The sequence below is a fragment of the Equus przewalskii genome, chromosome 6 (genome assembly GCF_037783145.1).
Source record: "Equus przewalskii isolate Varuska chromosome 6, EquPr2, whole genome shotgun sequence".
In the NCBI taxonomy this organism is placed as follows: domain Eukaryota; kingdom Metazoa; phylum Chordata; class Mammalia; order Perissodactyla; family Equidae; genus Equus; species Equus przewalskii.
The window spans coordinates 52,340,607-52,405,348 of record NC_091836.1 but is presented as its reverse complement, the minus strand read 5'-3'; the positions used below and the strand labels follow the sequence as shown (position 1 = coordinate 52,405,348).

The 64,742-nt window shown below is 43.8% G+C and overlaps 1 protein-coding gene and 1 pseudogene across 3 annotated transcripts; one reads left to right on the top strand and one right to left on the bottom strand.

Moving 5' to 3' along the window:
* Positions 1–4,866: 4,866 nt before the first annotated feature.
* On the bottom strand, positions 4,867–51,178 carry LOC103566449 (olfactory receptor 1M1). Of its 3 annotated transcripts, none has more exons than XM_070626688.1 (3): positions 49,248–51,178; positions 38,922–40,094; positions 4,867–6,677 (listed from the first exon to the last, which is right to left on the bottom strand). In XM_070626688.1, exon 1 carries the CDS (start codon positions 51,176–51,178, stop codon positions 50,231–50,233), a length of 948 nt encoding a protein of 315 aa, XP_070482789.1. In that variant the 3' UTR covers positions 4,867–6,677; positions 38,922–40,094; positions 49,248–50,230. The 3 variants fall into 3 exon arrangements, with proteins under 3 accessions (XP_070482789.1, XP_070482788.1, XP_008541091.2); XM_070626687.1 differs by lacking the exon at positions 4,867–6,677 and adding an exon at positions 35,507–35,628; XM_008542869.2 differs by lacking the exons at positions 4,867–6,677; positions 38,922–40,094 and adding an exon at positions 41,556–41,857.
* On the top strand, positions 39,221–40,110 carry LOC139084248 (small ribosomal subunit protein uS2 pseudogene; annotated as a pseudogene).
* Positions 51,179–64,742: the final 13,564 nt, after the last annotated feature.

The window sequence follows — 64,742 nt, the reverse complement described above, 5'->3', positions numbered from 1 at the left end:
CTCTCTTTCCCACGGCGCCCAGAAGGAACCAACCCTGTCAACACATTGAAAGTGGACTTCTAGCCTCCAGAACTGTGGGAGAATACATTTCTGTTGCTGAAGCAACCCAGTTTGTAATACTTTGTTCAAGCAGCCCTGGGAAAGTAATACACCTGTAAATAGCAACAAGTAAGCCAATAGAGGGGCAGGAGGGGAGGGGGCAATGACTCAGTTCAAACTGACAGGTTTTTGCTAGGGGCTGCCAGGTGCTTTGCCAGGTATGAGCACGTGTCAGTGAACAAGAGTGACAGCCCATGCCCTTAGGGGGCTTGAGAGTGACTTGAAGGAGGCAGGCAATAAGGACTAACATGCATGTCATGCTGACGTCAGATGACTTACGAGGTGGGGGATTAATTTGATCTGGGACTTGGTGAAACTTGGGGGCGGGGTGGAGACCTGAAGGGTGAGTAATATCAGAAAAATGGAGGGCAGAGGAGCGTTTAAGCAGGTGGAACAGCAGCCAAAGCCCAGGGACAAGAGTGAGCTGGGGCAGAAGTTTCATTCAAGGGAGGAGAAGCCTAGAAAAAATCTGAATAGACAGGGGCCAGGGGCCAGGAGATGGTGGACCCAGGTGTGATTGGCAGAATAATGGCCTCCCAAAGATGCCCGTGTGCTGATCCCCAGAACCTGCGAATGTGATTTTACACAGCAAAAGGGGCTTTGCAGATGTGATGGAGTTCAGGATATTGAGATGGAGGGGAGATCCTGGATTCTCCAGGTGGCCCAATGTCATCACAAGGGTCCATACAAGAGGGAGACAGGAGGGTCAGAGTCAGAGAAGGAGATGTGATGAGGGAAGCAGAGGGTCAGAAAGTCAGAGAGAGACCCGCAGATGCCACACTGCTGGTTTTGAAGATGGAGGAAGGGGCTGTGAGCCGAGGAATGTAAACAACTTCCAGAGGTTGGAAAAGGCAAGGAATCTAGAGCATCCAGAAGGAATGCAGCCCCGCCAACACTTTGATTTTAGCCCAGTGAGACCCATTTTTAGACTTCTGACCTCCAGAACTATGAGATAATAAATTGGTTTTGACCGAAGACACTAAGTTTGTGGTGATTTGTTACAGCATCCATAAGACACCAATACGCCAGGGGACCAGTCAGGAGGGACTTCACAGGGGAGGGTTCAAAGGAGGCCAGCTCCCACCAGACACCAAGCTGGTGGGCAGCACAGAGGGATGTGAATGCCCAGTTCCAAGAAATGTTTTCTGAATGATTATGTGAATAGATGAACCAACCAACAAACCAACAACCCTCGTCACCATAGTCGCCACTAACTCCTTTTTGATTCCTTACGGCGTGCCAAGGCATTTACTGGCAGTGTCTTGTTTCATTTCTTTAAGCCTTACAACAAACCTAAGAGGTATGCACTATTTTCTCCTTTGTACAGATGTGGAAACCATTGCTCAGAGAAATTGGTCAACTTAGTCATTTAACGAAGGAGGAGCAAAGGCAGGATTTGAAGCCAGGTGGGTCAGAGTCCAAAGCTTGTGTGCATGCGCGTCCTTCAGTGTGAATTTGTTAAGTAGATGAATGTACTAATGAGGGCATCTACAGTCCTGCATCTGAGATGTCCTTCTCTGAGGTGGCAGCGGTGAAATCTCTGGGCAGGTATCTTTGAGGAGTCCCTATGCCCTGGTATGCAGGGGTGGGAGCAAGGGGCCTACATCCCAGGTTGAGATCTCTCAGAGGACTGCTGAGGGATTCAAGACTATTCTCCTATTTTCTTTCAGGGGGAAACTTCCCAAAAGTGGTCTTTTCAATGGTGCCATGGGAGCAGATTTTAATTACATGAAAATACTTGGGTCTTGTCCAACCTATAAGGCCCTGCATTCCCCACATGGAATCTTCCTACCTCTGCTTGCATATGTCCAGTAATGGGGACCTCACTACCTTACTCAAGGTACTCCATCACAACTCTTGTGATTAATCATGATAACTTCCCTCTACTCGTCCAAATTCTGAACTCTAGAGCTATCAAGCCTTCTTATCTCTTCCAACTTGAGACTCTTTGTCTTTTTCTTTTACCAGAGGCAGATTGGCAAAACAATGTATGTAAGCACCTACTCAGTTCACTGCTCTCACATTAAGACCCAAATGCCACACTCTGCCAGAGGAAGCTGCGGTAGGCAACTATCAAAAATGGCCCTCAGGGGCCAGCCCGGTGGCGTAGTGATTAGGTTCACACTCTCTGCTTCAGTGGCCTGGGTTTCACAGGTTTGGATCCCAGGTGCGGACCAAGCACTGCCCATCAGGCCGTGCTGTGCTGGCATCCCACAAAAAATAGAGGAAGATGGGCACAGATGTCAGCTCAGCGACAATCTTCCTTAAACAAAAAGAGGAAGATTGGCAACAGATGTTAGCTCAGGGCCAATCTTCCTCACAAAAAAACAAAAAGATAAGAAAAGAAAGGGGCCCTCAATGATCCCTGCCTCCTGATAATCACACCCCTGTGGAATCCCGTCCCCTTGAGGGTTGGCTGGACTTAATGAGTAAAATATGATAAGAATGATGGGATGTCCCTTTCGTGATTAGGTTACAGAAGACTATGGTTTCCATCTTGTCAGATTCTCTCTGTTGCCTTCCTGGCTTGCGTGCTTTGAGGGAGCAAATGACCATGTGGGAGAAGATCACGTGGCAACGAATTGAAGGTGGTCTCCTGCCAAAAGCCAGCAAGAAACCGAAGGTCCTTCATCCAACAGCCACTAGGAACTGAATCCATCCAACCATGAACTTGATGCAAAGCCTTCCCCAATTGAGCCCTGAGATGGCTGCAGCCACAACTGACGCCTTGATCACGGCCTGTGAGAGACTTGAGGCAGAGGACCCAGCTAAGCTGCACCCAGATTCCTCACCCACAGAGACTGTGACATAAATGTCACTTTAAGTGTTTAAGCTTTGGGGTAATTTGTTATGCAGCAATAGATGACTGATACAAATGTCCCACCCAAGCGAGCTCCAGCCCCCCACATTGACCTCATCTTGATAAACAAATAGCAAGCAATAGGATATTGGAGTATACGAGGAAGCCATTTGGTGTAAATCTAATTCAGCCTGACGTTTTTTCCAAAAGGGCCTTTCGTGGTCATTGAGCACACATTGTACATCTGCTTTAAGCATTTGCTATGTCCTAAAGACAAGAACAAATGGCCTTAAGATAAAGATGCACCTTCCCCCATGCTTGCATTTCCTCAGGGATAAGCTTCTCTCCCCGGGCTACGGATTGATTCCTGCACTCACCCTGTGACCACCCAGCTTGAGACAACAGACCTGCTACCTACTGTGTGACTAGCACACTGTGTGAATAGTTGTGCTGTGCCAACTAGGCAATCTCGTGACTGTTGTAAAAGGGACGTTCCTGTCACATGTGATGTATACTCTTTGTTCCAAGAGGGTATATAACCACTCTGTACACCCACTGCTTTGGTGTCCTTCCTTGGGGAAGGAAGGCCCCAGGTTAGGCTAGTTCTCAGATCCGGCTGACAATAAACTCACCCTAATTTTGATTTATAGACTGGTTATGGGTTATTTTCATCAACAACCTCAGATGATTCCCCTTCTTGTTCAGAACACCCCAGCCACTCTGGCTTTCTTAAAGCTTCCCGGACATGCCAAGCACATTCTCTCCCTAGAGCTTTCACATAGGCTGTTCCATCTGCCTGAAATGCTTTCCCCTCTGCAGGATCCCTCTCGCCATTCCAGTCTTGACTCAAATGTCACCTTTTCAGAGAGGTCTTCCCTGACCCCCATGTCTGAAGTTGCCCCCAGCCCCTTGCCCACCAGCTCTAAGTTCGCTATTTTGCAACCTTCTAGATTTTCTGTCTCCATGAAAGCAGAAGCCTTGATTGTATCACTCCCTGAGCAGCCTTCCTGCTCAGCACAAGCATGGCCACAAAGCGGGCGCTCAATAAATATTTGCTAAACAAGTGAGTGAGTGAGTGAGTGAATGAAGCTTGTGCCAACGAGACGCCTCCGCTTGATGCTTTGAGCTGGTAAGCAATGCAGGGGCGGGAGCTGGCTCCACATCTATCTTTAAATATCCAGCACCACATGCTGCCCAGCTCTTGCTGGCTGGCCAGGCAGGGGTCAGCCTGCACTTCCTCCATTCCTAACAGGGGCTGTGTGGCACTTCCCAGCTGCCTGGAGGGCTCACTCCTGCCACAGGGTTGGTCATGCCCTGCTGGTTTTCATGGCCTGTCACACCTGTGGCGTCAGCCAGCTCAGGTAACACCATGACGGGCTGCTAATCCCAAGTGTCCACAGAAGCAGCTGGGCAGGGCTGCAGGGAAGTGTTCAGGTGGGGCCAGACCAGGAGAGCCCAGGCCAAGCTGCGCTGGCTCTCCTGAAATATCCAGAGAACACATTTGGTCCCAGCGAGGTGGTGACTTGCTGGGTCCCCAGCCAATAGCTTTTTATTTTTTTTAATGTGTACTTTTGTTGTTGTTGTTGTTGTTGTTGAGGAAGATTGGCCCTGAGCTAACATCTGTTGCCAATCTTCATCTTTTTTTTTTTTCTCCACAAAGTCCTGGTACATAGTTGTATATCCTAGTTGTAAGTCGTTCTAGTTCTTCTATGTGGGGTGCCGCCACAGCGTGGCTTGATGAGCGGTGTGTATGTCCGTGCCCAGGAACCGAACTGGCAAAACCCCAGCCCACCGAAGTGCAGAGCACAAACTTAACCACTTGGCCATGCGGCTGGCCCCCCTCCACCTCCCCACAGCCAATGGCTTTAAGGAGCCATCCTCCTATGATTTCCATGAGCCAAGTACTGTGCTAAGTGTCTGCCACATGCTATCTCAGTAAATGTTCACAGAAATCCAGAGGAGAGGCATTGTTCTTATGTCCACATTTTATAGATGAGGATGCTGAGGGTAAATGGGTTAAGCAGTGTGTCCACAGCCAGAAAGCAGAAGAGCTGGGATTCAAACCCAAACCAATGCCACAGACAACAAGAATAACCACTGGCTTCCCCGCCCCTTCCCACTTTGACCTACACCCACAGGAGAACACTGAGGGGCAGAGATGAGCAAGAGCAGAGGGAGCCATGTGTTCCCCCTGGGACAGATGCTGGAAACCCCCTCCAGCTGTTCTTCCAGTAGAAATACAAAGTGATTCAAAATACAACGTAATTTAGACTTTTCTAGCAGCCACACACAACAAAAACTAAAATGAAACAGGTGAAAATAATATGAATCATGTATTTCAGGGCTCTGCAAATTTTACCTGTAAAGGACCCGAGTAATTAAGTTTCATGGGCTACGTGGTCTCTGCTGTACCTTCCTCTTTGTTTTGGGTTGGGGGGGGGTTGTTTGTTCTTTGGGGGGAGAGTTTGTTTTTGCTCCAGCCCTTTAAATATGTAAAAATCATTCTGATGGGGCTGGCCTGGTGGCATAGTGGTTAGGTTTGAAGATCCACTTTGGCAGCCCAAGGGTTGTGGGTTTGGAATGTGGGCACGGACCTACACATCACTCATCAAGCCATGCTGTGGCAGCGCCCCACATACAAAATAGAGGAAGATTGGCACAGATGTTAGCTCAGGGTCAATCTTCCTCACCAAAAAAAAAAAAAAAAATTACTCTGAGCTTGAGGTCTTCACAAAAAAGGGCCACAGGGCCTTTGCCCAAGACCTTAAGGATTCAAGAAATAAATGGTAATCTGTTTTAAAATAATCAAAGGAGGAATAGGAGGGGGAAGGAGAAGAGGGCAAAGAAGGCGAGCAGAGAAGGAGAAGGTAGAGAGAGGAGGGGAAAATAAGAAATAGAGAGAGGAGAAGGGAAGATGGGGGGAGGTGAAGAAGAGGAGGGAAGGGAGAAAAGAGAAAGAGGAGGAAGAAAGAGGAAGCTGGGAGGAGGGAGAGGAAACATCAGTTAAGTCCTTGCTCGTTAATTACTTCTCATCCAGCTTCAATTTCCTAGTGGAGAAACCAGATGGCCTTGCCCAAGTTAGGGCCCCCTGCCTGAACCCTGGTCCTTCCGCTCTCCTCCAGATCATCACAGTTTATTGCAACAACTTGGTTGAAGTCTGCCTTCACTGTGTGCCTCTGAGCCATGTGAAGCCTGCATAAATTGATCTGCAGTATCCTTTGACCCTGGGCATCAGACACAACCTCCACAACTATTATTAAACCAATGACTATAGAACCAAGGACAATAACACACTTGAACAACCAATAAAATATCTGCTTGGAAGATTCAAACGGAAAAGACTTACTTTCTCTGGTCCTGGAATGGGAGGGTGGCTGGTGTCTCAGTCCTGAGTGTGGAGGATGTGACTGAGCAGGGGTCGCTGGATGCTCCAGGGCCCTGGTGCCTCCTGGGTCCCATCCCCGGCCTCTGGAGCCTGGCTTCTGGGAACTCAAAGGCCCCTCTGACCTCACAGGTAGCCTCAAGGAGACTGGGCTGGACGCTGCCCTTCCCATCAGCTTTCTCTTGCTTGGGTGCCTCTTGGCATCCACAGAGGAATCACTCATGTTCTTAACTCTGGACAGTGAACATATCCCTGGGGGTCTCCCAGGGGAGAGGCGCACATCTTGGGACAGCTCCTCTGCAGGAGGCTTAGATGTGGGTACATGATGATTGCCAAGAATTCCTGTGGTTGCATCCAGGCTTAGCAGAGCTCTGGTGTCCAAGTGAGTAATTCCTCCTGCAGAAAAGAGAGAGAGGAGAGAGGGCCAGTGTTACCTCTTCAGTAATTTAGAAAATTCTGCACTGCAAATGTACTTTAGAAGACACGTTTGTCTAGAAACAGTCCCTGAATAGCACATACATTGATTACAAATTATCCTTGCAAACAAACAGCTACCCCAGAATCAGCCCAATTCTGGAGGCTGCAACAGAACAAATGAAAAATGACAGCATGTGGCAGGCGCTGGTCATGCTTCCTCTCACTCTTTGGGACAACTCTTGTTGGTATTGGGAATATTAAGGCTGGTGCTCCTCAAATTTTAATCCAGATATAAATCATTTGTTTAAATGCAGATTCTGGTACAGTAGGTCTTACTGAGATTCTTCAGATCTAACAAGCCCCCAGATGCTGCCGCTGCTCCACAGAACGTGCAGAGACTTAAGGCATGAGTACTGGGCAAAATTGGTATTCAGTGACTGTTTGCTGGATGGACAGATGGACGGATGGATGGATGGATTGATGGATGTCAAAACAACCATTCGCTCTCCCCTAAACAATTGCACAAAGTCTCCTTTTTCTCTGTATCCACTGTTGCCCTCTACAATGCATCCTCCTCACAGCTTAAGACGTTCCTTAACTTTCCATCTCTAGAACAAAGATCAAAGCCTTGCCACAGCCTCCAGGCCCAGGTCTCATAATCAGGTTGCCATCTATCTCCTCAGCTTTTTTCACCACTTAAATTTTCCCTCTCAGGGCTCCTCCAACTCTGGTTGCCAATGGTTCTTTCAAAATACAGTACTTCTTCTCACCCCAGGGCATTTGCACAGGCTTTTTGCTCTGCCCAGGAACCTCCTCTCCACCTCTGCGCCCAAGTAACTCCTTCCTTGTGGCTAGTAATTATATATTATGTAGCTTATTTAGTGGTTGTCTTCCTATTGAAGTGAAAGCTTTAGGAAGGCAGGGGCTGTATTTTGCTCACTGCTTGTCCCCAGAGCCCAAGACAGTGACAAAGCACAGGCAGGCAGTAAACACTTGTTGAATGAATAAGATGCCCAGTATCTAGAAATTAAAATCGTACTTCTTGCTCAAGAGAGCCTAAGCTTTGGTTGGTGCCGAGTTCTGAAAGAAATTTCGCAGATGGGTCATTGCAATAGGTCCAAATGGGGTGACGAGGGATGTCCAATGGATCGTGTGCACAGAGGCATCGGTATTGTAAATGCAACGTTGGCTTTCAAACCATTAGTTCCTGTAACATCCCTGACTGCAAGACAGGGAGATTTCAACAGACGATTTAGTTAAACCTGGGTTTCTCAACCTTTCTCTATTGATATTTTGAGCCCCTAATTCTTTGTTGGGGGGCTATCTTGCGCATTGTAGAATGTTTAACAGCATCCTTGGCCTCTTCCTACTCGATGCCATAGCATCCTCCCCTCTCCCCAGGTGTGACAACCAGAAATGTCTCCAGACATTGCCAAACGTTCTCTGGAGGTCAGAATCATACCAGTTCAGACCCATTGGATTAAACCTTGCTGACAGTGGGCGACACCAGTGAGGGATATGGCTACTTTCTGATGGCCTTGCTTGATGCAGGAATTACGTTTATACCAATGAGAGCAGAGGCGCATAATATTTTGGGGGTCATGGATCCATTTAAGGATCTCTTGAAATCTACTAATTTCCGGGGGGCAAGGAGAGGATATGTAGATACTCAAACCCACTTCCTAAATATTTGGGAAGATTACTGACCATCTGACGTCTATTTATGCCCCTCCCAGGAGTTTAAGCACTTCAGCCTAAAAATGCATAAAAATGGATGGACTATGTATCTTTTGGGCATGTTTTCATTAATATAGTATTTATGCACATATCCCTCTCATCATTCAAAGTAAAAAGCAATATAAAGCTATACCCAAGAAGCTAAAACTGAAGTAAGAAAATCAGAGAAGAGAATAAAAATGAACTAATGTCTGTAAAAAGGGTGGCACCTATTTTTCACACTACCAAGTGCTGGGTCACTTGGTAAGTCAAGCTGGGTGTAAATTTGTCTCTGAGCCAATGTAAAGGGAGAAATATTGCAGCTTATGTGTTCCACCATCCTAAGAGAATAGCCCCAAATGGGGTCAATATGTTTCCTCTTTTTTCTTTCTCTCTCCCCCTTCCTTTTTCTTTCCTCCAAGAATGTCCTCAGAATACAATTTTAGGCTCCCTAAGGACCCAGCATTTGAGCCCAGAGAGAATTTGTTGAAATAGTCTCAATCCGGTCAAAAAATCATTTAAGGGGCCGGTCTGGTGGCACAGCGGTTGGGTTCGAAAGCTCCGTTTCAACAGCCGGGAGTTCACGGGTTCGGATCCTGGGCGTGGACAAAGCATCAATCATTGGGCCACACTGAGGCAGCATCCCACATAAAATGGAGGAGGATTGGCACAGATGTTAGCTCAGCGACAGTCTTCCTCAAGTAAAAAGAGGAAGACTGGCAACAGATGTTAGCTCAACACCAATCTTCCTCAAAAAAAAAAAATTAATACAGGAATCCTTAAATGCCAATTACTCAATGCGAGCATGGCTTTGTAAAGATTTCTGGCTTGATGCCCGCTGCAGAGCAAGTGCTGGGTGAAGGTAGTTCTTATCGTTTAATCACAGTAATTGTCACAACCACACAGTGAGGTGGGGGTTACCCAGAGACATCTTACAGGTAGGGAAACTGAGGCTCAGGGAGAAGGTATGCCAGGGTCACACAGCCAGCAAGTGTCAGGTTGTTGGTTGTTATGTATTAATATTTCCAGGAAAGCACCACAGTCACACAGCAGGAGTGCATATTCTGGGAAACAGGACTCTTGGCAGATATGGATACGTAAGGAATGGATACAGTGCCCATCTCTCAAAGTCAGTGAGACTCATTTCCCTGGGACCAGAGAAAAGGTATTTCTCAGACAGGTAGCCACACACCTTGCTAAGTGCCCTCCTAGCACCTAGGAGGAAGAAGCTGCAGGTGTGGGAGCCCAGAAGGAAAGGACCTATTCAAGGACAAAGGGTCCCCAGAGGGCTTGGGCCGCTCCTGACCTAGGGCTGCCTCACACTTTCTTCCACAGGAGATGAGTGACACACACATGCACACACACATGCAAACGCACATGTACACGCGCCTGGGAGGTTAACAGGCTCAGCATACACTGAGAAGTGTAAACCTAACTTGAAGTGGAAAACTTCTAAAAAATTGAATTTTGCTAAGTTTATTCCTAGATATTTTATCCTTTTTGTTGCAATTGTAAGCGGGATTGTATTCTTGACTTCTCTTTATGTTACTTTGCTGTTAGTATATAGAAATGCGACTGATTTTTGTATGTTGATTTTGTATCCTGCAACTTTACTGTATTCATTAATTATTTCTAATAGTTTTCTGGTGGATTCTTTAGGGTTTTCTATATACAGAATCATGAATGTGTCATTTGTATGACGTTCTTTTTCTCCCCCCCCCCAAATCCTCCTAGTACACAGTTGTGTGTTTTTAAAGTTGGGGGTCCTTCTAGTTGTGGCATGTGGGGCGCCACCTCAACGTGGTCTGATGAGCAGTGCCATGTCTGCTCCCAGGATCCGAACTGTCGAAATCCTGGGCCGCCGAAGTGGAGTGCACAAACTTAACCACTCGGCCACAGGGCCGGCCCCTGTATGATGCTATTTTTAGTTTGTTACTAAACCCCAAATAAGATGAGAATGCTTCCTTTTGTCTATAGCAATAAAAAAACAATTAGCAAAAAAAAATTAAACTTTGAAAGTACAGTTCCCAGAAGACAATGAACCCCATCCAGGCTCTTGAGAAAGAAGGAATGAGACAGGTAATGTCACCTAAGATGCCGTGCATCTTTCTAAGGCTTGTTACCTCTTGTCTTCTTGATGATGGCCATTCTAAGGTGTGAGGCGACATCTCATTGTGATTCTGATTTGCATTTCCCTGATGATTAGTGACGCCAAGCACCTTTTCATGTCCCTGTTGGCCATCCGTATGTTTTCTTTGGGAAAATGTCTGTTCAGGTCCTCTGCCCATTTTTCAATCTGATTGTTTTGTTTGGTTAGAGTAAATCTTGAACATTATTAACACACACACAAAATGGTTAATTGTGCGATGTGATGGAGGTGTTAGCTAACGCTATGTCATTTTGTAACATTTAAGTTATCAAGTCAACACGTTGTACATCTTAAATTTATGCAAAGTTATATGTCAATTCTCTCTCAATAAAGCTGGAAAAAAAAAAGACCTCAAGCAGGCAGCTGAGAAATGGAAACTCATGGGGGAGTACTGTCTCCAGAGCAAACGGAGATGCAAGAAGCTCGGAGTAAGGAACAGCCTGGCATTGCCCAAGTCTTTCTCCGCCAGTCCGTGAGCCCCACGCTGGGGGCACGTGTGAGAGTGAAACCCCTCTAGTTACCTGAGTCCTTTGGAGTTGTCTGTTTTGTGGAAGAGGGGCACATCTGCCTTTTTCCTCCTAGCAGCTGTTGGCAGAAAAGCCTTGGAGAGAATCAAGTTTGGGCTTTAAAATCAGTCAAATTTGGGCTGAAAACCTAGCCTCTCCTCGTGCCTAAATTCTGCAACTTTTGCCAGGTCACCTAATGCATCTAAATCCCAGTCTCCCCAACTTTAAAATAGGGATAGTAGTAGGTAAAACCTAATTAAGTTACCAGTTTTTTTTTTCTTTTGGAGGAAGATTAGCTCTGAGCTAACATCTGCTGCCAATCCTCCTTTTTTTTTTTTGGCTGAGGAAGATTGGCCCTGAACTAACGTCCATGCCTATCTTCCTCTATTTTATATGTGGGACACCTGCCACAGCATGGCTTGATAAGCGGGTGCATAGGTCGGTACCCAGGATCCGAACTGGCAAACCCTCGGCTGCTGGAGTGGAGCGCATGAACTTAACTACTGCACCACCAGGCTGGCTTCTTAAGTTGATATTTTTGTCATCAAAAACCAATATCAGCATTTTCACGCAATTCCGTGTAAAGCTTGTCACCTGAGGTGGCTGTGGGAATGGAGAAAATTTTAATCTCATCCCTTCTGATCATGTCACACCAAACACTCTCCCAGGTCACGGCGGCACGGATTCAATTCTCTCTCATACACTCAGCATACCAAAACCTCTAATGCCAGCCCCCTTCTTTCTTTTTCCTGAGGTCTAGAACCAAATACCCAGTTGTCCCTTTTGGGATACTCATCAACCTCAAGTCCTGTATGAGTGCAACAGAGCTGAGTATCCTCTTGTGCCCCAGAACTGCTCTTCCTTCCCTTTGCTTAATGATTCCACCATCCACACACAACCCAAAGACCCAGAAGCTATCTCATCTTCTTCTCTATCTTTCTTCCCCAAATACCGCCTTTCCGCCATCATAACACCCACTGCTGTTTACTATAATCACTTGCTGGAGCCCCATGTCTCCCATCATAACTTTAGCTCTATGAGAAAAAAAGGGATTCAGTCTTTTATTTTTTAATTTTTGTATCTCCAGTACCTACGAACATACCAGGCTAGAATCCGTTCATCTATGCATTCAATCCATCCATAAACCTTTATTGAGCACCTGCTGCTTTTCAGGCACTGTGCCTCACGACATGATAAGGCAGAAAAGACAACTTTTCTCCTTGAGAATTTGCAGTCCAGTGAGCGCTCAGATGTAAGGTTCACTGTGTAGTGCTTAATGGTCCCAATCCCACATCCACACTCTATTCAAGCAACTTCGCCCAGGGTCACATAGCTTGTAAGTGGTACAGCTGAGATTCAGACTTGAGCAATATGGTTCCAGAGCTGTGCCCTGGGTCCTGAAATTTTGTGTCTTGGTTCCTTTCTTGGCGGGTGGGATAATTGTGTGGGAAAAGTCACCCATGCTTCTTAAGATAAGTTAGTTTTTAAAATCTCCATGGAATAACCCTGGAGAAGCCAGAAGAGGTCCGGTCTGCTGGTGATTGGTGGAGGCTGGATGGATAGAGCATGAGAACCTGGAGAGGGGGAGGAAGAGGGAATTCCCTCCAGGTACTGGGTCAGGCTGTGGTCATACAAGTGAATGGGTTTGAGGACATAGGAATTCATGCTGCCAGGAGACAAAAGATGCCCCCATTGGAGCCCACAGACCTGAGTTGTCTCTCACTAGGTTCTGAACCCAAGGGCTGTGGGGTTTGGCAGTCTACCTTTCTGAGCCTTGACTTCAGACTTGGAGGAAACGCAGGAAGCAAGGAAGGGACACATGGAGAAGAGACAGTCTTGGGGCTGATCAGATGACTCCAGGAGGCCCTGCAGAAGGGGATGAGGAGCTAAACCTTCCTCGCTACGGTGATCACACCTAGCACTTCTGAGCACCTCCAACAAGCCAAGACCTGCCTTCCGAGGCTCAAAGAGGTTCAAGAACTTTCCCAAGGTCATGGGGCTGTAGGCCTATTTGACCCTGTGACTTTTACAATCTAGACCAAACACTGTTCTCCAGCTTCCAAGGCCCTGAGAACGTTGACTCCCGTTTCACACCACATCCTACTCCTCTCGCTCTCTCAGCTTCAGACATGCTGACTGTTTCTCAGGTTCTTGGGCACTGTCCTGCCTCCCACCACAGGGCTGTGCACAGACTACTCCCTCTGTTTGGAGCATTCTTCCTGCCTGTGCGTCTTTCAGATTCAGCCCATGGATGAGAGGACTCAGGTGTCCCCTTCCTGATCCACCCACTGGAAACAGCTCCTTAGTAATGACTCTTTCTTCTCTGTAGGTCTCATTGCAATGCCTAACCACACACAAACTTTGTGATGATCTGATTATTACTGCCACCAGCAGAATCTAAGCCTCATGAGGGTCAAGCTGGGTCTGCCTCTCTCCCTTTCTGGGCCCGGATATCCCACACAGTACTTGGGCACAAAGTAGATGCTCAATCCATATTAGCTGCATATATTTGCTATGTAACAGACACTTACATAGCCCTCACCAGGCATTACGCTAAGTGCTTTAAAGGTACTAACTTGTTTAATACTGAAAACAACTCCACAAAGTAACTACAGTCGTGCGTTGCTTAATGACGGGAACATGTTCTGAGAAATGTGTCACTAGGTGATTTCATCATTGTGCAAACATCATAGAGTGTATTTACACAAACCTAGATGGTATAGCCATCTATACCATCTATATATACCATCTATAGCTATACACCAGGCTATATGGCACTAATCTTATGAGACTACCATCAAATATATGGTCTTTCATTGACTGAAATGTCGTTATGTGGCACATGACTATACTAGAATGACATTGTCCAATATGGCAGCCAATAGCCTCATGTGGCCACTTGAAGTGTGGCCACTGGGATGGAAAAACTTAATTTTTAATTTTATTTCATTTTAATTCATTTAAATTTAAAAACCGATCCTCGGTTCAGTTATTAGGAAGCTTTTAAGTTGGTTTGAGACCATTCAAGTATGTGAACCTACTCTCTCAACTGTCAGATCAAATATTTCCAACAAAAATGTGGCTTTCCAAACCGAGACGTGCTATAAGTATAAAATACACACCGATTTTAAAGACTTGGTACAATCAAAAGAACATAAAGTGTCTCATTAATAATTTTTAAGTTTGGATTACAAGTTGAAATGATAATATTTTGGATAAATTGGGCTGAATAAAATATATTGTTAAAGTTAATTTTACTTGTGTCAGTCTGTTCGGGCTGCTATAAGAAAATGGCGCAGACTGGGTAGCTTATAGACAATACAAATTTTTTTTCTCACAGTTCTGGAGGCTGGAAGTGTGAGATCAGGAGGCTGGCACGGTCAGTGAGGGCCCACTTCCAGCTCACAGATTTCTCATATCTTCATGTGGGGGAAGGGGCAAGGGAGCTCTCTGGAGGCTCTTTTATAAAGGCATTAATCTCATTCATGAGGGCCTCACCCGCTTGACCCTAATCATTTCCCAAAGGTGCCACCTCCTAATACTATCACATTGGACATTAAGATTTCAACATATGGGTTTAGGGACCAGGTCACACATACACAGACATTCAAACCATAGCACCTGTTTATTTTTACTTTAGAAATAATATATGCCTATCAGAAAAAATTGCAATTATACATGTGGTTCACATTATATTTCTATCAGGCAGTGCTGTACTATAATTACCCTCATTTTGCAGAGGAGCACATTCAGACACAGAGAGGTGAAGTAACATGCTCAGTGTAACACAGCTGGTGAGTAGCAGAGTGGGGATTTGAATCCAGAACACGTGGCTCCAAAGCCAACGTGCTTAGTCACTGTCATGGCCCCAGCATCCCTCATAAATGAGTGGGGGAAGTCTGTGGGAGGGGGATATCTGAGGATCAGAGACGCCCCTCATCCCCCAGAAGGAAGCCCATGCACCAAGGTTGTCTGCGCTGGACACTGAAAGCCAGGATTTGAGCAACATGTTCGGACTTGTCTGTCTCTCGCCTACAGATTTCCATCCAGAGTGGATCTCGATATTCCTCCAGCAGAGCCACGCCACACAGCAAGAGGGAAGTATTTGCGAGCATCAAGTGGAAGAAAAATGAGTTGTGAAACAAAGCGCAATTGTGTTTCTGGATGACTGGGTTTAAAGTAAACGAAGCTCTCTCTCTCTCTTTCTTTCTGAGTGTGACTGGCCCTAGGGACAGAGCTGAGGCCACTGCTCAGCTTCTGGGGGCATCTGTCCCCAGTAGAAAGCTCCGCAGCTGGTCAGAGTCACTGGGACTCAGAACCCCTCTTGGGACTTCAGGAGCTGGCCTCTCAGGAAAAAGATAGAAGAGGAATGTCAATTCTTTTCTTTGCCTCTAGAGAATTCCTGTTTGAAGCTGCACTCATCTGTCACTAAAGCCAAACTGACCTGTGGTCAGAGATATTCACATCCACACTCACACACCCAAACCCGCACTACACACCCAGATGCGGCCACTCACACACCCAGATGTGAGGACTTGCAGGTCCTCACCCCCCACTGGAATGCTCCCTCAGGGACACGTAGACTCAGAAACATACCTCAACAAGATCCTCCCACAAACCCACTGACCCGCCCATGATCACTCACTTAGAAATGTATAACCATTGTTATTTTTCTCTACAACTGCATCGTTTCCAAGGAAATACACAGAAACAGACCTGCAGGACTCCTCTGCAATTATTAAATCTACCTCATGGACCGCAGGTCACCTCATGTCATTACAGTATACAAGACTCAAGAAAAAACTACCTCCCAATGTGTGGAGCCTGTGTTCTTGTATTCAAAGAAATCAGCTGTGAAAGATGTATCAGGTAATGATACTGGCTCAACACAGGTTGATATGTTGACATAAGGGAAGCCATACTGTAGAAAAAAAACCCAGGTTGTAACTTTGAATGACCTCTGATTAACTAACCCAGCTGCATATGCACCCTCCAAGAGAAACACATGCTCTGTAGATTTTATGGCCCTTCCCAGCAGCCATAAGTCGATAACTTTGTTCTTTTGAATTTTTTAAGAATGTGATGATCCCCGGGCACAGAGTCTATGCTGATCATCATCATTAGTGACAACTGAAAGATCTGGGTATGGGACGTTGCTCTGGTCTCTGATGAAAATGCAGTAAAATAAAACATTATCAGGAACTAAGACCAGATGTCTGCCCCCAGTGGAGATCAGATGGATGCCTCACCCAGAGACCAGCTGCCTCCCCCCGCTGGAGACCAGCCCCCTATATAACTGGCCTATAGTCGTTGTTCTATAAGATGGATCCTTTGAATGTTAGTCAGCCGTCTTCTCCCATGCTAGCAAGCTGTAATAAAATCCCTTTCTCTCCTACCACCTTGCCTGTTGACTAATGGCGTGTTTTGTGGCTGGCCAATGACGGTCCCTAGGTAGTAACAGTAATGGGGCATTTCAACATGGACTGGGTGTTGGATGATATTAGGAAAGCATTGTTAATATTGTGAAGTGTGATGGAGGCAAGACCTCCAGCAGGCTCATGTTGGCCACAAATCCTTCCTTCTATTAAGAGGTGGAGTTTTATGTCCCCTCACTTTGCATCTGGGCTGATCATGTGACTTGTTTTGAACAATTTAGAACATGATGGAAGTGGGATTTCTGAAGAACTTCTCACCTCAGTCCAGCCAAATCATGGAACCATGAGATGTTAGATGATTGTTGTTTTAAGCTGCCATGTTTTGTTTTTGTTTTTTTTTCACATAGCAATAGATAACAGTAATAATATTAACAAGCAAAAACAAATAAATTATCCTTGTGCACTCTTGATAGGAATGTAAATTGGTGCAGCCAGTATGGAAAACAGTATGGAGTTTCCTCAAAAAATTAAAAATAGAACTACCATACGATCCTGCAATTCCATTTCTTGGTTTTATCTAAAGAAAATGAAAATACTAACTTGAAAAGATATCTGCACCCTTACGTTCATTGTAGCATTATTTACAATAGTGAAGGCATGGAAGCAAACTAAGTGTTCATGGATGGATAAGTGGGTAAAGATGATGTGAGATACACACACACACACACATGCAACGGAATATTGTTCAGCCGTACAAAAGAAGGAAATCCTGCTGTTTGCAACAACATGGATGGAACTTGAGGTCATTATACTAAGTGAAATAAGTCAGACAGAGAAAGACAAATACTGTATAATCTCACTTATATGTGAAATCCAAAAAAAAAAAATGATGACCTCAAAGATACAGAGAACAGATTGGTGATTCCCAGAGGCAGGAGGTGGAAGGTGGGTGAAATGAGTGACCGGAGTCAAAGGGTACAAACTTCTAGTCATAAAATAAACCAGTCTTTGGAATGTAATGGACAGCATGGTGACTAAGTTAATACCACTGCATTATATATTTGAAAGTTGCTAAGAGACTAGATCTTAAAAGTTCTTATCAGAAGAAAAAAATTGTAAGTATGCGTGGTTATGAATATTAACTAGACTTATTGTGGTGATCATCTGAAATATATACAAATACTGAATCATTATGTTGTATCTGAAACTAATACAACGCTACTTCAATTATATCTGTTTTAAAAAATTAAAAAGTAAGCAAGTTCTCCCTCTCAAATGTATGCACAGACACTCAGTCCCCCATCTAAACACCCTTTTCCAGCGGATCCTCTGTACAGACACCCTCAGCTCCCTGAACGGCCACCACAAATATTCAACACCAGTAACTGACTCCCAAACATTGAAAGTCCTGCAGGCAAACAGTAGCACCAGTCGCCAACTGACCTGCCCAGAGATTTAACCACAAGAACACACAGAAGTGTGTAAGTTGATGCACAACAAATCGTGGTCATACCCACACCCACCCTTGACTACCCATAGATACATCTAGACCTCAGTGAGGAAACAAATACATAGAAGACCAAAGGTGTGGACAGACATCAGGTAGTGTTCTGAAACTTCTCAAGCTCCAGCCCAAGACTTTTGCTTCCTTTCTTCATTCATTCACTCATTCATTCAACAAATACTGTGTGCCAGGCACTGTTCTAAATATTTAGGATACATCATTGAATAAAACAAAGATTCCTGTCCTGGAACATAAATAAAGATCCTGGAACACCTTGTACCAGAAAGTAAGGAAGTGCCCAAAGATTAATGGGGACATGTCAATAGGACAAAGAAGCCAGCCTGGAAGAGCTCCCACTGACCAAAACTGGGATAATTTGAGTATCAACATAAATAATGATAGTAACCAATGATACTCCATGGAATGCAATGAGCATCAAGAGTTTATGTTTAGATAAGTAAATAATGAATAGATAACTAAAGGAGAGAGAAGAGAAAGCTTTCCTTACAGTAGAATGCCAACTAATAAATGTAGAAGGAATGGTAGAGATAGAAGATCAACATTTTGCAACCATCAAAGGAGTAATTGATTCAGTGGGAATCATCAATGGGTGTTGTGATGGTTAAGTATATGTATCAATTGACTGGGTTCTGGGGTGATCAGGTATTTGGTCAAACATTATTCTGAGTGTTTCTGTGAGGGTGTTTTTGGATGAGATTAACATTTGAAATGGTAGACTGCGTAAAGGAGATTGACCTCCCTAATGGCAATCAGTTGAAGGTCTGTCTAGAACAAAAAGCCTGACCCTTGTCCAACTAAGAGAGACTTCCTGCAGCCTGACTACCTTTGGATTGTGACATCAGCTTTTCCCTGCATTTGGACTTGAACTGGAACTTTGGTTTTTCCTGGATCTCAAAGCTGCTGCCTTTCATTCTGGAACTACACCATCAGCTCTCTTGGTTCTCAGGCCTTCAGACCCATGGTGGTAATCCTAGTGCTTAGCACAAAGCCTGGCACATAGAAGGTCTTTTGGTGTTCTGAGACTCCATTTCCAACGTGTGTATAGGGAGATTTCCCCTCACACCAATGAGGAATTCTCAGACACTGGCAAGGTGTCCAAGAATTCAACTCCATTCAACTCAGTTCTGACACTCTCTACTCACAGATAGCATCAGATTCCACACGTCAATGGTTCCATCTTACAACAGTGCCCCCCATCCCACTTCAGACACCAATCACAAGCCCAGGTTGTCACCTGTGGTTCTGACTGACTAGCTACAAATCAGAGATTCTCAAACTCCCTTCCTGGGTTTGATTAATTTGTTAGGATGGCTCACAGAACTCAGAGAAACAGTTTACTTACTAGATTATTGTTTTTTAATAAAAGGATATAACTCAGGAACAGCCAGGTGGAAGAGATGCATAAGGCAAGGTAGGGGAAGGGATACAGAGCCTCAATATCCTCTCTAGGCACAACATTCTCCCTCCGTCTCCATGTGTTAACCAACCCAGCTCTCTAAACCCTGCCCTTTTGGGTTTTTAACGAGGCTTCATTACACAGGCATGACTCATTGGCCACTGGAGATTGATCCAACCTTTAGCCCCTCTACCCTTCCTGGAGGTGAGGGTGGGACTGAAAGTTCTAACCTTCTAGTCACAAGGTTGACTCCACTGGCAACCAGCCGCCATTCTTAGATACTTTCCAAAAGCCACCTCATTAACGTAACAAAAGACACCTTTATAGCTCTCTTCACTTAGGAGATTCCCAGGGTTTTAGGAGCCCTGTGCCAGAAATGGGATGAAGACCAAATATATGTTTCTTATTATAAATCACAGTATCATAGAAGGCTCTCTGGGTGGCTACCTGGTGACAAACATTCTTCGCTTGACCAAACTTTAGTCAGGCTCCAAAACCTTCCCCTAGCCCTAACTGTGTACTTTCTTATAAAATCCAATTTTAGCAAGAGCCCTGATAAGTCAGTTTGGCAAGAACCTCCCATCCTGATCACTCTCAATATCTAATATCTAATATAATAATATCTAACATCTAGTTGATTTAGCCAGAATCTCCTTTACCCCTGATATTTCCCCCTAGTAATTTTCCATCCATCGATCCCCTTCCTACTCCTTGGCTATCACTTCCTTCTTGCCCATGCTGTATTCAGAGTTGAGTTCAATCTCTCTCCTCCAATGGAAAATTCCATCACAGTGATCTTATACTTGTCTCAATACTCCCCTCGCCTTGAATAAAGTCTTCCTTATCATGCTTTAATAAGTGTCATTAATATTTTTTCTTTAATACTGGCAGAATGAATGAATGAATGAGCAACTTTTCAAAAATCAGCGTGCCAGCCAATCACTTTAGGTAGAGGTGCTAAGTAGAGGGGAGAGGTAGATTGATGGACGGAACAAAGAAACTAAAGCTCATAGGCAGCGATGAAAGTAGGTCCAGGAAGTCTAGGAAAATCAGGCCCTGGTTAGGAGGGGAGGACACTACTCCCAGAGTAGCATTGTCCACTAGAACTAGAATGTGAGCCACTGATGCAAGCCATGTAGGCTATTTTTAATTTTCTATTGTTAGAAAAAAAATTATTCTGATGTTTGTAAAAATGGTAAGGAAGACTTTATTCAAGACCGTGGCAATAGAGGAGTCACCGTAGTGGAGAGAGATCGGGGTCAACTCAGAACACAGCAAGACAAGTGGGGATTTCTCGCCGAGGTGCAGAGTGAGGGGGTAGATGCATGGAAATTACTAAAAGGAGACGTCAAGGGTAGGGGGATTCTCACTAAGCTGACCTACCAGGATTCTTGCTAAAAGCAGGTCATGGATTTGTACACTAATGTGGCAGATGAGGAAGCTGATCAGATGTCAGGGGTGAGCACACATCAAGGATGGGGGCATTCTCAACAAACCGACCTAGCCAGACTCTTGCTGAGACTGTTCTGTGGAGGCTTGACAAGGACAGAATGAGCACGGATGCCCAAGGTCAACATCCAGTTGAGAAGAGGGCTCTGACTGACTAAAGTTTGGTTAAGTAGATTAACTCTTGTCACTATTAGCCACATTTGAAAAAAAAGCAAACAGAAACGAATGGTGTTAATTCTAAGGATGTGTTTTATGGAACCCAACATTTCCGAAATATTATCACTTTGAGTTATAATCAATGTAAAAAAAGTATCAATGAGAAATTTTGCATTCCTTTATCGTATTTTAATTTTTTAACTAAGACTTTGTTTGACGCTTACAGCACATCTCAGTTTGGACTGGCCACTATCAAGTGCTCAGTAGCCATGGGAAGCTAATGGCTAACGTAGTGGACTGCGCAGCTCTAGCAAATGGACCAAACAGTAGATGCGGCCTAGAAAGAACACAAGATCCATCAGAAGGAAGCCAGGGGGCACCAGGCAAGCTGGGAAGAGATGGAGCGGACTCCCCCAAGCTGGGAGGGCTGGCCGGGTCTGGAAAGAAAGGAGCTTTCAACTCTAGAGACCCTGATCAATGCACGAGAGCAAATCGTTCTCACCAGGTGCAGAATAGCACGCCCCCTAGGGACCAGATGCGTCATTACCTCCCTCCAGGAGCAAGCGCCTACCAACAACTGACCTTTAGGCAAGAGATGCGGGAAATCCAAGGGCTCTATGATTCTACTTCCAGCACTCCTGCCTCAAGTGAATTCCTGGCTGGTTTCACTGCACTTTCCTTCTGTCCTCCACTATCAACCCTCCTTTTTTCCATAACCCTTAATTCCACCTGATGTTATGTATTTGCATCCTTGTTTACTGTCTGTCCGCCCTCCAGAACTTCAGCTCCAGGAACATGAAGGTTGTGTCAGAGTTGTTGAGCCAGAAAGAGGCTGTTAACATGGATGCACTTCCTATGCTCTCTGACTCAGTTTACTTATCTGGAACGCAGGAAATGAGGGTGGCTCTCACACTTCAGGGCTGTAGAGGACATTAAAGGAGTTCACATCTTTCTTAAATCCCTGATGCATGGTCCCACCATAATAAGCATTCAGTAAAGGGCAGCTGTAGTTAACTTCTCATATTCTTCTTCTCCCTGACCCTACACATTCTGGAGGATCCAGGGTCCCCTACTTCTGCACCCACCCCCCTCAGCTGGCCCCAGGACTTTCTCTCACAGGCCTCCTGGACCATCTGACCCAGATGCAGGACATTTCCCATCCTCCCAGAGCAAAGCTGCCTTTTCCCTGCCACCATGAAAGTGATAGAGAGCTTGTGTTTGTTCCTTTCCTGTACTTCGGGTCTTCACCCCTGGACTCTTCTGAAAATACTAATTTGGGCCACTGCTAATTGCCCTTCTCAACCACCTGAAGCCCCTGTGTCACGAAGCTCCCACCCCCTTTTCCAATAGCCCCTCTGTCGGCAAATCCTTCAAGGTCTTCAAAATCTATCCACAAGTCAACCAATTCTCATCACCTCCCTTGCCCAGCCATCATCTTTCTCCTTGATGACCGCAGTAGTCTCCTAATGGTCTCTGCCTTTCATCCTTCTCTTTAGCAGTCTGTTCTCCCCCCAGCAACCAGAACAAGTTGTTAAAAATAAGAATCAGAGCACAGTCAGCCAGAGCTTTATGGTCCTGTACTTATGTTAGAATAAAAGTCAAATTTGTTACAATGACATACAAGACCTATTGATTTGCCTCCCACCCCCTTGCCTCATGTTCCTCCCCTAATTCCTTCTCTCCTCTTCATTCACTCCAATCTCTTTGCTGTTTCTCAGACTCACTCCTGCCTCAGGGCCCTTGCATTCATTGTTCCCACTGCCCAGAACTTCCTTTCACCAGATATCTACAGGGCTCCATTCTCACCTTAGTAAGTCCTCTGCTCAGAGGTCAGATGTCACCTCTTCAAGGACCACCCCTACCCCACACCACCCCTGTCACCCACTCTCTCTCTCCTCTTTTTCCCATAGCACTTAGTTCCACCAGACATGATATTTTCCCTCTTTTGTTTGTTGGCCCCTTCTCCTGTTGAACATCAACTCCAGGAGGGCAAAGGCAATGTCCGTTTTGCTCACCACCACATCCCCAATGCAGTGCCTGGCACACAGTAGGTGCTCAACAAATGTTTGTGGAATGAATAAATGATGAGAAAGGGTTTCTGCTCAAATCTTTCTCTCCCTTCACCCCAGATCTTTCCCCTCCCCTGAGACACCCTTAAATGGTCTCCCCTACTCCTCTCCCATTTGAAAAATCACCTTCAACCTGCTGAAAAAGTTACGGACTCCCTGGACCTAAACCCCTAAGCCCCATCTCTATCACCTACTGGCCATGTTTCCTTGGGCAAGTTGTTTAATCCTTCTGAGCTTCGGTTTCCTCAACTAAGGAACATAAACAGATAGAAATGCTGATCTCATATGTCTGTTGAGAGGATTACATGGGATTATTTATCTAAAGCTTTCAGAACAGTGACATCACAGTGTAAATATCAAGTAAACAGTGGAATGAGCTGTTCCAATAATAATTCGTATCTGAATATGAGTAATAAGTATAACGATTTCCATAATCATAAATAGGAACAGCTATATCACCTCTTATATTGACCACTGAGTCTCTCTTTGCCACATTATAGATAATCAATACACGTATATTGAATGAATGAATGAATGGCTATTGAACTCTTGTAAGGGGAGATTGTGGACCCCTGTGAGAACTGTAAAAATGATGGATCCTTTCCCTGAAAAAAATGCAGACACACACACAACATTACACACAAGTCAGAAGACTTAAGATTCGTTTCATAATTCCTCTATGCAAAACCCTTTGCCACATGGTTTTTCCCACATAGGAGGTTGATTCTGTTTTCTCAGGTGTCACAGGGGACACCTTAAGCACCAGGGTCCATATCCTCCTCAAAAGTTTTGAGTCACAGCTTCTTGATTACCTAAGGCATTTCTGACCACTCTCTCCTTACCTGGTCTCCTGACATTGGAGTTGGTCTTGTCACCTCTGTGAGGACAGTGATTATAATAATCACAATGCTATGACTATCACCAACAAGAGCTTTTCTTGAACACTTAACTGTAAGCACTTCTATGCATAGTAACACATTTAATCCTCAAACAGCCCCCTAAAGATTTCTCTCAATGAATCTTCAGAAGGAGGAGGAAGAGATGGAGGGAGGCAGAGGGGGAGTGGAAGGAACTCTCTCTCTGGGAAGAGGGACCATAATATGTGTGGCCATATTCTGGCTTTGGTGATGCCACACGCCTTTGGAAGGTCTTAGAGGCCAAAGGCATCTCAACATCCTTGTTATGCAAATTCTTCTAGAGAAAACTCTGCATTGTCAACACCAGAATTTGCCACCCACCATAAAACCTTCCCGCATGATTATCTTCCTGAAGTAACAGATTAAACAGTTCTCTGGCCCAGCAGCACCTCAGTGAGGCCAGGAAGAAGGCATGGAGGTGCAATCCTGATTCCACCATTGGCCAGCTTGTGGGCTTCTCTGACCCTCAGTTTTCTCATCTGCGAAGTGGGAATGACAATAATAAACACTTCCTCAAGAGGTTCTTGTAAGGACTCTGTGAGAAAGCCAAGGTGTGCCGGTTCCAGCAAACAGTTTGGGCTGTTATTTTCACTGGCATGAGCTTAGGAGCAGGTTATCTCAGATGAGATGCTTTTTAGAGCACTCCACTGCTCCCTTAACAAAACCCCGAAATCCTCAGGCTGTTGTTCAATGTCTGTCTGGCCCCCACTTTCCCTTCTAGCTTTATTTTTCACCACTACCTTCCACGTACCCTGCATTGCAGCAAAACTGGTCAATGCATCACAGACCAGACATACCTGGTAATGTCTACCCCAGGACCTTTGCTTGTGTTTCCACCTCAAGAGAGCTCATGGTAGAGTGGACAGTCATGGGCCCCAGAGTCTAACAACCTTGGACTGTATCTCATTTTCACCTCTTGAATGCTGTTGACCTTTAGCAAGTGACAAAACCGCTCTGAGCTTCAGTGTCTCCATATGTAGTATGGAGTGGATAGTGTGTACTTTATACATAATGAATGAGGATTAAAAGCGGATGGGAGACAGATGGACCAGGGAGGTATAGTAATAATTATAGTAAAATAAATAATAGTATTAATGTTAATAATAGATGTTAATTAATGTTATTAATATTATATGTAACTATGTAACAATTATAATAATTATCATAATCATATTACTATTATATTATAATTATATATCAATATTAATATCAATCATGTTAATTAAATAAATTAAATAAAAAATTAAAATTGAATTGAAATCAATCAAATTAAAATATTAATTAATATTACTGTATTATAATATAGAGTACATATAATTATTACAATAAATATAATTATATATAATTATATCATATAATATTTATTATTGCAGTAAAATTAATAATATTAATGTTAATAGATGTTAGTTAATGTTATTCTATTATATATTTATTATATATTCACAAAATATTTACTATATATTTAATAATATATAATATATTATAAAATATACAATAATATATATTACATGAGTATATAATAGTATTAATAAGATAATATACATATTAAATGCTATTACAACGTTAATAAGCATTTACCATGTGCCAGGCACTGTTCAAAAAATTCCACATATATTAAGTCATGGAATTCTCACAACAATTGATGTCAATACTATTGTCAAATAAACCCATTTTACAGATGAGGAAACTGAGGTAAGGTGTGGTAGAGTACCTCGCCCAAGGTCACACAATAGGAAGTGGCACATCGTGGTTTTGGAAGCATCTGGAAGTCTCATTCTAGAGCATCATAGTCTGATGGACCTTTGGACATTTCTGCAGCTATGGGCATGTTTTCCACCATCCAATATGGTAACCACTAGCCCTACACAGCTACTGAGCTTTTGAAATGTGGCCACTTCAGCTCAGGAACTTAATTTTTATTTTTATCTAATTTTTATTAATTTAAATTTAAGGGGCCAGCCCAATGGCGCAGCGGTTAAGTGCGCATCTTCTGCTTCGGTGGCCCGCGGTTCGCTGGTTTGGATCCTGGGTGCCGACATGGCACCACTTGGCAAGCCATGCTGTGGTAGGCGTCCCACATATAAAGTAGAGGAAGATGGGCACAGATGTCAGCTCAGGGCCAGGCTTCCTGAGCAAAAAAGAGGAGGATTGGCAGTAGTTAGCTCAGGGCTAATCTTCCTCAAAAAAAAAAAATTAAATTGCCACATATGACTAGAGGCTATTGTATTGAGAATCACAGCTTTGGGGCTTTGAGGCCCTTTCTCTTAACCAGCACACTTCAACTCCTGACATATAATGCCCATGAATGAATGGGCTGGTTGTAAGAACAGCATTCTTTGTATAACATACCCAGAGGAATAATCTTGACTTCCATAAAAAAATAATTCATTTAGTGTATTCCTGGGACCAGATGGCTCTCACGTTTCACTTGACTTGGAGATGCCAACTCTAGCGGAATATTTCACCTTCCCCTAAAGTTTATTGCAAGAAGAAACAGCAGTGCAACTGTGAAGAGGAGAGGAGTTGGGCGCTCCGAGTCAGCATCCAGGAGGCAACAGGGAGTGGTGGGGACCGTGGCAAATTGAAGAGCTGCTCCTGCTCCATCTGAAGGAACAGCTGCTGCTCTGCATCTGCTGGGAGCTCTGCTCAGCGTGGCTGATACTTCACACTATTTTAAAAAGTTGGAAATCTGGAAACTTTATGAACTACAGGATTTTAAAATATTAATGAGGCATGCCAATATTTTTAAGACACTGTGCCAATATTTTTAAAATACATCCTTGGGCCCGAATCAAGCCCTAGAGGGTCATTTGAAAACTTCTGATTTAAACCAATGGTTCTCAATCTTGGCTGTGCATTAAAATCTCCTGCGAAAGTTTTTTTTTAAAGAAAAATACCAGTTTGGGGTGGAGCACTGGCATAGGATTGTTTTGAAAGTTTCTGAGGATTTCGAATATGCAGTCAGGTTTGAGAGCCACTGATTTAAATATCTTGGACCCTTCTTCCAATAAACATTTGTTGTTTGTTTGTGTACTAGATTTTGCGAGAGGAACAAAGTGGGCACTTGATAAATAGGATAGAAATGCAAGAAAACAGACACCTGACTTCATCTCTGTCCCCATCTCTCACCCTCTCTTGTCTCTTTCTCTCCCTCCCGCTCCCTTTCTCTCTCTTCTCTGTGTCTGTCTCTTTCCTTTTAAATCTTTCCCTTCTTAGTCTTCCACCCGAGGCGGGAGGCGGGAGAGGGAAGACAACATGCCCGAATTTACTTCCATCATTTCTCTCTTCATTGTCACTGACATTTGAGTCCTGAAGCGCCCAGAGGCCTAAAGTATATCAGCGACTTCCTGGCAGGCCTTGCAGAGGCTTGAGCCGAGCAGTTCTGACACTCTTTAATTCTAACCAAACAGGATTGGTCACAGCTGACAGTGCCTGAGGAAACCTCCAGATAATTTCCTGCTGTGAGACCACAAAAGCAGCCCTGGGGAAAGACAATAAACTCTGTCGACAGGCGGGAGAGACCAGGAGCCATTTGCGCTGCAGGGAGCTTTTTTCCTTCAAGAATTGGAGGGGAGCAGAAATGTGGGTTGGAACAGAGACAGCCTCTAAGAAGGCAATGTTCTGGCTCTGCGCCAAGGGCCGTGCTCTCCCGGGGCGGCTGAAGGCTGAGTCAGCTGGGGCTCCTCTGAATGAAACTGGGTTCTCAGGATTCCAGCTCCTCTAAGACAGACACGACCATGTTTACTTACATGCTTTCCCTTCCGTTTGTTTTATCTGACATTTGAGCTGTGAAATGGGGAGCGTGGAGGCTGCGGGTATAACGTCAGAAGCCCTGGACCAAATAGGCCCCCTGCCACGTCTCCTGCAGCCAGGCTTTCCGGTTTTGATCTAAGCCACGTCCAGAGCTGGGACAAAGGCTTGCTACTGGCCTTCTCTGCTCAAAAACCTCCCAGCCATCTGTCCATCCATCCAATAAATATGTCCTGAGTATCTAATATGGGCTAAATTCTGTGCTGGAAGCTAAGGGTTATATCATTATTGTTACTATCATAACAACAAAAACAGCAAACACTTACATAGTCCCTATTCTGTGTCCCCCTATATGTTCTAGGAGTTGTTTATTTGATCTGTATTGAAACGCTTCTATTTTCCCCATTTTATAGAAGAAGAAACAGAAGTTCAGAGCGGCCCCAAGTCACACAGCCGAGCTGGGATTCGAACCTGAGCTGTCTGGCCCCAGGCCTGTGCTCTTTACTACCTTATATCTCACCCCCCTCACGGACCATACAGTCTCATGGAGAAAAAAATAATTAAACAAACAAGGTAATTTCAGATATTTAAATACGCTGAAGATTCTGAAACAGGGTATTTCCTGGATTGTTTTGCTGAGAGATCGCACCAGCCTTGGAGACAGCTACAGAAAGGACACTGAGGAAGAAGGAATAGCAAGTGCCAAGGCCCGGTGGCCCAAACCTCTCCAGAAGGAGCAGAGGCCAGTGTCGCTGGCCGCAGTTTTAGGCCAAGTGAGGAGTTAGGATTGTATCGCGAGGTCAGGATCCTGGGAGCCTAAGCAAAGGAGTGGGAGGTGGTTTTACAGGCATCCTGGGTCTCCGTTCACCCTCCAGATGCCCTCACCCCAGGGACTTAAAACTCTTGCTCCTGTAAGACCCAATTCCTGTGAATTCTTTGCAATTCCCTGAGTGACGAAAACAAGGCAGCCACACCCAATTCTTCTCTCTCTGCTCCCATGTTTACCTCCCTTTGACTTTACATACTGGACTGGCCTGTGTAAGAACAAACAAAAACTAAAAATAAGAGGCTGAAATCTCCCCGTGTCCCAGTTTCTGTGTGAGGATAGGAGCCAAACTTCAGTGGGTGCCTTGCTCCAAACCGCAAAACCACCTTCTGTCATAGACAGGAGAAATTTGGTTTTCCTGTGGATAAAACCAATTAGTTAGGGACCTGCCTGGTGGTGTAGTAGTTAATACCCTCCCTTTTCACAGCCTCGGGTTCACAGGCCCGGATCCAGGGAGAAGACCTACCCCCCACTCATCAAGCCTTGCTGTGGCAGTGTCCCGCATAAAACAGAGGAAGATTGGCACCGATTTTAGCTCCCTGACAATCTTCCTCAAGCAAAAGGAGGAAGATTGGCAAAAGATGTTAGCTCGGGACCAATCTGATGAGGATTTTTAGGCTGGTTAATTTTAAAATGGTTTATGATGAGGATTTTTAGGCTGGTTAATTTTATTTTTTTTTTTATTTTTTATTTATTTTTATTTTTTTTTTAAAGATTTTATTTTTTCCTTTTTCTCCCCAAAGCCCCCCGGTACATAGTTGTGTATTCTTCGTTGTGGGTTCTTCTAGTTGTGGCATGTGGGACGCTGCCTCAGCGTGGTCGGATGAGCAGCGCCATGTCCGCGCCCAGGATTCGAACCAACGAAACACTGGGCCGCCTGCAGCGGAGCGCGCGAACTTAACCACTCGGCCACGGGGCCAGCCCCAAGGCTGGTTAATTTTAAAACTGCAGATGAGAAGCAGGCTCCAAGGAGTGGAATTTGCTTGCCCCTTTGTTGGGAAACATTTACATTTCTAAGGGAAACCTCTATCTGTGAAGATGCCTCCCTCTCTGTGCCAGGAAGAAGGGGGATGGCCTTATCTCTAGAAACTCTTAATCAATGCCAGAGGCAAGGACTTAAGTTGTTTACTGTCTGGCAACCTCATGTAACTGACCACCCCCCCACCCCCCCCCCCCAAATCCTTTGTCTTTAGCTGAGGATAATATTTAAGCGGTGACTTCTGCCATTTACTCATTCCGGTTTGATTCTTATCTAAAAGTTGTGGGACCGCCAAATGGCCGGACCCTACAGGCACTGATACCATTTTAACTTTTTTACATATTCTTTGTCTTGTAAAGAGATAACTCACATACCTATGCCTTAAATTTATCTCTAACCCTCAGCTTGGGGCAGCAGAAGCGGCAGCAGCAACATGCTGGCAGCAGTTCTGCCTGCCCATGGGTTCTGTCCCCATGCTATTCTATTCTCTAAATAAAAGAGCACTACTGCCAGATCTTAAGAGTCTAAGAAATCTTTCTTTCGACTCCTCGACTCACCGACCCCCCATCAAATCTTCCTCACACGTGCACAAAAAACCAATTAGCTAACACAGATGGTCACCCCCCAGGGCGAATCTCAGATGACCTATGTGTGACAAAGGGTGCTGCCAAGTGATCTGACTTGAGGATTAATTATGTTTTTCTTGAAAACATGAATGTAATGGATTGTGTCTCCTTGGCTGTGTAAAATGGCGAGATTTCCTTGTGTCTCACAATCGCTTAGCAGACTGCCTGTGAAATGCATCACATTCCGGTTTAATCATTTTTAGTAGTATTTCTCCAAAATCTGCACCTCACTTCCTACTTTTTCCTAATCTACACAGTCAGCCTAAGAGTCCCAGGAAGCCTGAGTGAGACCAGCTTGTCATAATTTCATAGCTCTGGATTCAAATCCTGTGTGGCCCCGGACAAGGCATTCAACCTCTCTGTGCCTGAGTTTTCTCTTTAGTAAATTAGGGTTACGTATGACAGCACCTATTTCAGAGGGTCATTGCCAGGACTAACGGGGCAAAGGGCTTAGCACAGATCCCAGCAAGAAGCAAACAATTTTAGTTAATAATAATAGCCACCATAGGGGCCGGCCCGGTGGTGTAGTGGTTAAGTTTGTGCACTCTGCTTCAGCAGCCCGGGGTTTGCAGGTTTGGATTCTGGGTGTGGACCTAGCACTGCTCATGAAGCCACACTGTGGTGGCATCCCACATACAAAATAGAGGAAGATTGGCATAGATGTTAGTTCAGGGCCAATCTTCCTCACACATACAAAATAACAGCCGCCATGCTTTTAGGATCACTCACGTTCACTGGTTTAGCACCATGTCAAACTCCAATATTAATGACGGTGGAAAGATGTCCACGGTCCCAATGAAAGCTAACATTTAGTGTTGACCGTGTGGCAGGAACATGACCTGCGGGCCAGACGGGGTCTCCATGTCTCAGAAGAAAGACCCCCAGGGACCCTCTGGCTGCCCCAGGCTCACAGGGGCATTGGTTTTCATTCTCCATTTTGGTTGCAGGGTTAAGATCGCCTCTATTTACAAAGCAGACGTGGGTCCAGGCCTTAGAACAATGATTCTCAAAGTGTGGTCCCCAGATCAGCTGCATCAGCAGGACCTGAGGCCTGGTTAGAAATTAAGGTTCCTGGGCCCCACTCCAGACTTACTGTTTCAGAAACTGTTTTAATAAGCCCTGTCAGGGGTGCTGAGCCTTCCTCAAGTCTGAGAACCACTGGAGGAAAACTTCTTTCTTTCTCTCGCTTCGCATCCCTCTGCAAATGCGGGCTGTGGGGGCGGTGGGTGTGATGAGGATTTTTAGGCTGCTTAATTTTAAAACAGTTTATGATGAGGATTTTTAGGCTGGTTACTTTTAAAACTACAGATAAGAAGCAGGCTCCAAGGAGTGGAATTTGTTTGCCCTTTGATCAGAGACAATTGCATTTGTAAAGGAAATCTCCATGCCTCCCTCTCTGGAATTTGTTTGCCCCTTGTTGGGAAACATTTACATTTCTAAGGGAAACCTCTATCTGTGAAGATGCCTCCCTCTCTGAGCCAGGAGGAAGGGGGGATGGCCTTATCTCTGGAAACTGTCTGGCAACCTCATGTAACTGACCCTCCCCCCGACAAATCCTCCTTTTATCTTTAGCCGAGGATAAAATTCAAGCGGTGACTTCTGCCATTTACTCAATCCGGTTTGATTCTTATCTAAAAGTTGTGGGACCGCCAAATGGCCAGACCAAACGGGCACTAATAAAGAGATAACTCACATACCTATGCCTTAAATTTGGCCCTAACCCTCAGTTCGGGGCAGCAGCAGAAGCTCTGACTGCCCATGGGTCCTGTCCCCATGCTACTCTATCTCTATTCTCTAAATAAAAGAGCACTACTGCCAGATCTTGAGAGTCTAAGAAATCTTTCTTTCGACTCCTCGGCTCACCGACCCCGCATCAGGTGGGCAGACCCCAACCTCACTCAAGTGCCCTTTGCCTTAAACCCCACCACCCGGGGCTGGGATCCCCATCTCCCGCCTCAGGATGGGCCGGGGCAAGACCCTCTTTGCCAGCGGGGCTCGCCTGAAATCGCACCTTCTTGGGGAAGGTTCCCTCCCGCCTGCCCCCCAGCACAGTTCAGCCGCCTTTGCTTTCCCAACACCTCTCTTATGAGTCAAATTATCTCCCCTCCAAATTCATATTTGAAGTGCTAACCCCTAGCACTTCTCAGACCGTGACCTTATCTGGAAATAGGGTTGGTGCGGATGTAATCAGTTACGTCACAATGAGGTCACGCTGAAGCAGGGTGGGCCTCTAGTCCAACAGGCCTGGCGTCCTTATAAAAAGAAGAAGTTTGGACACAGATGTGCACACAGAACGCCATGTGAAGGTGACAGCAGAGGTTGGAATTCTGGAGGCTGCCGGAAGCCAGAGAGCGCCAAAGATGGCCAGCAACCACCAGAAGCTCGGAGAGAAGCATGGGACAGACTCTCCCTCATGCCCTCGGAAGGAACAAACCCTGTGCACACCTCGATCTCAGACTTCCAGCCTCCAGAACTGTGGGATGATAAATTTCTGCTGTCTAAACTCCCCAGTCTGTGGTACTTTGTTATGGTGGCCCAGGGAACTAATACAACATCCCAACTCCTTGTCTCTCCCAACTGAGCTTCTGTCTTCCCACCTGCCTTCTGATGAGGATTTTTAGGCTGCTTAATTTTAAAATGGCTTATGATGAGGATTTTTAGGCTGGTTAGTTTTAAAACTACAGATGAGATTCAGGCTCCAAGGAGTGGAATTTGTTTGCCCCTTTGTTGGGAAACATTTACATTTCTAAGGGAAACCTCTATCTGTAAAGATGCCTCCCTCTCTGTGCCAGGAAGAAGGGGGATGGCCTTATCTCTAGAAACTCTTAATCAATGCCAGAGGCAAGAACTTAAGTTGGTTACTGTCTGGCAACCTCCTGTAACTGACCCCCACCCCCCCCACAAATCCTCCTTTGTCTTTAGCCGAGGATAAAATTCAAGCGGTGACTTCTGCCATTTACTCATTCCAGTTTGATTCTTATCTAAAAGTTGTGGGACCGCCAAATGGCCAGACCAAACGGGCACTGATACCATTTTAACTTTTTTACATATTCTTTGTCTTGTAAAGAGACAACTCACATACCTATGCCTTAAATTTAGCCCTAACCCTCAACTCGGGGCAGCAGCAGGAGCTCTGACTGCCCGTAGGTCCTGTCCCCATGCTATTCTACTCTCTAAATAAAAGAGCACTACTGCCAGATCTTAAAAGTCTAAGAAATCTTTCTTTCGACTCCTCGGCTCACCGACCCCGCATCACTTCCTTGTCTTTTTTTTTTTTTTTTTGAGGAAGATTAGCCCTGAGCTAACATCTGCTGCCAATCCTCCTCTTTTTCTGAGGAAGACTGGCCCTGAGCTCACATCCGTGCCCATCTTCCTCTACTTTGTATGTGGGACGTCTGCCACAGCATGGCTTGCCAAGCGGTGCCATGTCCACACCCGGGATCTGAACCGGCCAACCCCAGGCCGCTGAAGCAGAACATGCTCACTTCCCCGCTGCGCCACTGGGCCTGCCCACCACCTGCCTTCCTTGTGAGTGCCATGGGCCTGTGGTGTCCTTAAAGCCTGCGGTGGTACGTGGCAGGAACTCCCCAAATAAATGCTCATTGAGTGACTGCGTGACCCTCCCAGGGGCAGCAGAAAGAGCATAAGACTGAGTTAAAAGAGAGGAACCTGGGACCCGGCCCCACTTCTCTTGCTGTGTGGTCCTGGACAAATCCTGACCCTCTCTGAACCTCACTTTTCTCCTCAGTAAAATGGGGCCATCAGATAAGCCAATAGCACTAAGCAACCTGTGTTTTCATAAATATTGGGTGCTATCTCCCTTCAGGCCTGCGTGGAAAATGCGGTTTCTTCTGGGTGCCACACAGAGCAGGTCCCATCCATGTCACTCACCCCACCCATGCGTGCCCTTCCCACTTTATAACAGTAACCGTCACCGCTCACTGATGTTTCCCCAGCCATCAGCTCCACGATCCCATGAATCCTCTCAACGTGCCCTGCAAACTGAGTGCTATTATCGTCACCGTATCCATTTTACAGACAGGGAAAACTGAGACTCAGAAAGGCTAAGTCAAGTGGCTTCAGGAATCACAGCTGGAAAGAGACAAAGATGGGATTCATGCCCAAACTCCAGCCTTTGGCCACGAAGCTTCCCGTTCCCAGCCAGATTGGACTGAGGTCACAAGATAAATATTTACATAGTGCCTACTGTGTGCCAAGCACTGTACCAGGGGCTGGGGACACAGTAGGGAATAACACAGTGTTCTTGCCTTCCTGGGACTCACAGGCTAGAGGGCAAGATAGACAAAGAAGTGAATAAATAACTGTGGAATGTAAGACCAGGTGGAGGGAAGGAGAGTAAGGCAGAGAAGAGGAGGGAGCGTGGTCTCCATAGATGAACCTTTGGAAACATGGAAGAGGGGCAGTTGGGGGGAGACCAAGCTGGAAAGGGAGACTCAGGGCAGTTGATAGTCAAGGCCGTCTGAGAATGAGCCCTGGCCCCTGTGCACCGCTGTCCCCTCCTCCCAGGGGGACCGGGACCAGCAGAGGCCCTTCCTTACCTGTGGGCAGGAGGCATCTCAGCACCAGCAGCAGCAGGAGCCACTGCCGGCCTCCAGGGGGGCCCCACCACGGGCCGGCCATTCAAGGCATCAGGAGGACTCAGGGGCCAGTCCTCTCCCTGGGCGCAGCCCCCCGGCCGAGCCCAGAGACACGCCCAGCACCACCTTCCCAGGGCTGGGCGGCCAGGTGACTGGGATCCAGCAGGTATCAAATGTGCCCAGTTGGCCTAATCCCTCTGAGGCTGGGCAGGGCGTGGAAGGGCCCCTCTCCTGTTCCCAGGCCCCAGTTGACTCCCTGGGCCTTTGGCTCAGCCCACCTGGTTCTCGGGAAGACAAGGACCTGTGGGCTCAGCCCCCCGTCACAGGGAAAGACTCCACCAGGCGGTAATTCCTCGGCACGTCCCCAGACCCATGGCCACATCACAACTTTTGTGGGCTACGAGCGCTTTTTGCCTTCTTAGGCCCCCCTCCTCCATTAAAAATGTGTTTTTGATTATGTTTCACACCAACTGTGGTATAAAGGTAAATATAATTCACGGTGGAGTGTGTTCATTTTTTCCCTTCCGATTTTAAAAGGAATGAAAACATTTCTGTGAGCCCCTGAAGGTATTGTGGGCTCAGGCACTGTGCTTTCTGGGCCTAAAGGATGAGTCAGCTCCGTCCAGACTTCGAGTCTTAAGAAATACTTCCTGGGAGAAAAGAAAGAGGTGAGATATTTCGAAAAATCCCAGGGCCTCCCCTTGGTGGCTCAGAATGTATGTTAAAAACTCACAAATGGGTGAACCCAGTAAATCCAGCCCTTCACAAACCTGTTTGACTAAGGACCGGTTTTAAGAACAGAGAGGTTTGAATAAATTTCCAAAGTCACACAGCTGATTTGAACACAGTCCTGCAGAGCAGGCGCTTCATCACCATCCCATGCCGCTACTTTCCTGCTGGGACAGAGCAGAAGGGTGCATGATCCTGTGTCCCGTGTGATTTTGGTCAGCTCAACTTTTTTATTTTTAAAGATTTTATTTTTCCTTTTTCTCCCCAAAGCCCCCCAATACATAGTTGTGTGTTTTCAGTTGTGGGTCCTTCTAGCTGTGGCATGTGGGACGCCGCCTCAGCGTGGCTTGATGAGCAGTGCCGTGTTCGCACCCAGGATTTGAACCGGCAAAACCCTGGGCCACTGAAGTGGAACGCGTGAACTTAACCACTCGGCCACAGGGCCGGCCCCCCACCTCAGCTTTTTAAACCTCAGTTTCCTCCCCAATAACATGGGGATAAAAATAGTACCTACCTTCTAGAGCCGCAGTGAGGTTCTTTCTAAATCTTTGAGAACAACTCCTACCATAATAACCATGATGGAGAGGTGTTCATTAAACATGGAGATACACAGCTCAGAAATACGTGTTCAGAAATGTGACTAGTCCCAAATTATGAAAGCGCACGGATAGGCAGCAATCAAGGTGCTAACAACTGTTTACTGATTGTTGACCACGTGCCAGGCTCAAGGCAAAGCCTCTTGTAGGATGTTTCTCCTTCAATCCTCACCAGAACCTGCTGTCTGGACCAGCGCTTATCAACTCTGATGTGCACATGAGTCACCTGGGGCCCTTGATTTGGTGTCCCGGAATCTGCATTTCTGACAAACTCTTGGGAGATGCTGATTCTGCCGGTCCAAGGACTATACCTGGAGTAGCGGGAGTTATCCCCGTTTTTCAGAGGAGGCAAACTGAAGCACAGAGAGGTTAAGCAGCTTGCCCTAGTTCACACAGCCAGAGGGGATCAGAGGGGAACAGAGCCAGAGGGGATCAGACACAACAACCAATGGACAAAACAGGCAGACACCCCTGCTTGTGGGGAGACAGATCCCCAACAAGCAAATAAATATAAGCAAGGTCATTTCAGATATGAATAACTATCAGGAAGGCAGTGAAGGGGGGGAAGAGACAGTGATTAATTAAAGCGGCAGAGTTTGTCGAGGGGACACTTCAGACAAGGTGGTCGGGGAAGACATCTGAGGACATGCTTTGTCCAGATGACAAAGATCCAAAAAACATGAAATGCCTGGGGAAGAGTATCACTGGGAACAGCAGGTGCAAATGTCCTGTGGTGGCAACATGCCTGAGGCCAATGTAGCTGCAGGACAGGAAGTAAGGGGGGGGAAATACACAGAAATGGTGGAAAGGGAGGAAGATCTAAGGGATGGGGCCCTGTCATTTTGCTCATCTCAGTACCTAGTAACTTAGAATATGCTTTTTGAATGAATGAATACATGAATGAATGAATGAGTGAATGGACCAATGAATGGATGGATGAGTGTATGAATGAATGGATGAATATATGGATGGATGGATGAATGGATGAATGATTGAAAATATTCAGTAAAAATGGAGTTGACATGAGTGGGAGGAAATCAAGGGGGGCCACCTAGGGGAGGCACTTGATTCCTTTGGTTACTAATTGCCCACCAAACTCCTCCTTTCAAACCCAGCAGCCAGGGCAGGGGTGTCCCTTAACATGGATGAATTTTTTAGCCAAACCAGATCCAGAGCCCAGAGGGTGTGAGCAGAGGTTTTGGTCCTGGGTCCTCCAGCTCCCTTGAGCCCACCCGGAAGCTATAGCTTCCTCTCTCCCGTGGAGAATGCAGGAACCCTGCCCAGAAGCGGCATTAGTAACTGAGCTGTCCCATTGTCTCTAAACTGTGGCTCTATTGTCTCCTCCCACATGACCAAGGGAAATGCCCAGGAGGATGGGGGGAGGGGGCCAGACAGTGCTCAGCTCTTCATATGTAAACACTGCTGGTTCTGATTCTGGGTCCAACAGAGCCAGGACCCCAGGATCAGGTTAAGAGAGAATGGATTCCCACTATTCAAACCCTGACTCAGCTCTCTGCTAGCTGTGTGACCTTGGGCAAGTTACTCAACCTCTCTGAGCCTCCATCTCCTCACCTGCCAAAGAAGATAAGAAAGAAACTGCTTCATGGGGAGCTATGTAAAGTGGGTGGGACTGCCTGGCGCACAGTGGGCCTGCTCTGTGAGTGTGTTTTAATAAATATAGGCAGGAGTAAATGAGAAACCTTGAACCCTGCCCTTATTCCTGGGAATACAATTTGATTCTCCTCACATCTGAAGGAGGGCAAGGCCTAGCACAAGGGCATTTTGCACATAAGGAAACTGAGGCTCAGAGCTCCTGGGCACGTAGCCAGTGCTAGTGGCCAGGAGGGCCAGGCTGGGTGCCCATAGGAGAACTTAGTGTACGACACTCACTCTGGAGAGCTGCTCTGGCCAAAGCATAGTTGCACCCAGGGCAGTGGACCAGGAAGTGAAACCCAGAAGGCCTGGGTTTCAATCTTGCTGTGTGACCTTTGGCAAGTCACTTAACCCCTCTGAGCCTCAGTTTCCTTTCTGCAAGGTGGAGATAATTCCTACTACCACAGAAGTCAAGAGTTCGATGAGATAAGGCACCCTACTTAGCCTAGAACAATAGTTCTCAACGCTGTGTGTGAGTGTGTGATTTTTGACAATTTCTGGAAACATTTGGCAGTGTCTAGAGGGGATATTTGGCAATGTTTGGAGACATTTCTCGTTGTCACAACTGGAGGAGAGAGTATTGCTGGCATCTCATGTGTGGAGGCCAGGCCTGGGATTCAGCATTCTCTCCAAGGCACAGGATGGCCCATGACACAGAATTATCTGGCCCCAAATGTCAGTAGTGCCGAGGGTGGGAAACGCTGCTCTCATAGTAATTAACTACTCAATGCATATTATTATTACTATTATTAATGAATAAAAGCATTTATCCTGGTGTGTGGCACATTTTATACGCTTCTGACAAGCTAACTTCTGTCTTTCCAGAACATACCGTTCTTCACAAAACAGACCAGAAATATCTAACCCAGCACTGTCCAATGGGAATGCAATCTGAAATAGATATGCAATTTTACATTTTCTAGTAGCCACACTTTGAAAAGTAAGAAAAAAGAAACAAGTAAAATTAATTTTAATAATGTGTGTTATTCAACTCAATATATCGCAAAACATCATCACTTCAAAATATAAACATCATAAATTATTAACGTGATATTTTCTGCTCTTTTTTTACACTAAATTCTTTAAAATCCAGTGTGTGTTTTACTTGTATAGCACATCTCAATTCAGATGCTGCATTTTCATCAGTTACTCTATCTGCATTTAAATATCATGAAATTTGCAGTTAAAAAAAGCAGATTCATACTCACATTGTTTCCAAGTGCACTAAAGGGTTTTCCAATCGCGGAATCCAATCTCAGTTTTCAAATTTAAGTGAAACATCAACAAAATTACAAATTGACTTCTGCAGGCCTGGCAGCCGCATTTCAGGGGCTCATAGCCACAGGTAAGTACCAGCTGTGCTGGACAGCAGAGCTCTGATCCATTCGGTGGGAGATTTTGGAGGCAGCCAATAAGAAGATAGGGTAACCTTTCCATGCTGCCCAGGGAAGAGTCCACACCGCGTTGTTCTGGGTTCTTGTCGTAACTTAAAAGGGCAACTTTCACAATGTCCGGAGCGCTTAATGTCCTGCAAATGAAGGAGGGGAGGTCATCTAATTCCTTGCAACAGGAACCCACTCAGGTGGCACCAACCTTGCCTTCCAGATGGACCAGTACATCTACCAAAGGAAAAGCCATTTTGTCGCCATCATAAATTTGAGGAGAACCTGGGAGAAGCTTCTGCTGGCAGCTTGTGCCATTGTTGCCACTGAAAACCCGGCTGCTGTCAGTGTCACATCTTCCAGGAAGACTGGCCAGCGAGCTGTGCTGAAGTTTGCTGCTGCCACTGGAGCCACTTCACTCCTGGACCCTTCACTAACCAGATCCAGGCAGCCTTCCGGGAGTCAAGACTTCCGGTGGTTACACATCGCAGGGCTGACACCAGCCTGTCACATGTTAACCTGCCTGCCATTGCTCTGTGTGACACGGAATCTTCTCTGTGCTCTGTGGACATTGCCATCCCACGCAACAATAAGGGAGCTCATTCTGTGGGTCTGATGTGGTGGATGCTAACCAGAGAAGTTCTGTGCACGCGGGTATCAGCTCCCATGAACACGCATGGGAGGTCATGCCTGATCTCTGCTTCTACAGAGATCCTGAAGAGGTTGGAAAGGAAGAGCAGGCTGCTGTTGAAAAGGCCGTGACCGTGGAGAAGTTCCAGGGTGAGTGGGGTGCTCCACCTCCTGAGGTCACCGCTACTCAACCTGAGATCACAGACTGGTCTGAAGGTCTGAAGGTGCCCTCTGTGCCTACTCAGCTGTCCCTTCAGATGGCTGGAGTGTGCAGCCTGCCACTGAAGACCGGTCTGCAGTTCCCACCGCTCAGGCCCCCGAATGGGCAGGACAACCACTGGATGGTCCTAAGCTCTTCTTCCACAAACTCTGTAAATGGAAATAAGCTTGATGGAAAATAAACAGTTTCTTCAAAGAAAGAAACATAGGGTAGATATTGATGAACCAGGAGAAAAAACTTTCAGGGTGCATTGATGAATAAGAATTTAGAAATAAAAATTTAAAAAAAGAAAAGAGAACAAAAAAAGAAAGAGAACTGCATGTTTGATAAGATCCCATTGAAAACACAAAATAAACACCTCCCGCTGTCCTTTATTCATACGTGTGTGTGCAGAAAATATTCAGGAAGATGCACAAGTGTTGTGGCTACCCTAGTATGGAAAGAAATTAAGGGAGGGCTTTCATATACTTCTAAACACGCTTCAATATTATCTGGATTCTTTTCGACAAGCATGCGCTACTTCGGTAAATTAATTCATCCATTCAACAGATATTTATCGAATGCCTATTATGAGCGAGGTCACTGGTGTGCTGGGGACGGCTCATCCCAGCTTGAAAGAGCTGATGAACGAATTGTCAGGAGTTTTATGGCGAGTTTTTAGACATAAGCATCATTAAAAATTAATTTATATTAACTTACAAATAAATATATTATATTAAGAACAAAGGTAATAATTAAATACTCAAAACTCATCATTTCCTAATTACATAACTGTATTTGCATAGGATCTTGATTTAAATCTATTGTGTCTTTGTGTGAGAATTCCACGCTCCACGTTCTTCCCATTTCACGTTCAGTGACATCAACTGGTGGCTTGAAATCAGCCAGTGATGGAAATATTTACACCCCTGGAATCGGCAAACACTACAAATCAGGATCCTCTCCCCCACCCCAAGAGCTGGCTGTTAAACACTTACCAGCACCCTCTGGCTAAGTACCACTGTGGGGGCTGGTGATACAGGAGGAAACAAGACACGCAAGATCCTCATTCTTGTGGCGTTTACATTTTGAGGAGGATGAAACAAACCCACAGCCATACTGCTGTAGCTCAGCACCAGCAACGGTTCTTTACACTTTTTAAACTAAGTAATTAAAGTAATTATTGATTATTCTAATTTTTATTATTTTTATGTATTAATCAGTCTAAGCTAATTAATTAATAAATGTCTAAGTCATCTGCCTTGTGGATCTTGTTGGTGTTTTTACCAACTTCTGAGACAGTGCAATTGCAATTTCTGGTCTCTGCAGCTCCCTCTGTCTGGAATGCTCTTTCCACTAACCCTCCCTCCCCTCTTCACCTGGACGACCTTCCAGAAAGCCTTCTCTGTCTGGCTCGCCTCCCACATCCAGGCTGGGCTGAGAGCCCTACTGTGTAGGCCCCTGCCACGGGCATAGCTCCGTCGAAGCTCCGTGCTTGTTCATCCCTGGCACGTTCTCTGGGACCTCATAGGTGCTCCATAAAGGAATGAACAAGGCCGATGACGGAGAAGGCAGATACTAGCACCCACACCAGACTCTGTGTTTGCTCAGGCCTAGGCAGACGTCACCAATCAAGCTTGCTGATTTTATTCCCACACGAGGAGAAAATTCATTCCCCACATGGTGTTTGCTGGAGGCTTCAGGCCTCCAAAGGCCTTTGACCAAGGGGCTCCCAGAACAGCTGCCCCTACCACTGAGTCAGGCAGAGGCCTCCCTCTGCCCCAATAACCCTCTCTTTGTCCCCAAAACCCACAAACCACCCTCTTTGTTGCCCCCAAGGCTCAGAAGCCTGGTGTCCTCAACTTCCTGCTTCCAGACAGTTAAAGCAGCACCTTCTGGATTTCTCTGATCTCCGTGGTCATCAGCCTTGAGGCTGTGGAGGGAAAAAACACAGATTCTCAGAATCGCCCTCTGTTCCCACTTACCATCCAGTCCTGACACCGAACTTGTGCATCTTCCTCCCGACCCGAAAATGGGACATAAGCAGCTCCATGTACCCCCAGAAAACTAACAGATCAATAATAATAATGATAATTGAGTACCTACTGTTTGCCAATTGCTGCCCTAAACCCTCCACATGCCTTATCACGTTTCATCATCCAATAATTGTATGACAATCATTACTATTGTATCTATTTCACAGAGAGAAAATGAGGCCTAGAGGAGGTAAGGACTTTGCCCGGGGCGACCCAGCTAGCAAGTGGTAGATCCAGGATTTCAGTCTAGGCAGCCTAACGTCAGAGTCTGTGCTCTGAACCACTGAATTTGTGGGAGTGTCCATGAATGTGCATTTCTCCTCTCATATTCAGTAGGGTCTGGGACCCCCCAAGAGGGTATGAGCAGCTGCTTTCAGATCTAAAGCATGAAGATTTGCAACCACCAGGACTATTCAAGAGATACTATAAGCTCCCATTCTCAGTGACTCTCTCCTTTCCCACACAGCCCAGGCAGCCCATGTGTACTGAATGACACCTCTCCAACATGCCACAGCTGATGGGACCAAGGGGAGCACTCAGCCTTAGCTGGACTGATCCAATTCTTTCTCTTGTACTTGAAGACACAGACTAAGGAGCCGGCCCCATGGCCATGGTTGGGTTCATGCGCTCTACTTCAATGGCCCAGGATTTGCTGGTTCAGACCCTGGGCAGGGACCAACACACCACTCATCAAGCCACACTGTGACGGCATCCCACATAGAAGAACTAGAATGACATACAACTACGTCCTGGGGCTTTGGGGAGAAAAAAAAAAAGAGGAAGATTGGCAACAGATGTTAGCTCAGGGCCAGGCTTCCTCACTAAAAAGACTACTGCCCTATTAAAAAAAAAAAAAGACATAGACTAAGGGAGACGGATCACAATGGGCCCTGGAGCAGAAAGGTCATAGCCGGCTTCAGGGCAGGTACCATGGCAAGCCAAAGATACAGACAGAAAAATCAATAGCCTTGCACAGAAAGCTGCTCTGCGGGAAAAATCCAGAAAGTGTAGAAGATCATAGACCAGAAACCCCAAAGTCTCAGAAAGGGATGAAAAAAAAAAAAAAAAAACCACTGCCCGACGACTGCCCAGATTCCGACACTTGGGGTAGCGGAAATTCTCCAGTATCTTGCCAATAAAACTCTTTTAAGTTAAAAAAAAAAAACAAAAAGATTTCTCAAGAGTACCTTCCTCATCCTTCTCTCTCAAATTCTTGGGATGGGGAGGCACAGGTTATTGCTAATCAGCTCAGCTGGTGCTGTCTGTCCACACTGTGTCCTGGGGACCCCCTCTCTATTCTAAAGGAAAAAGCTTCTTCCCTTCCCCTCGCCTTGCTTTGGGTACTTCCTGGAGGATCTCCTTACATTCATGGAAACCTGCCTCTTTCCTGATAATTCAAACTTACTCCTAAACTCTTTGGGGAAGACTCGGCCCTCCCCCTGACCCCAAGGAGCTGAGAGGGAAATCCACGGTGAAACTGACTGTTATCTGGCTTTTGTGGGCACTGGGGACAAATAAATGAACAGAACAGACGGTGCAGTCCCTCCCTCAAGGATGTCAGGCCTAGCAGGGAAATCTGATAGCAGTCAGCAAATCCTTATGTGGTTGTTAATGACACCTGAGGCCTGCATTCCACTGGGAGGGGGAGCATGGCATTGTCACCAAAGCAGGCAGTTTCACCTCAGGCCCCAGCTGCTGGAGGGGACTTTGAGGAGGAGGAGATTCCAGCTCCCCACAGGGAGTTCCTGGCCACAGCAGCACCAGCTGCATTTTCTAAAACACCAGTTCCTCCTCTTTCACTGGTGACACTGTCCACACCTCCAGGATCTGACTCCAGGGGAACACCTCCACCCTGTCACTCACACTCTCGCTGCTGATCACTCACGCCTCCCCCGCTTTCATTGTTCTGCAACCCTCCGGTCTTCTCTACCCTCCCACGCTTCACGCGTCACTTGGCTGTGCCAAGGTCTTGGTCATCTCTGGGAACTGCTCCAAATGTCTTACCATGATAGGAAAATTGGTCATAATTTAGCTGTTAATATGGTACAGTCTCTGTTCTCAGAGTGATTTCTTTTTTTTTTAAAAAAAACTTTATTTTTTTCCTTTTTCTCCCCAAAGCCCCCTGGTACATAATTGTATATTCTTAGTTGTGGGTCCTTCTAGTTGTGGCATGTGGGATGCCGCCTCAGCATGGCTGGATGAGGGTTGCCATGTCTGCACCCAGGATTCGAATAGCCGAAACACTGGGCCACCTGCAGTGGAGCGTGCGAACTTAACCACTCGGCCACGGGGCCAGCCCCTCAAGAGTGATTTTTTGAACATGCCAGCCTGCTCTCACCTCAGGGCCTTTGCACTGGCTTTCCCCTGTGCCTGTCCCTATGGCTCCCTACTTCACCACTTTAAGGTCTTTAATTAAATGCCGCTTTCTCAGCGAGGGCTCCCCTGACCACTTAATTTAAATCTACAATCCTATGTACAGCATGGTGATTATAGTTAATAGTATTGTATTACATATTTGAAAGTTGCCAAGAGAGTAGATCTTAAAAGATGCTATCACAAGAAAAAAAATTTCATAACCATGTATGGGGACATATGTTAATTAGACTTATTGTGGTGATCGTTTCACAATATATACAAATATTGAATCATTTTGTACATGTGAAACTAATACAATGTTATAAGTCAATTATACCTCAATAAAAACAATAATAAAAAATACTACAAGCCTGTCTGTACAGAAACTTGTACATGAATGTTTATAATGGCTGGCATTGCTCATAACAGCCAAAAACTGGAAACAACCCAAATATCCATCAACAGATGAATAAAATATGGTATCTTTGCACATATATCCAATACGTAAGGGAATATTATTCAGCCATATAAAGGAATGGAGTATTGATATACGCTCCAACATAGATGAACCTTGAAAACATTATGCTAAGTAAAAGGAGCCCATCACAAAAGCCACATACTGTATGTTAAATTTAGGCAAATTGCCCAGAATCAGCAAATCTATAGAGACAGAAACTAGATCGGTGGTTGCCTACAGCTGAGGGGTGGGGAGAAGTGGTGAAATGGAGCATGAACTGCCACTGAGTATGGGATTTCTTTTTTCGGGTAGTGAAAATGTTTTAAAGTTGTGATGATGGTTGCACTACTCTGTGAACATATTAAAAACCATTGAATTGTCCACTTGAAATGGCTGAATGTATGGTATATAAATGACATCTCAATAAAGCTGTTAAAAAGAAAACTACAATACAACGGAATACTAGTCAGCCATAAAAAGGACAAAATCGTCCCGTTTGAAACAACATGGATGGACCTTGAGGGTAAGATGTCAAGCAAAATAAGCCAGACAGAGAAAGACGAACGCTGCATGATTTCACTCACATGTGGAAGATAAAGAAACACGTGGATAAAGAGCACAGATTAGAGATTACCAGAGGGGGAAGGGGTTGGGGAGTAAGGGAAAGGGGAAAAGGGGCACATATGTATGGTGATGGATAAATATTAGATTACTGGTGGTAGGCACAAGACAGTCTATACAGAAACTGATAAACAATAATGTACTCTTGAAATTGCACAGTTATGAACCATTATATTAAGACCTCAATAAAATAATTGGGAAAAGCAAAAGAACCAGAACAGAAGGTATTGCACCAAAAAAAAAAGAAGAAAACTACAGCCTACCCCTCCACCCTCATCCCTACTTTGTGCCTCAGAAAATGTGGTCTTACATCTTCCTTAGTTTACTTATTGATTATATTCATGGGTTCTGAATAGAATGTTAGCTCTGGGAAGACGAGGATTCTTTTGTCTGTCGGTTCACCAGTTCATCCATTGTATTTCCAGGCCTAAGACTTGTCAGGAACATCATAGGAATGAGTGTCTGCAAAGGGAATGTTAAGTGCCTCAAACATCCAATTACTCTGTCAATACTGTCTCTCCTCCTTCACCTTGGCCGTATCCTCCAAATTCTGCCTTGCTCCCCCCTTCTTGGATGACCATCTTGTCACAAGGTCACCTCTGGACTTGAGGCTCTATTAACATTTGTTGTTTTAACACTTAGTAATTTCTTTTTTTTTTTAATAGATTTTTATTTTTCCCTTTTTCTCCCCAAAGCCCCCCGGTACATAGTTGTATATTCTTCGTTGTGGGTCCTTCTAGTTGTGGCATGTGGGATGCTGCTTCAGCGTGGTTTGATGAGCAGTGCCATGTCTGCGCCCAGGATTCAAACCAACGAAACACTGGGCCGCCTGCAGGGGAGCATGCGAACTTAACCACTCGGCCACGCCACGGGGCCAGCCCCCCTGCTGTTGTTTTATATTTAATCATGACTGCGGTACCTTCCTCTCTCCTCCCCCACCGCCTCTCTCTCTCTCTCCTTGCCTCAGAAAGAACAAAGGCCTCATGGATCTTCCCATTTTGGACCCCAGACAGCCCCAGTCCTGGGTGGGGTGGGAGGAAGGACAAAGTTTCAGTGAGTCCCGGGGATGGGATGGAGGGGAAATTTGCAACACTTAAAAGGCCACTTTCCTAACGTGCTCCAACTTGGGAAGCCCTTGGGTTTGGGGAGCCTTTGGGAAGTTGTGGGTTTGGGGCTCCCCTGTGGTGATGGGGCTGAGGCCAGGAGGGGTGAGGAAAGGAGATTAGCAGAAAGTCTGTGCCTGGTACAGAGAGGCTCTCTGCAAACTTTTTTTACTCAAAGGACTGGAGGGGGCATGAGACTTCAGCAGCTACGTGTTTCTGCTGCCCCCATGTGTCTCAATTTGGAACTGTATGAATCCAGAGTCTGGTCCTTTTGTACGTGTCCAGACCAGCGCAACATCCAGCTTTGAGAACGCTCTCACCCTCCCATGGCACCGTGCTCAATCCTCCCTGAAAAGATGGCAGCTAGGAAGATGTCGGTATGCCAAGCATCTTCTAAGATGGCGAGGATCCCAAAGATCGCTGCCTCCTGGTATTTAGTGCTTGTGTAATCCCCTCCCCTAGACTGTGGGCTGAACATATGACTTGTTTCCAGCAGGTGGAATACAGCAAAAGTGATGGCATGTTACTTCTGATATTAGGTTATAAAGACCATGACTTCCATCTTGTTTGTACCCTCCTCCTTCTCATCTTCCCTCATCTCTTCTCTCCTGTCTTCCCTCTTTCCTTCCCTACTTGCTTCTCTGTCTGTCTCTCTCTCTGTGTCTCTCTCTCTTTGTCTCTTTCTCTCTGGGTGTACATCTCTCTCTGTCTGTCTCTCTCTCTCTCTCTTTCTCTCTCTCTGTGTCTCTCTCTCTTTGTCTCTTTCTCTCTGGGTGTACATCTCTCTCTGTCTGTCTCTCTCTCTCTCTCTTTCTCTCTCTCTGTCACTCCATGTCTGTGTGTCTCTCTATGTCTCTCTTTCTTTCTCTGTCTTTCTTTCTCCCTCTTTCTGTCTGTCTTTCTCTCTCTGTCTCTCTGTCTGTCTGTCTCTGTCTTTCCCACTCTGTGCCTCTCTGTCTATTTCTCTCTCAGTGTCTCTTTCTCAAACCCCGCCACATGCTCCATGGAGGGACCCATATGTCCAGGAACGAACGTCTTCCATTAGAGAAGAACTGAGATCTGCTCAGTGTTAGAAAGAGATCCCCTAGCCCAAGTCAAGACGTGGGACAACCACAGTCTGTGCTGACGTCTTGTTTGCAGCCTTATGAAGGACCCGTAGCCAAGTCACCAGCTAAACCACCCCGTTTCCTGATCTACAGAAACTGTGAGATAATAACTTTCGGTGGTTTTAAACCAAGCTGTATAATGGGTTTATAACATTTGCAGGATTTTTGTTCTAGATTGAGGAGGGAAGAAATATAAATATTAAAAAATCAAAGAAAACATGAACAACTCCTCAAAACTTATTTAAAGACCGACTTGTTCCTGACTTTACATCAGAGACGATTGCCTTCAGCAATCTCTAGATTAAAATACCCCCGTCTGTCTCTGTCACATTCCCTCCATTATACCTTTAAAGTCCTTCTCACAATTGGTAATTATCTGTCCCATTGATTATTTCTTTATTTGTGATCGTTTGCCCTGCTCGACTGGGAATTTTTCTTTGTTTTCCGTTGTTTCATTTTATTTTTAAAATTAGTATCAGTGAAATTAGCTCTTTTTTTCTGGCGTATGTTGGAATTTTATCACATTATAGATTTGAGGGATCTGGGGAGGTGGAGCGCCATCTAAATTTTTTGGCACCTTCGAAGACATCGCTCTGATATTACAGTAAAGAACAGCTCCTCTCCCCCAAAGAACTCTCTTGCTCTAAACCTTTGTAGTCACAAGGAAAGGCTTTTTTTTTCTCTCTTGCTTACTGCTCTATTGCAGTGCTTAGAATAATAGCTGGTAAAGCATAGATACTTGGTAAGTATTTGTTGAATAAATGAATGAATGAATGAAATATATATCGATGCCAAGAAATGTTGGAAGTTGATACTGTAAGGGCTACCAGGACAAATCTGTCCTGGGGTTGTTGCCTTAACTTCTTAACACAAAACAAGATAGAGATAATTTGCTGACAGAATCTTAAGAGGTTTTTATTGGTGCATGGCTTTTTTCATTGCATAGGGGAGGGAAGGAGCTAAATAATTGCTTCAGCTCAAGCAGCATACAGACAGAAAAGTTTCCACAAAATTCTATGAGCCCCCAAGTTCTAATAATTTCCCATCTCTGGCAATTCCAACTGTCTCCCAACCAGCATTGTAACTACCTGCATGCACATGGCAGGAGAATGGAGGGAACTTACGAGGAGAGAGAGCTGTCATTCAGCTCTTCCTCAATTTTTGGTTATTCTAAAAAAGCCCTGACCAGAACCATGGGTTCCCCTTGGCCAACTCCTACATTTTAAATTCTAGGTTTTATTCACCAGAGTATCCTCCTGAAAGCATCTTTCCAACCTCCAACAGGGCCAGGTCTGGAGGTCTGTTTGTTCACCTGAGAAAGTCTAATTTAATTCTCTTGGAAGGAAAGTAACATAAGCAAATTAGATGTATGGTTATTCAAAGTCATTCTACTTAAGATGATGTCAGCTCCTTAGCACCATTTGAAATTCGTAGTCCCATCCAAAGTCACTCTTCAGTCTATTTTAGTTGTAAATCTCCATATGAGTATTAAGATTACTCCACAATAGACATAAATGCAATTTATTGCCTTCATAGGGGCTTTAGAAGGACTAAATGGAACAAGTAAGCGTATTGTGGTGTGTGGCACAAGATAAACTCACAATGGATAGCTCTTATTTCTATTATAGGCAGTGTTACTACTTACATGCTTTCTGCAGGCATATATGGAGATTGAGACATGTCCCAGATTCCTTCTGGTCCAGAAGTTCATGATTCAATTGATTAATATTTTCCTCTTTGGCTATGAAGATATATGTCTTTGGTAGTGGTTCTTGACTTCCTTCCTGCGTGGTCTGAATCTCTTTCTCCCTGTGACTTCTACAACTCTTCCCTAGGACACTCCATCTCACCTCCCCAGAAGACAGGGTAGGAGTGAGGGTAGGGGGTATGCATTTCTTCCACATGCTCCCTGACTTTGGTCCCTAGAAATCAAATTAACTGGCTGGTTCTCAAGAGCAAGGCCAAACTCTTGGGTTGGTCCTAAAGCTCTTTTTGACCTGACAGTCCCCAAGTCACTCACCATAACTGGATTTTTCACTTTACAAATGCATCCTTCTCTCTCTTTCTCTTCTTTACCACGTTTTCACATACCATTTTCTTTGTCTGAGACACTCTTGCTTCTCATATTTGTCTCAACGACACCATTTTATCCTTTGGGATAAGATCCTCCCCTCCAGGCTTGGTCGCGTGTTCCTGCTGTATCCCATCCTTCCTCTCATGTTCATATTCCCTTCTGTTATAATTACATGTGCAACTTCTTCTCCCACACCCAACTTTAGGGATCTCCCAACCTATAGGTATTGCATCTCTCCTGCACACCACACTATGGCCAGCACCTACATCAAGCTCAGAATAAGTACTCAATAAATATTTGCTGAGTACTAAATAGATTCTGAACAAGGGTAAATCCAATATGGTAAGACTAGACTTATCTTTCTTGGAGGACAGCATGAGACATACCCACAAGGACCCTTAGTTGAGAAAATAGTAGCAGGAACATCTTGAACTTCCTTTTTAAACTTCTGCAATTCAACTTTCAACAGGGTTAGTGCCCCAAACCATGCAATTCCATACTTTTGCCAAAGACCTTAGATGTTGAGACTTCCTGGAATCCAGGTGACCTGGTGGTCAGGAAGATGAGGTGATTTTTCTGTTGACGAGCTTCCTCAGGGCCCCTTTGAGGTCTTTGTTCCTCAGGCTGTAGATAAAAGGGTTCAGCATGGGGGTGACTGCAGTGTACATTACAGCAGAGGCTTTCTCTTTCAAAGCTGTGCTGACAGATGAAGGACACAGATAAACCCCAATGGTGGTCCCATAGAAAAGGGAGACCACAGAGAGGTGAGAGCTGCAGGTGGAAAAGGCTTTCTTCCTGCCACCTGCAGAGGGGACCTTTATGATGGCCATGATGATGCGAGCATAGGAGGCCAAGATGCAGATGAAAGGTGTGGCTATCACCATCCCTGCCACGATGAGCACAAAGATCTTGTTCACAGAGGTGTCAGTACAAGAAAGCTTGAGAAGGGGAGTGAGGTCACAGAAGTAGTGAGGTAACTCATTGCCGCCACAGAAAACCAGACGGGCCATCAGAAGGATGTGGGTGAGGGAAACGAAGCAGGAAAACACCCACAGGCCACCAGCCAGCAGGCCACAGAGGCGTGGGCTCATGATGGTGGTATAGTGTAAAGGGTGACAAATAGCCACATACCTGTCATAAGCCATCACAGCTATTAAGACACTGTCCATGATGCCAAAGAAATGGAAAAAGTACATTTGGGTCAGGCAGCAGGGATAAGAGATTGACTTGTTGTTGATTTGGATGTTTACCAGCATCTTGGGGACGGTGTTGGTGGCCAGGCAGAAATCAACCAAGGAGAGATTGGCCAGGAAAAAGTACATGGGGGTGTGGAGGTGGAAGTCTGAGCTGATGGCCAGGATGATCAAGAGGTTGCCCACGACTGTGACCACATACATACAGAGGAACAGAGCAAAGAGGACAGTCTCCTGTTCTGGATCTTCTGAAAGCCCCAGGAGGATAAATTCGTGTGTGCTGGTTTGGTTCCTTGGTTCCATGGGCATGATTCCTCTGGAAGTGTTGAAAGGGGGAAGTTACATGAACACTATGAAGATAGCTAGCTAGTTAGCTAGATAGTTTCCCATCTAGGCTAATTATAACACCAGCTTATAAATGTGTTGTATCTTGAACTATTTTTTTTTTTTAAGATTTTTTAATTTTTTTTCCTTTTTCTCCCCAAAGCCCCCCAGTACATAGTTGTATATTCTTCGTTGTGGGTCCTTCTAGTTGTGGCATGTGGGACGCTGCCTCAGCGTGGTTTGATGAGCAGTGCCATGTCCGCGCCCAGGATTCGAACCAACGAAACACTGGGCCGCCTGCAGCGGAGCGCGCGAACTTAACCACTCGGCCACGGGGCCAGCCCCGTATCTTGAACTATTAATGAAGTGTTTACAGCAATTTGTATGTCAAGGCTTGGTTTCAGGACCCTTCCCTGAATCTTTCCATTTCAGACAAAGATTGAGAGAGCATGCATGCTGAAAAAAACTATTAAAAGATTTACTTCAGGATAAAACAAATTGAATTCAAAAAGAAACTATCCAAGAAGCAATGGTCAGCCAAGAAATTTGTTTTTATGTCAAAAATATAAACAAAATGTTGAGTTTAAAAATATGTAATAATAATAAAGAGAGTGTGCACATAAATAAGATTGATTAGAATACTAGGCAACAGGTATATTTACTACAAGAAGGGGAATTAAAATGAAACCATTGTAAAGTTCTTGTATTGAGTTGCAAGAGAATAGAAATATTGAGTATTTTGGGCTTTATACACAACTGAAGTTTAGGTGTAACCACTAAAATAATGAGCATAGAATATATAACTTCTAAATTAGAGCACAGACACAACAGAAATAAAGAGATTTTGATGAAACCTCTTTAGGTCAGGAAAAGAGATATAAAGAAGCAAAAAAAAAAAAAATTCATAAAATGTGTATAATCACAACAAATCTCCAAATGGCTTAAACTAGTCATTAAAACAGAGACTCTCAGGTTGGACAAAGAAACAAAATCCTATTACCTCATGTGTACAAGAGATACACCTAAACTATAATGACATAGAAGGATTGAAGAAAAAAGAATAAAGATATGCTAAGAAATACTAACCAAAGGAAGATGGATAACTTATTAATATCAGAGAAAATATGCTTAAGGCAAAAGGCATTAAAAGGGATAAAGAAAGTTTTTACATAATAACAAAGGGAACAATTCACCAGAGAGGGGGAGAAAAGCTACTATTATGCATTTAACAACATTAGCTTACAATACATAAAGAAAAAAATGAACAGAACTATAAGGAAAAATGATAAAGCCACATCACATTAGGATATTTTATCATATCTTTTTTAGTAATTGATAGGCCAGGGAGGCAAAATTTTGGTAAGAGTATAGAAGTTTTGATAACACAATTAACAAGCTTGATTTAAGCTCTACACTAAATTATTAGAGAAGCCACATTCTTTTCAGGGACCTATGGAATATCTGCAAAAGTTAAGCCACAAAGCATAATACCAAAGAATACATATCAAACAAAGCATGTTCTCAGATCATAATGTAATCAAATTAGAAATCAATAGTAAAAAGATAATCATCTCTTCCTATATGCTTAAAAATATTTAAAGCATGCTTAAAAATAATGTATGCATGAAAGAAGCCATTATCATTGCAATCAGGAAATATTTATAATTTTTAAAAAACCTACCTATCAAAGGAGATGCAGCTAAAGCAGTATTTAGAAGTAAATTCTTATTCTCAAATGTGTAATTTAGAAAAGAAAGCTTGAAACATAAAACTATTGAAAGTCCTAAGAGAAGACTTAACTAATTGAACAGGTTCTATGGTCATGCCTGCTCAGCTCATAATCTTGTTTCCCTGTAATGGTCATTTACTTGGTGATTTCAATAAGATGCAGAAGAGTTTTCTACTATCTTCCCTGCAAAGAGCACCAAGTTTGACAATCACCCATAGGTGAGAGTACCTTTGTTGGAGTCCAGGTCCAGTGGAGAAGTTCCAGCATACAACCGAAGCAAAAAAAGAAGAATCTGAGATTGGACCCTTTGAAAATGGTAAGAGGAATGGTTTCACTTTAGTTATGTCACCCCTCCCCAAAGACAGCACAGCTCAGTGCCAAGAAAGACACTCTCAACCTTGATTTCTCCCGCTGGAAAGTGAGAGTGTGTAAGTGAATGTTTGGCTACCCCAGCTGTGTGGAATGCTGCCAAAGAGACTCACTTCTTTCTCACCCAATCCAGAATACCAAGGTGAGCTGCTGCGTGCCTGAGGGCAGGGAGAGGCTGGGAGTACATCAGGCATGCTCAGAATCCATCAAAGGGTCACAAATCCTACCAACTGCTTCACAGATTCCATCAGGAAGCCTGTCCACACTCCCCTGGGGATCCTCCTAACTGTCCCACAGGCACTTGCATGCCTCACCCATATGTATCACCATGCCACGACCAGCTCCCTGTGCATGCCCCCAAGGACAGTGAGTGTGAGCATTTGCAGATAGCTAGTGAGCAAATGTAGGAAGCCAGCCCAACTCCGAGGGCTTGAGAGAAAGCACACAAACTTGAGGATTGCAGGGCACCACCCTAGGGAAAGCAAACAGGAGGCTCAGTGCCTGGCCTGGCTTTGCAGGATCAAGAGAAGGCATACAATCTTAAGAACTCTCACAAGAGGGAACAAGAAATGTGGAGCAGGTGTATCCATTGAAAAGGTCTCTGAATGCCTGAGAATCCCTAGGAGGGCTGACAGAAGTGTTTCTCTCCCAAAGTCAGTCAGGAAAGACTGGAGGAGGTGACTCCTTCTTCAAATGTGAAAACGTTAATGCATGACTTCAGGGAACGTGAAAAATCAAGGAAATATAACATTATTAAAGGGAGGCAATAATTTTTCAGTAATTGACCAAAAAGAAATGCAGATCTACACTCTGCCTGTTAAGGAATTCAAAATAGTTGTTTTAAGGAAGCCCAATGAGCTACAAGAAGACACAGAAAGACAATTCAATGAAATCAGGAAAAAAAATACATGCACATGATCTTATATATAGAAATCCTCAAAAACTCCGCAAAAAAAAACTGTTAAAACTAGTAAGTGTCTCAATAAAGGTGCAGAATATGAAATCAACACACAAACATGAATTGCATTTCTGTACACTAACAATGAACCATCTGAAAAAGAAATTTAAAAAATCTCATTTACAATAGCATCAAAAACAATGAAATTCTTAAGAATTGATTTAACCAAGGAGGTGAAAGAGCTGCATACTGCAAACTATAAAACATTGATGAAAGAAAGTGAAGAACACGCAAATAAATGGAAAGACATCCTGTGCTCACCAATTGAAATAATTAATGTCGTGAAAATGTGCATACTACTCAAAGTGATCTAAATATTCAATTCAGTCCCTATCAAAATTCCAATGGCATTTTTCATGGAAATAGAAGATACAACCCTAAAATTTGCATGAAACTACAAAAGACCCCCAAAAGCCAAAGCTGTGTTGGGAAAGAACAGACCTGGAGGCGTCACATTTCCTGATTTCAATTCTATTCCAAAATTTTAGTAATCAAAACAGTGTGGTACTGGCATAAAAACAGACACATAGACCAAAGGAACGCAACAGATATCCCAGAAATAGATCATGCATATACATCAACTGATCTTTTACAAAGATGCCCAGAACACACAGTGGGGAAAGGATGGTCTCTTCAGTAAATCGTTTTGGAGAGACTGGATATTTCAATTCACATGCAAAAGAATGAAAGTGTGGGGCTGGCTCCGTGGTATAGTGGTTAAGTTTGCATGCTCCGCTTCAGTGGCCCGGGGTTCACAGGTTTGGATCCAGGGTGTGGACCCAGCACCTCTTGTCAAGCCACTCCGTGGTGTCATCTCACATGAAATAGAGGAAGACTGGGACAGATGTTAGCTCAGTAACAATCTTCCCCAAGCAAAAAGAGGAAGATTGGCAACAGATGTTAGCTTGGTGACAATCTTCCTCACAAAGAAGAAAGAAAAGAATGAAAGTGGATTGCTGTCTTACACCACTCATAAAAAATAACTAAAAATGGATTAAAGACTTAGATGTAAGATTTGAACCCATAAAGTTCCTAGAAGAAAACATAGAGAAAAAACTCTGTGACATTGGATTTAGCAATGATTTTTTTGGATATGATACCCAAAGTACAGTGAAGAAAAGCAAAAATCTACAAGGGGGACTACGGCAAACTAAAAAGCTTCTGCAAAGCTAAGGAAACAACCAAAAAATGGAAAGGCAACCTACAGAATGGGAGAAAATATCTGCAAATTACATACCTGATAAGGAGGTAATATCCAAAGTATATATGGAGCTTATACAACTCAATAGCAAAAATTAAAAAATAGACTAAGGATCTGAATAGGCATTTTTCTAAAGAAGACATACAAATGGCCAATAGGTTCATGAAAAGGCACTCAACATTACTAATCATCAGGGAAATGCAAATAAAAATCACAGTGAGATTTTTACACCTTTAGGATGACTTTTATCAAAAAGACAAGACATAGCAAGTGTTGGTGATGATATGGAGAAAAGAATTATTTATCCTCTTTGTAGGAATGTAAAGTGGTATGGTCACTGTGGAAAACAGTATGAGGTTTCTGACAAAATTAAAATATAACTATCTTATGATACCATAATTCCTCTTCTAGGTATATATCTGGAGGAAACAAAATCAGAGTGTGAAATGGATATCTGCTCCCCCATGCTCATTGACGCATTATTTACAATAGCCAGGATCTGGAAACAGCCTGTGTTCATCACTGGGGAATGGATAGAGAAGCTGTGGGATGTACTTAATGGAATATTATGCAGCCATGAAAAAATAAGGAAATCTTGTCATTTGAGACAACATGGATGAACCCAGAAGACATTATACTAAGTGAAATATGCCAGACAGAGAAAGACAAATTTTATATGACCTCATTCATATGTGGAATTAAAAAAAAAAGTCAAGCTCATAGAAATGGAGTATAGAATGGTGTTTACCAAGGGCTAGAGGAAATGGGGCGATGCTGGTTAAAGGGTACGAGCTTTCATTTATAAGTTGGATAAGATTTTGGTATCTAATGTACAGCATGGTGACTGCGGTTAATAGTACTGTGTTGTACACTTCAAATTTGCTCAGAGAGTAAATCTTAAGCATTCTCACTTTGGTTCTCTCTTTCTTAGCAATTTTTATCTCATGATCCTTTGGAAATTCTGCTAAAACTACAGCCAGTCCCCTGAAAAATATACATTTTGGTGTTACTTTGCAAACCATTTCAGAGTGTTCATGAAATGCCCTAAACTCCAAGGTTACTTTTAAAAACTTTCTTTGTAGACATCTCTTGATTTTCAAAGTTGATTCTCAGACTTACAACTCCAAGCTCCTAACACTCAGACCTGAATTTCTGCCTGCAAACTCACTATTTCCACCTGGATAATTTGCATGAATACCGTGTGGAATGATGGAAAGCACACAGATAATCAGATTCAGATAGAACAGGATTCAAATCCTGGCTCCATTACGTTGTGACTATTAACCTCTTTAAACTTCATTTTCTTTATCTTTATACTTGGGAGAAATAATACCCACCTCTGGGTTTTCTTAGAAGATGAAGTGAGTTAGCATATGGAAAGTGGGTCAGCTTCATAGTACCATCTCAGCCAACATTTGGCAGCATCACCTCAGATTTTAAGGAAGGTCTGTGAAAAGAGAAACACCGGGGTGTGATTCGTGGGTTCACCATTTACTAGCTAGGTGATCTTGAGTAAGTTACCTAATAACTAAAATCTCACTTCCTTGGTTAAAAGGGCATGATGATAATGGTGTATAATGGATAGGGTTATTTTGAGGATTAAATGAGATATTTATGTAAGATTGTCTATGCAGTGTCTGACACAGAGTAATACAACTGTAACAAGCAGTTATTTTTCTTTCTCTTTCTTCCTGGGGTGGAAAATAAAGTCTAGGGCCAGCCCCAGTGACCTACTAGTTAAGTTTGGCACGCTCTGCTTTGTTGGCCTGGGTTCAGTTCCTGGGCACGGACCCACACCACTCATCTGTCTGTGGCCATGCTTTGGTGGCAGCTCACACACAAAAAGAGAAAGATCAGAAGCAGATATTAGCTCAGGGTGAATCTTACTCAGCAAAAATAAAATACAATAAAATACAATAAAAATAAATACAAAAATAAAAAATAAAGTCTATTTTCTTCTGGAGCCCCTATTTCCATGAATGAAATCACCATCCCTCCAGACACTTAATTGAAAATTTGACTCTTCTTCCCTCATTTCTTCCATTGCCAAAGCCAGTCCATCAATGAGTTGCTACATCTTCCATAAGTGGAACAGCGCATTTTTATACTCATTTTCCATCTATTTCTTCCCACCACCCTAAATCAAGGTTCTCATTACTTCTGGGTTGTCAAGTACTAGTCCTTACTTAATCCTCATGTATCCATCCTCCTTCCTCCAAACCATCCTGAAGTCACTGCCAGATAAATCTTCCTGAAGTATAGCTCTGACCACATCATTTTATTCACTTATTTATTCGTACACTTGCTTACTCCATAAACAAATATTAATGGCTGTGATATACCAGGATTTGGACTGAGTGGTGAGGATAAAAATATGGAAAGACACAGACACTGTCCTCCAGACATTTGAGAGCAAGGATTGTGTCTTTGTTTATTTTTGTGGCAGCATCTTATCCAGGGTATAGAAGACATAAACACAATTGTTCAATACATGTGTGAATAAATAATGATTCTCTTTTTTATTGAGTGTCTCCTGTAGTGTCAGAGACTGTTCTAAGTTCTTTGCCAATTTGCTGCTCCCAACAATCCAATGAGGTTGGTTCTGTTTCACATAAAAGGAAATGGAGACACAAGGAGATGAGATAAAATCAGATGAGGTTTCACAGATAGTAAGGGACAGAAGTAAGTCAAACAGTATGAATCTAGAGCCTGTCCTCTTAATCTTTATAATTTCAAGAATTATGAGTGAATTAATGAATTCACGGTTGAGTAACAGAAACAGACTCAAGAGGCATTTAGTAAATTATGGGGAAATTATAAGAGTTCTTGGGAAATGTAGCTGACTCAGGTGGTGATTTTTGGTATCTATACAACAACCTTTACAAATCACTATTGTCCACTGAAGAAAGTCCAAATGTCTACCTTCACTTTAAGAAACTCCCTATTCTACCACAAATCTACACTTCTTGCTTTATTTACTACTACACTGCTAAAATTATGTTTTGTACCAACTTGTGGGGGCAATCTGCCGATACCTCTCACAACCCACACTTCCGTGTCATTTCCTGTCTCCATGCTTCTTCACATTTCATATTACTTAACAAATTCCTAATCTGTGCCAAGTGATATAATAGACACCTTACATATATGACATATATCCTAGGAACACACCATGAGGTGGAGGTTATAATTCTCATTTTACAGATAAGATGATTGAGGCTCAAAGAAGAGAAAGGATGCGTAGATCGCACAGCTATTAAATGGTGAGCTTGGTTCCAAATGCATGTCTGCCTGAGTCCAAAGCTCAGAGCTTTTCCACTGAGACACGCTGCTCTTTTGTATGCCCTCCTCACGGAACTCTTTGGCCCCCTTACCATTGTCCACCCAATTTCACCTCTATGGAGCCCCCTTGTCAAAGGTGGTTTCTTACTCTGTGTCCCAACATCAAATTAGAGGTTTACATCACTCTGTGGCCATGACATTTTAGCTCATAGTATCATAATTCGACTAAAATATTCAGGCTTTTTTTAATCCTGAGAGGGACTAGTGAGTATCCTATTGATTAAATTACTAACTGAAGCAATTAGCTTGTCTCACATTCTCCTGTCCTGCACACTTAAGCTGTCACTCGCTTACTCTGTCACTCCTCATCCTCCCACAGCTTTGGGGAAAAGTTTAAGTCTCACAAACTGGGAGACTCGTGTGCTCCCTTAGTCATCTTGATGAGGCTTTATTCAAGAAAGCACAACTCCTATCCCATGTGGAACCCTAGAACTTGGTGTCCAGAGTCATTTAGCCTGGAAAGATCAGGAGTCTCCAAGGGCTTCAAAACACAATGACAGAAATAACTCAAATTATGCCTACAGAAATTTGGTGGGAACATCTTTGTTCTTTGAGATACTCAAATGAGCTTGGAAAACCAGGTCCAGATACTAAGAACTGTGCTATAAATTGTGGGTGTTGGAAAGAGATTGGTGTAGTCACATTTGGACTAGGTTGAATTAGGTAGCTATGTGTGGTTACTGGATTCTGGGCTTGGAACTGGGTGCTGAATTGAGCCAGGTAGAATATCACAGTTCTCTGAAGATACAGTGGCTATCTTCTCTCCTTTTCCACCCCCTGCATTCTCTCCAATCTCTCTCTATCTCTCTCTTTCTTCTCTCCTTCTCTCCATCCTTCCTTCTCTCCCTGTCGTCAAAGTCCACTTACTGGGCTATCTCTCCTCTTCTTGACATCAACACTGAGGCATGAGTCAAGTTTAAGGCTCAGTTCTCTCCCTGGTGATGGACAATAAAGCTGCTGGCTGTGCTTCCAAGAAAGGACCAGAATGATGAAGTTAGATCTTGGAGACTGAAAGATACCTTGCAGGGGCACAGGCAGGATCCTCCTGGCCCAAAGAAGAAAATCTGGAGTAGGGGATAAATTATAGGAACAGAGGGAATATTTACAAATTCTGGGCCAATGGGAAGTCAATTCCCAATGGTCCTTGTTAGACAAATTGTCCAATCTTGCTTCTGTTCCCAGAATAGTTCAGTTTCCTATGGGGGCTGGGACATGGCAGTAAGAAGCATGTATTGGCTATTTTAGGTCATCAGGAGGCAAGTAGGAGCAAGTTCTATGTTTCTCAACTTGCTCTGTACTCTCTCCTCAGGGAACAAACTCTCATAGTCTCCTAAATTCTGTCTATCCAAGGTCCAGGGCTTCTCATGGAGGACGTTTCCATTCTTTGAAGCCAGTATTCCTCATCACTTTAAGAGCAAAGAAACATCTCCCTACATTTACACTAAGAAACAAATCTTCTTCGACCCCACTTACCCTCAGGAGGGCAACTCTCTGTAAAGACATACTGGCTTCCTTCCATTTCTGCTAATGGAGCAAGTAGAATCTAACCTGATGGGTATACGCAAAGAGAGAGGCTGGCTGAATGGATCTGCAGGCAGATGCGTGCTCTGATTATTTGTACCAAGGTGGCATCAGTGAGAGTCTCTACCTTTACATTTTTAGGAATTCAGTTTTATGAGGTGACAGCCAGATTATCAGGTCATGGATCCATTCAGTAAACACTCTGGAACTGATTGATACATTCAGTACTAGTTTTTAAAAATCTTTGTTATGGAACTACTCAAACATAGACCAAAGTAGAGAAGATAGCGCTAGGCTGAGTCATGTGAAATTGACAATATTCTACCATTTTTGACCAACAAAATGGGCAATTTTTTCACATGCCTCAGCTTGATGTAATGAAACCCCATGTATTCATCACGCATTTTCAACGATTATCATTTCAGTCTTGTTTCGTCTATATTCTACATACTTTGACCTCTTCACTAGGATTACTTCAGAGCAAATTCCACATATATAATTTCAGTATGGCTCTAACAAAAGAAAACCTCTTTTTAAAATCATAAACACAATACCATTATTTTACTTTAAAATATTAGTAATAATTAAATATCAGTAAATATCCAGTTATTATTCAACTTACCCCAATTGTCTCATAATTTTTTTAATCATTTTCTCACAATAGAATCTAAATATTGTCTATGTATTCCAATCGGTTCATAGCCGCCTAGAGTCCTTTTTAATCTATAGGATTCTTTTTTCCCTCTTGGAGTTTGTTGAATAAACGATTTCATTAATTGCATTTGTATGCTATTGTTTCAAATATGCCTCTTGGAAATTGTAATTATAAACTGGCATTTAGGTCTAGATACTTGATCAGGCTCAGGGTTGATTTTAGGAAGGAAGGCTATTCCATGGGTGGTGGTGTCGATTTTCCTCAGGAGACATGTATTTTCTTTCCCCGCCCCAAGCTTTATTGAGGTATAATTGACAAATAAAATTATAATATATTTAAAGTGTACAAAGTAAAGATTTGATATACATACACATTGTGAAAGGATACTCACAATCAAGTTAATTAACATCTCCATCACCTCACATATTTATCCGTTTTTTTTGGTGAGGACTCAAATCCTACTCTTCTAGCAAATTTCAGTTGTACACTACAGTATCTTCCACTATAGTTAGCATGTTTTACATTAGGTCCTCAGACCTTATTCACCGTATAACAAAGTTTTTACCCTTTTACCAACCTTTCCCCATTTCCCCCACCCTCTAACCCCTGGCAACCACCATTCTACTCTCTGTTTCTATGAGTTCAATTTTTTTTAAGATTCCGCATATAAATGATACTACACAGTATTTGTCTTTCTCCATCTGGCTCATTTCACTTAGCATAATGCCCTCCCTTTTCATACATGTTGTCAGAAATGGCAGGATTTCCTTCTTTTTTAAGGATATTTCATGGGAAATATACACACCACATTTTCTTTATCCCTTCTTCTGTTGACAGACAGTTAATTTGTGTCCACACCTTGACTGTTGTGAATAATGCTGCAATGGACAGGCGAGTGAATATATTTCCTTTGGATATATACTCAGAAGTGGGATTGCTGGATTATTTGGTAGTTCCATTTTTTATTTCTTGAGCTTTCGTACTGCTTTCTACAGTGGTTGTACCAGCTTATAGTCCCATCAACACTGTAATGCTGAAAGAAGCACATATTTTCTGTTGTCTCTTTTTTTGTGATATTTGCAGCCATTAAAGTTCATTGGCTAGATACATTATTTCATGAAGGTATTCTATTAGGCTTTCACTTAATTGTCGAACTGCTTCTATAAAAATAAACTTCCACTCATTAAGTTTCTGGTTAGTCTAAGTACTATTTGTAGAGGAAAGTCAGCAAAAATGCTTGAATCTTTATAATTTTTCCATGTATACCTTGTTTTTCAAAATACTGATTTGGTTCCCTAGCATCCTCCAGAGGTGATAACGAGTGTGGTTTTTGCAACCACTATTTTGAATTTCTGTAGTTTTAATACTTTTTTTTTAAGCAGGAAAAATTTACTCCCTCATGGTTTTGAAGACCAAAATCAAGCTTTTGGTACTGTGGTTCCCTCTGGGTTCTCTGAGACACAATCTACTGTCTGCTCCTCTTCTAGCTTCTGGTGGCAGCAGGAAACCCTTGGCATTCCTTGGCTTGGGGCTGTATAAATCCAGTATCTGTGTCCATCTCCACATGACCTTCTTCTCTGTGTCTGTGTGCTTCAAATCTACCTCTCCTTCCTTACATAAGGATACCAGTCATTGGATTTATCACCCGCCTTAATCCAGGATGATCTTATCTTAAGATCCTTACTTCCATTTTACCTGCAAAACCTCTTAATCTCCATAAGGTCACATTCTGAGGTTCTGGGTTCCATGGATTTTGGAGATAAATCCACCTTAGAAATTGCCTCTAAAATATGGTTTAGCTTTATCTGTTCTTTTCTCTTCTGATGTTGTTGCTGCTGCTGTTAGATATGGCTGTTAAGTCAACTTTCAAAATAGTCTTTGTTATTTTTCTGTAACATACTTTAAAAATTTTTAAAAAGGATTCGTTCTTCTTTTTACCAAAGCAATAAATGTTAATTGAAGAAAATTTGTAAAATACAGAAAAGCATGAAAGAGAGTAAAACCACTTGTATTCTCAGTGCTCAGAGGAAAGGATTCTTTTTCAAAATCACTTTAACCATTTTTAATGATACAGTTCAGTGGCATTAAGGACATTCACATTGTTGTGCAAACATCACAGAACCTTTCATCCTCCAAACTCTGTCCCCATTAAATACTCTGTCCCCATTAAACACTAACTCCTCATTCCCATCTCCCTTCAGCCATTGGTAACTACCATTCTATTTTCTGTTTCTACGAATTTGACTGCTCTTTGTATCTCATATAAGTGGAATCACACAGTATTTGTACTTTTGTGTATGACATTTCATTTAGCACAATGTCTTCGAGGTTCATCCACGTTGTAGCATCAATGGACTCTTGGGCTGCTTCCACACATGTAACCATGATGAATCATGCCGCTATGAACACAGATGAACAAGTATGTGTTTTGAGTCCCTGCTTTCAATTCTTTGGGATATGCACCCAAAAGTGGAATGCTGAATCATATGATACTATATTAATATTTTGAAGAACTGCCATACTATCTACCATAGCGTCTAACCATTTTATCTTTCCACTAGCAAGGTTTTCAGTGTGTCCATATTCTTGCCAATACTTCGTTATTCCTGTTTGTTCCTTTATGTAATAGCCACCCTAATGAGTGTGTAGTGGTAACTCATTGGGGTTGATTTGCATTTCCCTAGTGATTAGTAATGCTGAGTCCCTTTTCATGTGCTTATTGGCCATTTATATAACCTCCTTGGAGAAATGTCTATTTAAGTACTTTTCCTATTATTTATTTATTTATATTTTTGGTGAGAAAGATTGGCGCTGAACTAACATCTGTTGCAAATCTTCCTCTTTTTCCTTGAGGAAGATTGTCCCTGAGCTAACATCTGTTCCACTCCTCTATTTTGTATGTGGGATGACTCCACAGCATGGCTTGATGTGTAGGTCCACATCTGGGATCCAAACCCATGAACCCTGAACCACCAAAGCAGAGTGAGTGAATTTCACTACACTGGCATGCTAGCCCCTCCTTTTCCCATTTTTAATTGGATTGTTTGGTTTGTTGTTGTTCTTGAGGTGTAGGAGTTCTTTATATATTCTAGATTTTAATCCTTTATTAAATATATGGTTTGCAAATATTTTTTCCCATTCCACAAGTTGCCTTTCCATGCTGTTGATAGTATCTTTTGATGTGCAAATATTTTTAATTTTGATGATGGGCAATTTATCTATATTTTCTTTTGTTGCCTATGTTTCCTGTGTTAAATCCAAGAAATGTTTTCCCAAATCAAATGTCATAAAGTTTTCCTTCTATGTTTTCTTTCAAAGAATTTTATAATTCTATTTCTTAGGTTTAAGTCTTTGAGCCATTTTAAGTTAATTTTTGTACATGGTATAAGATAGGAGTCCAACTTCATTTCTTTTGCATGTGGATGTACATTTTTCCCAACACTTGTTTGCTTAAAACACTGTCCTTTCCCCACTGAATTGTCTTGCCATGTTTGTCAAAAATCATTTGACCATATATACGAGGGTTTATTTCTGGGCTCTCTGTCCTATTACACTGGTTTTAGGTCTGTATTTATGCTAGTACCATGCTATTTGATTCCTGTCGTTTCACAGTATTTTTGGAGATTAAGAAGTGTAAGATCTCCAAGTTTGCTCCTGTTTTTCAAGAATCACTTGGCCATTCAGAGTCTTTGACATTTTTTATATGAATTTTATGATAGATTTTTCTATTTCTGCCTAAAACCTCTTTGAGATTTGCATAGGGATTTCATTGAA

Coding starts and splice junctions, on each gene's coding strand:
- LOC103566449 (XM_070626688.1), bottom strand. CDS start 51,178: ATGCCCATGGAACCAAGGAACCAAACCAGCACACACGAATTTATCCTC.